This window comes from Mixophyes fleayi, chromosome 4 (genome assembly GCF_038048845.1).
Source record: "Mixophyes fleayi isolate aMixFle1 chromosome 4, aMixFle1.hap1, whole genome shotgun sequence".
Classification (NCBI taxonomy): domain Eukaryota; kingdom Metazoa; phylum Chordata; class Amphibia; order Anura; family Limnodynastidae; genus Mixophyes; species Mixophyes fleayi.
In genome coordinates, this window is record NC_134405.1 from 137,886,501 (window position 1) to 137,948,841 (window position 62,341).

Sequence of the window (62,341 nt, forward strand, 5' to 3'; positions counted from 1 at the left end):
CTATGGCCCTCAAGACATTAGGTAATCTTGAGAGCCTATAGAAAGCTATCTTCAATGCATGCCATTCAGAATCCTTGCGGGGAAAGCAGATATATGTATGTAACAGTTTGGTAAGTGCACTTAACACTACAGATAAGTGCCTGGAGAATGTTGCCTGTGTGAGCACACTGATTGGAAAGAGCCTGTGGAAACAAAAATAAAGAACGCACATTAATATTTGCATCCCATTTAATGCATTGGAACAAGATGTTTATGGATCCAAATAATCTCTCAGCTGCTCATACAGCTGCAGGAGGTTTGCTATGTTAAGCCTAAACATTTGAACAACCTCCTGCTCTGAGGGAGTCCATGGTCAAGTGTGCTCTACAATCACGTGATCAGCACAGGATAATCAGACCCTGGAGCTGGTGCAGTTGTTCTTCCTATCTCCTGTGTTTAATCTCAAACATTTCATTTTAAGCCAACAAAATCTCAAACAAATTGCCAAATAACTCCATTTTCATCTAGCCTCAGAATAATAAAGCTTTGAGGCCAGGCGCGGGCTGGCGAATGTCAGCCCGGGGGGCGCACAGGCGGCCGCATCACATGACAACATGATGAGCCCGCCCCTGTTTGGGGCCCTTTTTCTAGACATCATCAGCCTGCATACACCAATGGCTGATGTTTTTGTTCATCTCACCTAACAAAGGCAGAGTTTTTTTTCTGGCGTTTCTCACAGCAAGAGAGTGATGATTTGCAAAATCGCAGCCTCATACATATGAAGACTTCTATTCTTATCATGGCTAAACATCGGGATGGTGATTTGTAATGTGGTGATTTTGCTAGCATCAATTTATTGGCGAGTTCTTTTCAATTTGCACTAACATACATCTGCGGTTAGCAAATCACCATATAAAAAATCATGAAATAATGGCAAGTTTGGCAAATTGCAGCTTTTGTCCCTGGTTATTTCTTTCTATTGCGGGGAAGTTCTTAAATAAGGTTTTGCCAGAACATTATTGAATTACCTTCAGTCAGGTGAATTAACTTCTATTTTCCAATGTGCCTCTAATACTGACTTACCAGCGGCACTCATTTTTCTGGAGCTCAAAATGCATTGACGACTATTTAAATAGCTCGGCCACTATGACTTCTGCATTAGAGACCAATTTGATTGTGATATTTAATCACCATATGGTGAGTTAGACTGAAAAATGTCGGTCATATTACTGTTCTGAAGACAACTATAAAAGATAAACCTTCAAATCTCTTGTGACTTTACAATGCAGGCTCCCGAATCTGTTTTTTTTTTTTTTTTACAATGTAGACCCTTAAATTCTCTGATGGCTTCATAATGCACCCCAAATATCTGATAAATTTACTATATAGACCCATGGTGACTCTACTATGCAGACACCATATGTCTTCTTTTCCATCTTCTTTCTTCTCCGGGAATACAAAGGTTAAAAAACCTATTAAATGATGGAAGAAATGTTTCATTGAACCTCATTGATACAATAAAGTTCATTGCGATCCCACATGGGGTCTATACACTATGACAGTGTTCCCCAAACCCAGTCCTCAAGCCCCCTAACTGTGCGGGTTTTTCAGGTGACAAGGGAAATAATTAGTACCACCTGTGGATTTGTTACAATGTGTCAGTCAGTAATGAATACAGCTGTGCTCCAGCAGAGAGATATTAAAAACATGCACTGTTATGAGTCCCTGAGGACCAGGGGCGGGCTGCATTGCGTGTCATGAAACCTGCCAGCCCGCGCCTGCTGAGGACTGGATTTGGGAAACACTGCAGTATGACATAGCCTGGTATTGGTTATGGCTTTCGCGAGGAGAAAGACCCCATGCCATTCATCCCCCAGCATTTGTGGTAACCAGCCCAGTCTATGAGCACTGGTACACAGTTGACTTTTTGAGACTCAGTTGTGATCTTTGTTTTTATTTTTAAATATAGATTAAATGTCAGTCACGATCATGCTGACAATGATGACTAGTGTCTCTAGCATGCAGCTCCATCATAATACTATTAAAGCAGAGCCGTAACTAGGGTGGTGCTGGCAGTGCCGTCGCCCAGGGCGCAAGCCCAAGGGGGCGCAGCAGCCGCCCGCTACCTGGCTCTATCTACAGGCTTTTCTCTCGATTGCGACCTCTACGTGTCCTGGCGCTGCAAAGCAGCCCCAAAGTTGTGACTATAATGCCACCTTTTCCAGCCACTTTTCCAAATCTGGGTACAGGCAGGTCATAGTGGTGCTCACAAATTTACAGCTAAAAGGCTTGGATCCCCAGCAGATTCTAAAAATGTATAGCGCTGGTTTCCTGCATTCTCTTCAGATGCTTAATCAGAATTTTCTTTACCTAGTATTAAAGCTTAGATATGCATCATATTAGGTCAAATTAATGCAACAGTAGCTATAATTCAAAAGGGTTCACAACCTTTTTCCACCTCATATGCGTTATGCAGGGTAATTTTTTCCGGTGCACTTAGTCATTTTAGTTAGTGTACCTTATTTATTTACATATTTCATCTCCATTGGTACCAGCATTACCTGCAAATGAGTATAAAAAAACAAGCATTTTAGTGTCTTAAATAAATACTTTTTCAAATAGGCTGAGCTGTCCATGCCCCTCCCTCATGAACTTCTCATTTGCATAAATAGGTAATTCATAGGGGGAGCAGAAAAGACCCATATTGGTAAGGCTGACTTTCAAGTAGATGAAGAACGGTGGACAACCTGGTTTCAATTTATAGAAATGTCTAGTTTTATAGGTAATTACTAGTGAAGAGACTTAGGGGTACATTTACTAAACTGCTGATTTAAAAAAGTGGAGATGCAACCAATCAGATTCTAGCTATCATTTTGTAGACTGTACTAAATAAATGATAACTAGAATCTGATTGGTTGCTTCTGTATTCTTTGTTTGAGAGGAATGTTGGTATAAGTAGTTGATGGTGCTGTATTGCCATTTGGAAGCTTCTGGGGTACCTCTTGGTAAGTTAGCTCTCAGTTTAAATACACATATAAGTATGGCTCAAATATATGTGACTCTCACTGTTTAGAGTTAGGACCACCCTATTAGTAAAAGCACTGTGTAATAGCTTACCATACATTTGCAAATGTGTGCAACTGAGACTTTTGCATTTTTTATGTACAAGTAGAAATGGCAGCTCCTTTGCTGGCTATAGCAGTGTGCTGGGGGATGTTTCACTGTGTTTGTTCCTTTCAGGATAACCCCACCCTTTCTAGCACTGCTATGAGCCTATAAATTGATTGAGCAACTTGCGTTCCAAATGCCGAACTTCCTGTTGGTGGAACGCACGTGTTCCACTGCGGGTAAGTAAAAGAGTCTCTCTCTCTCTCTGGTAAATTAATGACACTTAATGGAACAAACACCTTCTTTAGGTAGAACCGATATAAATATTTATTAAATGGTAGTTATTTAAATTAGATTTTAGTGTTCTCTATTGGCCAAAGCATCTTTTTACATATTGCAGTGTTTGGAGGGGCAAAGGAAGCTGCATCGCAGTATTTTCAGGGGCAAAGGAAGGCTACATGGTACAGTGTGATGACGAGAGCCATTACTATGGCATAATATGAACTGGGGGCATTACTGTGCCATAATATGAATATAATATTAAATAACAGATTTTTGTCAGGTAAGGTATGCGTTAATATTATTTTTTTTAACAGTTTAAATGTTTAATGGATTTGCAAGTATGTGTAACAGAATTCTTTCAGGAAAGTGCTAGCCACACCCCAATATTAGGTTGGCCACACCCACTTGACAAATGTCACTCCCACTTAGATGGGGGGCGCCGATGCCGTCTCGCCCAGGGCACTAAAATGTCTAGTTACGGCACTGTATTAAAGCATATCTAGATGAGCTTCAAACGTCTTTCATACAGATGCATTCTAACACCAAGTTACTATTATTCTTACTTATAAGGGTGAAACGAATGGAGACGGCGCCTGTACAATGTAGTTAAGAAAAGTTCTATAATATACAGGCGCCGCCTACTCCTGTATCACCCTTAAGAGCAAGAATAATAGTGCCGGTATTGAAAGTCACGTGAGTGCATGCGCCCGGCTTCTTAAAGAGTCGCACTGATTGAAAGTAATTTCTTTAAAGAATCGATATACACAGCATGTCGGGGTCCCGAGATTCACAGTCAATATGTTGGGGTAAGTGTTGTCGTCGTAGTCATCCATGCACTTACGTACCCAAACTGTGCCAAGCTCGAGCACACGCAATTGCCGATTCAAGCTTTGGGCATTTAAAGGTACATGATTTTCTGTTGTATCACTTGCACCAGCTACAGTTCGGGTGTAAGTGTCCATTACTATCAATGACGGTCGCATATGTATCATCACCATTTATATAGCGCCAGCAAATTTAGTAGTGTTTTACAATTGAGATGCATGCTGGAATGTGTTTGCAATCAGGAGCAACTGTAAAAATAATTTTATGTACAGTAGACATTCATAACTTCCTAATAAATGTATTTTATGAGTGGAAAAAAGTTTTTTCCTATGCATTCCTTTGAGACTTTATATTCCACATATATATTAAATGTATCCTGCCAGTTTATTGTCTGTTAGTACAGAGCGGACCTAGACTCGTATTCAACAGACATATCTTTACATCCGCTAGTAATTTAATATGGACGTATGTCCGATACATGGAAAACAATGCAATTTATGTTCATTTTGTTTGCCCTAATGAATCAAGCTCCTATAGACTAAGAACACACATATCGGGCCTGATGAATTAATAAATGTAAATGCTGATATGTGTCATATTTTGCCTAAAATCACACTGCGCATGCCTTGAAATGTAGCATATGCCAGAGGAGGCAACAAAGTCCAATTCATTTTCGAGTGCAAAGGACCCTTACTACTGCCTACTATTTCAGGGGGGGGGGGCCTTACTACTGCCTACTATTTCAGGGGTGGGGACGGGACTCTTACTACTGTCGAATATTTCAGGGGGAACCCTTGCTACTACCTACTATTTCAGGGGGGTACCCTTACTACTACCTACTATTTCAGGGGGGGGACCCTTACTACTGCCTACTATTTCAGGGGGGGACCCTTACTACTACCTACTATTTCGGGGGGGATGGTCATGGGACACTATGACCATCTTGCGTTTGTTAATGAGTCAGGCCCAGCAGGTTTATCAATTGCCCCTGCTATGACAAGCAGCACTTGCAGCGTTTCATCTCTGCGTCGAAGCAAACCAACATATATGGCCTATCCCAGCAGTAATTAACTGTACCAATAATCATCAGCTTTAGCGAATCTTGCTCTGGCTTTTATGGTTAGAAAATGTGCACTTCTCCCAGTGATTGGGTCGAGGTAAAACACACCCCCGAACGTTAATTGGTCCAGTAATACGCCTTCTTACACGTGACTAGTTCTCTGTATTCTACTGTCCTGCTGTATTATTATATTACCAGCATTCTGCGGTCTCTGATAGGCCGCGCATATGACAATAGGGCGGGCATTTCATTCTGCAGCTCCTATTCGCTGATGGCTCTAACACACAAGATGTACCTTACTGCGCTGATTGGTGGAAACTTTGAAGTGAGACAGAGTCCTCTGTTAGCCCGGAAGTGCCGGGTTGCTGATGTGGCCAGAGGCGGAGCAGTAAACAAGAGGTACGAGAAGAAACCGAGCACGAGTAACTGTAAGGAGAAGGGACGGCGACACGTTTAAGGTGATCCGGCAAAAGGTAATGGCATAAGGGTGATGTTCACACAGAACAGTTTTTACATGTTATCTGGCATCATGAATGCCTGGCTAGACCCTGCGATAATGTTGTGTATTCTCACCAAGGAGATATTTATTCAGGACCCTGTAAACATACCCGACACGACATTGAAGTTATATCTCCTTCCTACCTGCTGCTTGGATTGGGGTCACTGTTTCACAAGTTTACTTATTATGCATGTGTCTGCACGTATATCACAACCCACATCTACATCACTACCCAATGAGAATCCTTTTGTTTCTCCACCCAAAACCATTATGGCATAGCAACTACCAGTACCTCTGACCCAAATATGTGGGCAGTGCCAGTACTGTAAGTTCTGCTACCCTGGACATGGCTCAGCCACACTGTTGCCTTAATTACCTACCGCTTCACAAAATGGCACTGCCATTCCTATTATCTCTACCACCCGATAACATCATGGCTCAGCTATTTCAATAGATTGCATTGGCACCACTGTTACCACTACTATCTTGAACATGGCACCGTCCCACCGTTATCCCCTTTACCCTCTACACCATAACATGGCACTGACAATCCTGCTACCTCTGCTATACCATAACATGGTACCAGAGCCGTAACTTAGAATTCTAGTGCCCTGGGCGAGAAAGACAAATGCCGCCCCGCTAGCCCTCAATTTTAACCAAATTAACCTAAAATATTCCTAAATTGCGCCCCCATTCAGCGTTGCGCCCTGGGCGGTCGCCCCTGTCGCACAGCCCTAGTTATGGCCCTGCGTGATACTACCAGTCTTGTTGCATTTATTAGCCCAGAACATAATGCTGCCCTAATTTTTCCTCTGCTGATTAAAAATAAAATGGTTATAAAATGGACCAATCCCTATTTGCTACATTGTTGATGTTTGTCCTTCCTTGGGATCCCATCTTTGTACTGTGGGGAACCCCTGATGAAAGGCATGCGCCAACTCATGTTCTTCACTGCCATCACCATGTTACAATGCTACCTTATCCTGTTGGCATAGTAAAATTACAAGCTTCTGTTGAGGAGTTAGTGAGAGTGGGGCCAACATGCCGTGCATTGGGTCTGTCTTGTTGAGGTACGGTATCATCAGAGGTTAGCACTTCTGGGCAGCACTGTGGCTTAGTGGTTAGCACTTCTGCCGTACACCACTTCCCGACCTGTGTGGAGTTTGTATGTTCTCCCCGTGTTTGTGTGGGTTTGCTCCGGGCGCTCCGGTTTCCTTACACAATCCAAAAACATGTGTGTTAGGGAATTTAGACTGAATGCTCCGATGGGGAAGGGACTGATGTGAGTGAGTTCTCTGTACAGCGCTGCAGAATTAGTGATGCTATATAAATAAATGATGATGATGATCCTGGCACCGTCCCACCGTTATCCCCTTTACCCTCTACACCATAACATGGCACTGGCAATCCTGCTACCTCTGCTATACCATAACATGGTACCAGAGCCAGAATTTCCTCCGCCCCAGGATATGATACTGCAATCCCTATTACCTCCTCTATCCAAGACGACCATTCATTTTACCTCTACTACCCCAGAACATGACCCTGCCAATCCTTTTGCTTCCATGAACCAGGACATGACACGGCCTCACTCCATGGCACTGCTACCTCTTTTAATGGATTAGCTGAGGGCAAGGCATTGTTAGTCCTATTGCCTCCTATATTTCAGATTATGAAAATTAGTAGCAATGTTACCTCCATTACTGCAGAACTTGAAGCTTTCTGTGTTTTCTCAGCCATTGATCATGGAACATGTATGAGATAATATCAGACAGGCCTGGGTTTATCTCTGGTGCCTGCTATTACAGCATCACATTGTAATTCCTATTGTTTTCGACCATCATGTCCCATCTGTGTTAGATACACATGTACTTTACTAGTAATTCAACATGACTATTGAGCTTTCTTTTCTTTTTTTTATTTATAAAGGCAGAAAAAAATATGGTAAAACATTGAGCCTTCGATTCTGCTTCCCTTGGCCCAAACCAATGTGGTCTTTCCACAAACTAAGCCTGTTCGAAGCTGATCATTATGTTTTCTGAAATGTTGAATGTGTCATTTATAAAATAATAATACTAAAAAAACTTTGTCGGTGTCCTGCTAGGAATATATTTGTTGTGTTTCAGGCCAGAATCTGGTCGGAATGTTCAGTCGTTTTTCTGATCTCGCGAATACAGTCCTTCATGAGCTTTCTGGTGATGGAGAAGGATCTGAAAGCACACGGGAATCCGTGAGTAAATTCTGAAAAGTCAAATCATGCTGTTCCAGGAAATGTTTGTAACCAGAAAACTCAAACTCTACTTTAGTAAACCAAGGAGAACATATGATACAATAGATGCAGGACTAAATCTAGGGACTGGTATTGTGGTTTTTCACAGTGTAAAAAAATCGGTTGATCACATCTCGGTTATTAGACGACGGTAATGGCTTATAATTTTACCTACAATTCATGTCTCCATTTCCCAGCCTTGCTGTATTTCTTGTTTATTTTACATCATTTCTGTTATTTAACCTGTGTTTTTATTTAATCTGCTGGTCTCATCCCACCTCAGCGTCAATTTATTTTAGTCTATTTCAGTTTCATTTTGTAAACCTTGCCTGAAGAAAGGACTGTGGTGTACTGACAGCTATCAGTGTATGTTATTATTTTTGCCTTTACACTTATCACCTACAGACTGTTTCGGGCTTCTGCCTTTATCTTAACGATTGTGATACTTTATACATACTTGTGTTTTGCTTATTCTGTTAATGTCCTAGCTATCAGGTAGCCTATGTGACATAAGAAGTCAGAAAATGTTTGGGAAACTGAATGCAAATTGCGCATAGAGAAACGTAGAGGAGGTCATTTACTAAGTGAACCTTATTTGCATGGCAAAACACCTTGGTTTTACACCAGTGTGCCTGGGTGTTCCTGCCCTCTGCTGCAACCTGCTAGTTGTGATAAAACGTTCTTGTGTTTCACCTAAAATACTGCTCGAATTATCCTCATTCATTTCTTATATTAGCCATGATAGAGAGGGGATATTACCACTGCTTTTATTACATATGGCAGTTGTATGTGGTCATTTTTTTTTATTACAATGGTCACAGTTCACCTGGAAATGCGCTTCTCCACTAAAGTGTAACATGTAGGCGTTAAAATGGACCCATAAAATGTATAGGACGAGACTCAAAAACTTCCAGCTCTGAGTTGGTGCAAATATGAAGTCCATTTGCATTGTGGAAAAGTGCGTCAATGAATGCCTCTAAAAATGCACTCTTTAACCCATCTTATCGCATTACAACAATCTCACTTTGCAACGTATGGTCTCGTTTCTGCACTGCTCTGCAAAATTTGTAACTTCTCCGTCCTTTAGTGGGAACGATGTCATCTGCCCAACTTGTCCCCTCTGCCCCTGCAAACTGTTGCTCCTTCCCCAACGTTGCCATCTTGCTCTGTGAACCTATGTACCTTAGCAGCATTGTTGGCACCCCCTGTGCAAAATGAAGCGCATGGCAAGTCCAAAGCAGCTTTTACACAGTAAAGGAGCTCCAGAGAAGATATATGCAGGAATGGTAACTGGGTGTGTGGGGTTAAAGTCTGATGGAAGCACAATGTTTTCCGTTGTTTGTTTGTATGATCAAAACAGGTTCTACCTCAGTGCTGTGACAGGCAGGTGAATGACAAAAACAATGGTTAGCCTACGAGTGATCTGAAACAAACAGTGCACGCAGTGCTTTTAATAAAGTGTTTTTGTTTTGTCTTTTTAAGAGCAGAATAATTTCATATGTCAAATAAAGTAATCTGAATCTCAGGCCATCCTGAAATGGTGAATTCAGCCCAGGCCATTGTGTGCCCCAGTGACAGTGTGTGTTTTTCTGTGTACAGGATCCTGTGCCAGAACCTAGAACAGTGGAGGCAATGTCAGATGACCAGATGGAAACATTGGCTCATTATGAGCAATTGGTGATACAGCTGAAGGGGCTGATCCAGCACAAGGATGCAGAGATCTGTCAGAAAGACACAGAGCTTCAACAGAGGGAAGCACAGCTTAAGGTAGGCGTGTGTGTGACCTTAAAACCATCTCATGGACCGTATAATACGTTTTGTCTTCAAAGTAGCATTTAATGTTTAAATGAAGGTGTTAATTTGCACAAAAACCTAATTAATTTCAGGGGGTTTTTTTTATGCAAACATCTCCATTCAGTTTTCATTGTCCCTTTTGTCTATATGCAGACATAGTATGCAGAATGCAAATGAAATATCCAGCACCAAAAGACAAATTTGTGGTACTTATAGTGCTACCTGAGATGTGATTCTTTTACTATTATTCTTGTAATACATATTCTTTCAAGCCCCTACTTTAAAACCATAGGAGTCCCAACACCCTGACTCTAAATCGCAATCCTCTGCCTATATACAACACACAGGGTTCAAGCATTGTTGAATAGTCCCTGAGTGGGGCAGGTTCCAGCTGTGTGGCTATCTGGAGTTCTCCTTGCATGCTGAATGTGAAAGATTTATAAACTCTTTGTTGCTGCAACAACAAATTAAAAGTATTTTATTAAAAAATGGACAGACTCTAATTTATTAGACTTTTATAATATGGACACATCCCTATTTGCTAGATTTTTGGTGTTTGTTCTTCCTTTGGAATCCCCTTTACTGTACTGTGGGGAACCCCTGATGAAAGAGAGATGGACCACAGCTTGTTGGTTCTTCCCTGCCACCACCACGTTGCCATGCTACCTTAGCCTGTTGGCGTAGTAACATTCCCAGATTCTGCTGAGGCGTTAGGGAGAGTGGGGTACAACATGCTGTGCATATGCAAGCATAAGGATCTTCCACATATTTGCACTTTTTGATACCTTAATATTTGTCTCAGAGTGGTTTTACATATTAAAACTTTACTTTGATACGTTTTATGTATGTTTATTGTTCCTTTTAAGTACCCAAGTTTATTATTATCGTAGATTTGTATGGTGTCCGCAGCGCCATACAGTAGGGAAAACAGGACATGCAAGGTAAACAAGATAAACGCAGACATGAAAACAAAGGGTAATTTTATCAATGTACTTCACATAGTTCTTGTGCAACCTCTCACAAATATATTCTTTTAGATGTGGGAGTTGAGGTGTTGAGTAGATTTTTGCTTCCATATGTGACTGTATAATTGCACAATAGTGGAGGTTTCTTGTACAGCTGCTATGTCAAATGATCACTGTACAATGCCATGTGTATAACTTACACTCTTGCACAGTCACCACAGACCTTTTTCATGATCTGTATTTAATTAGTATAGTCCACAATATGTGCTTCCAGATATGTGAGTGGGATTTAGTTTTACTTTAATCTGTTCCCGACTGGACACAGGACATTTTATGTCGGTCTGGAGGTTCTGGGCCTGATTCATTTTGTAATGTAAAGTGAACACAATTTGCTTTTTTTGTTATTATTTGGCTGGAAATTGTACGGAAGTACCCCCGTATTCCAGTACAAGTGGATTGGAAGAAACATTTCTAATTGAATACGGTTATAAGTCCCATTAGAACGCACACATTTAAAAAAATTAAAAAATTGATTAGATACATACATGCCTGTTACTATAATCATTCATAAAAATATATTAATATTTTTATTTTATTTTACATGCAATACATTTATCAGGATTTTATTAATGCATACTGTACATAAAACGCATTTTTGCAGTTGCTCTTAAATGCAAACACATGTTCTGGCAGTCATATGCAACCAACGTCACTATCAATAGGCACTTACACCTGTCCTGTAGCTGGTGCAAGTGACAAAGCTGGAAATCACTTACCTGAGAGATGTCCAGAGCTTGAATTGGACGAATGTGTGTGTGCACTCAAACTTGGCACGCCCTTACTGTACATTGCCTACGTGCATACGCCACTTCCCTCCGCCGGTGTGTCCCTGAAATCATAGGCAGTCAAAAGTGCCCTCTGCATTTGAAGATGAATTTTGTGTACTTCTTTGGGATATAGTTCTCTTCTGAGCATGCGCATAGCAACTTGCACAAAATATGGCACGCATCTGGATTTACGTTTCTTAATGAATCAGGCCCTCTATGTGTTTAGTCTAACTATATATATATATATATATATATATATACTGCAGCCATGTCCATGTGCTGCCATTGTTGAATCTGTCCAAATGGTTTCCTAGGGAGCAGGAAATAACCAATAGCGTAGAAAGTGAAGGCAGTGCGCTTAAAGTGAAAGTACTAAGCACTTTCGCATTCAGTGGTGTGGGAATGCAAGTATTTATTATTGCTTATAAATAATAATAATAATAATTATGCACGCATATTGTGAGATCATGATGGCAAGAAACAATTGGCTGTGAAACTGAAGCCCCTTATGGCAGTTCAGGGACGGTCCAGATCTTATAAATAAGCTGCTACTAGACCCAATACCACTGGATCTAAAGGTGTTAATGTGTAGGTAGAGATGCATTAGAGCATCCCCTCAGCATTGGGTCTATCAGAAGTCTAGAAAAATAAAAAATCTATTTAAAAAAACATAGTGTTTTAAAGTAATTATACATGTTAACTATGTAAAGTGTCTTCCTTACCTAAGGGGTGAAATACCTTTATGTAGTTAAACAGTGCTTGACTGTAGAATATCTTTACTTTACAAAGGGGCACTAAATAAATAAAGTACATTATCAGATCCTCATATAACCAAGTTAAAGCTGTCCAAATACATTATTTTGCATTGTTGACTCTAGCTCTTTTTAGCTGTATTTTCTTTGTTCATTGTTTTTCATTTGTTTTGTTTTTTTACCATATCCTTTTTGCAATGTTTGCATATCCTGGAGAACAGTGTTTACTTTGTGTGTTTTGAAACATTGTTTAACTAATAATTTAACATGACGTCCTAATTACAGGTATTCAATCTATTATCCAGAATGCTTGGGATTTTGAGGTTTTACAAATGGGTTGTTTTTTTTTTTGTTTTGTCATTTTGATTCCTACTACACAATGACTGAATGGAATTGTCATGAGCATGCTCCCAGCTGCTATGACTTTGGGGTGTTCTCTGTATGAGGTCACACACGATTCCAGCCCGCAGTCTTTCTCTACCTATCACACAGGTTATAGACCTACCTAATCTCCCCCAAACAGCGCTCACACCCCCACACACATTGAGTTTGCCACTACCGATTGAATATGGGCAATAGGACCCCAATATACTGTCCCACACTGGCACACAAGGCTTCTGGCTACCCACAGACTAGCAAGGTCCAGACCAGAAAACAAAGGGTTAACTCTTCACACCTCCAGACTGTTACACAAATGTAAATGCAAGCACACACTAGGCTTGTTAGTCAAATAGATCAACAAATCACACACCGGCATTCAAAGGGGTTAACTTGGTTGAGCTATATTCTTCTTAACAGGCTAATGGATTTGTTAGAGTATCAAGGACGCAACTTACTAAATTTATAGATTTAATATACATGGGTACAGGGCATTCAGATATTAAAAAGAAAAGCAATAAACAATTAACATAGCATACACAAGCAAAACAGTTTAAAATAAAAAGTGTTACATTCTGAGTTTAACTTACATGAGTTGTATATTCTGTGTCATGGGAAATTGGCTAGGAAGATGGACAGCTTATCAGTGTGTATTGATTTTCCCAAAATACTGACAATTTGCCCTTTCACATCACAGGGGCGGATCTAGACAATTGTTCTACCCAGGGCGATTTTAGGGGGTGTGATTTAGGCCACGCCCCCTTTCTGACTTTTAAGACTGCCGGCGGCTGCACACTATGTGCAGGTCCACTCGGCAGTGACAGTATGCTGCCCGGCTGCTCCGATTGTATTTAAAACACAATCAGAGCAGCCAGGCAGCACACTCTCACTGCTGAACGGACCTGCACAGTGTGCAGGTGTTGGCAGCAACCCTGGATCTGCCACTGTCACAACACAGGTTTTTTAAGCAAAATGAAATGGGACGGTCTTCACGGGGGCAGTGTTAATGCTAATAGGGGGGCAGGGATGTTTCCTGGGTGATACTATAGTTTGCTCACAAATATTGCCAAAATTTTGACCTTTGGGTAATTCTTCAGATATATCCCAGAGACATAGCTCCCCCTTCAATAAACCAGTCATAATCTCCCGCACATTTAAATACCAAACATGATGGAATTATGACAATGTGACATACCTTTCCCAAAGATATGTGATTATAGCTGTTCTCGGATACCGTCAGTACCTGTCATTCGCAACCCTGGTGTGATATCTGCTCCTCAGTATGGAGTGGCACCCAGATTTCCCAAAATATGAACTATGAAGACATTTTCCTTTTGAAGCTCATATTTCTATATACCTATATAGGCCTTCAAATGCTGCCTTTGGCTGCAAGGATGCCAAGCTGTGACCGGCCCCACATAGTCTATTCAGGTGTTCAAAAACTAACTTGTGTCAGGATATAGCTGACAGCAGGGGCCCTTAGAAGATAGCAGTGTCACCTGTAGCAGCTTCAAACACTGGGATGTGCAGAGCCATCAAATACACACACAAAAAACTTTCTGACTTCACATTTTACACTTTACTAGCTCAACTTATCAATGGATTCAATTGATATACCTGATTTACACTGCAATTATGATTTAGGCCTTATTCCAAACAATTATGTGATGGGTTAAACCTTATAAATAACTGTAAGTTCTCTATGTTCACGACAGGAATCCTCAATTATTTTGCACCATTTATCTTGCACATTCTCTTCATTTAATCCCAGAAATGACGATGAAGTCCCTACCCTCTTCTCTCGCTATGACTGGTTTACTGGACCCTATGCTTTCACTTATCGCCCAATCTCTGTCTCCTGTACTCCCAGCTTTAACTATCACTTGTAATTACTCCTATTCTGTAATATAGTCATTCTGATCCAATTATCTTTCAGATATTTTATCATCTGTTAACTCCCATGCCCGTCCAAGGTTCATTTCCACACAGAAAATATTAGACTTTCAGTCTAATGTGGTCAATTGTTTAATCACTGCTAAATTTAAAGGTCTGACATGTGTTTCTGTTTACAACACAACAATAAACACTACCTAGAAACATCTCGAGAATAGGCATGTATCTCATACAAGACACTGTAAAAGCTTTAATTCATTCACTGTTTATCTCCCACGTTAATTATTACAGCTAACCTGTTTTTGGTCTCCCCTTAACAAGACTTTTACTTTTACAACCTATGCATCGGCTAAACTAGAATTTTCTTCTGCTTCTCTGCTCTGCCATTCTCTGCATTGGTTGGCTGTACTTTACAGAATCCAGTGTAAAATGCTTCTACTAACATAAACGGGTGCTTACAAAACTGCACCAACAAACATCCATTCCCTTGTTTAAAAATACCTCCTAACTCAATCCCTATAGTCTTCCTAAGATCTATCCTCTTATTCTCATTTATTACTTTCTCTATCCTCTGTTACGTTTTTGTTTGTGTTACACCTCTCTCGTACAATAGGTCTTTCCCCTAGCCTCCAAACATTCAAGCGTTCCCTGAAAATACACTTCTTCTGGCATGCTTATGAAATTGCCAGACTTTCTTCTTAACATCCCTGAAATGTTTTATCTCATTACCACTTCCTAACACAGGTAACACAAAACTTACATTTCTCTTTCATCCAGTCTGGGGGACACTGCTTACCATGGGTTGTGGAGGGGAGCTCGGGAGTTGGCACATAGCTAGTTAACTTTAGCACTGTTAACAGACCCCTCCCCTCTACAATCCCCCTGCCTCTTCCTCTTCTGCCAGTTTTTTCTAGGTGCCCAAAGGAGTTGGGCTGCTATTTTAGTGCTAGTGCTAATTTATTAATTTACATTTAATTTTTAACTTTTAACTTTTAATTTTTTTTTTTTAGTACAGAGACTTTTATTTTGAAGGCAGACCTGGGAGTGTGTTTTACCATAGAGAGCACTCTCCCAGCCCGCAGCGCAGACACGGCTCTGTCAGATGAGAGCCGAGGGCTCTCACTGGTACAGCCTTGGGTGTCTGGAACAGAGTGACAAGCGGTCTCACGGACCGCTGTCGCTCTCAAAGCCTCCCCGATAACCGGCGCTGCCACTGCAGGCATAGAGCGCCGGTTATCGGATTAAAAGAAATGCCGGTGGCCATCTTGGATTGGACCTCCGGAGTTAAGACAGGCGGCAAGATGGGGACTATACCAAGATCCCCCCTCAGTAATAGGAGGGGGCATCGGGGTCAGAACCGCTGCAGGAGACCTCAATCTATTTGAGGTCTCCATTACTCTGCTATTTAATGTTTTATTTTTCAAAAAAAAAAAAATACTATACCAAGATCCCCCCTCAGTAATAGGAGGGGGCATCGGGGTCAGAACCGCTGCAGGAGACCTCAATCTTTTCGAGGTCTCCATTACTCTGCTATTTATTATTTATTGTTCTAAAAAAAAAAATGGAGACAGAATATGGAAGAGGGGGAGTTAAAATTATATAGAACTCCCCTGCTCTTCAATTTACGGGCAGTATTCCGGTCTTCTGGAGCATAAGAAGAAGCCCGGGAACAGAGACTGCCTTGTGGGAGCAAGCATCCGGACATGGCTGGTGCACTTCTCTCCTGTTGGCCTTTTGGCCAAGTATTCTTTTTTTATTATTTAAGCATTTATAAAAACTGTATTGCTTTACTGACAAAGTGGGGCTAGTATGGGTAATATTATAGTACTCTTACTTGCCAAAACGCAAATAACATTGTTTATTTAAGGGAACAAGTGCAATTTTTACTGTAGATTAGTTGATTACTTGTTTTTTCTCTCTGTCTCCTTCAAGTCAATGGTGTGCTTGGACGTTTTCCTTTGTAAAATGTTAGATAAATGAAAAGGTCCTATGGAAAAATATTTTACCTGTTATAAATGCAAGGTTTACCTACCACAGTCAGTTTACTCTTTAGCTCAGCTTCTCACTAAATCTAATTAGTTATTGACAAGCTCGGCAACACTTTCTTTTATATTGGATAAGGTGAGGATTCCTGCTGCGGGGAACGGCTGTAGCAGGCCCTTCTCTTTTTCATAACCGGTCAGACACATGTCTCGACAAGCTAGACCAGTTTCTGAATCCACATATTTGGCCCCTACTAAAAGAAATCTGTGTAGATCCGCAAATCCTTTTCTGAGGAAGGGGAAACAAAATTTAATCCTGATCAGGTTCATGTGTCTAATAAAAAAAAAAAAAAGCCAGATATCAGGTCATTGATGATTGCTATTAACGGTAAAGCAGGCCTTGGACCTCCCAGAGTCAGAGGATCCTAGTCCTATAAACAGAAGTCTCGTTAAGAAGCCCAGAAGAAAGGTTATTCGTTTTCCTCCGTTGGTGGAATTGCACAATGTTGCTGAGGGAATATAGAAACAACTTGATTTAAAGGTTTCTATTCTAGAAGATTCTCTTCCTTATATCCATTACAGGAAGAGGATCTGGCTCACGGGGAAGGAATCCCTAGGGTGGATACTCCTGTAGCCCGTATAGCCCCCCATGCTACCTTGCCGGTCCTGGACACTGCAACACTGCAGAACAGACTAACCGCAGAATTGAAGCTCAGAAAAAATCTATATTGTAACAGCGGGTTCTTCCTTTAGACCCACATTTGCTTCAGCTAGGGTCCCTAGAGCCATGGAAGCATGGGCAGAGCATAATTGCTTCCCCGGCCTTTACATTTTGAAAGAGGCAGCTCAGAGCACAGCGTCTGTGTCTTCCTCTATTCAGGCTTCGAAAATTTCAGCAAAACAAATCTTATGGCTGAGATCCTGGAAGCCTGATTCGGAATCTAAGAACTCCCTAGAAACCATTCCTTTTTCTGCATCAGGTTGGTTCGGGCCGGAATTACAGGGTTTGAGTTCTCAGTAAACGGGTGCCAGGAGAACACCTTTTTGCCAGTGAATGTGGGTAGAGCCCGCCTCCCGCGTTTCAGCTCCTTTAGGCAGTTCTTTCGGGGGACCTTTTTTCCTAGGGGCCAGTCATCCTGCGTCAGACCACTTAAATTCTAGAAGCTTCTCAGTCAGAGGTAGACCCTCTTTCTCAGCTTCATGTCAGGCCTCCAAGGTTCAGGAGAAGCCTGTACCCTGACTGCCATTCTGCCCACCAGAAGGTGGCGAGAGGGGGCACCTGTCTCTTTTCTAGAACAGTGGACAGCGTCTTCTCAGGATCCCTGGGTTCGGGGCAGTATAACTAGGAGATACAAGATAGATCTCTTGGGTCCTGTTCCGCATGGTCTCTTTGTAACCCTGCTAGCTCGAGTTCCACAAAGTAGGCGAGTAATACAAAATTGGATCGCCTCTCTTCTTTCAGCATGAGTTATTTGCAGGGTCCCAGTAATCCAAAAAGGGAAAGGCTTTATTCAAACCCTTTTTCTTGTCAAGAAGCCGTACAGTTCCTTTCGACCCATCTTAAATCTAAAGAACCTAAATATCCACTTAAAAGTGGGTAAAATTCGGATGGAGTCCCGGAGATCAGTAATAAACGGATTGGAAAGGAATCAGTTTATGGCCTCCATAGACATAAAGAACGCATACCTCCACGCTCCTGTCTGGAACGGTCATCAGTTTCTCCTGAGATTCAGAGTGGGGGCCTGTCACTATCAGTTTAGGGCTCTTCGCTTCGGCCTCTCCTTGGCTCCAGGGGTTTTTCACAAGGAGGAACGAGAATGTCGGTAATGGCAGCTTGTCTTCATTCAAGGGGAGTTCAGGGCGTACCTTACTTAGACGATCTTCTCATAAGGTCCGCCTCTGAGATTTGCTTGCAACAGCACATGTCCTTCACATAGCTTTCCTCAAGAGCCATGGGTGTTTAATACACTCAAGGAAATCCCAGGTGATTCCGCGCCAACGCAGGATCTTCCTAGGACTCTGCATGGACACCAAACGGCAGAAAGTGTTTCTGCCAGAAGAGAAGATCAGGTCGGTTCAGAGGATAACATCGTAGGTCTTGTCCTCTCCCAGTCCTTCAATACACTTGTGCATGCGTCTCCAAGGGAAGATGTTGGTCTCCTTCGAAACGGTCCCCTTCGGTCGTGCTTATTCCCGGTGCTTGTAGTGGGACCTCTTCACAGGAGGGTCGGGATCCCACCTACATTTGGAGCGCCGGAAGTTTCTCTGTCTCCGGATGCGAGAAATTCACAGACACCAGACTGAAGGGTTGGGGTGGTATCCCTTCTTCTCCGGCTCCAAGGTCAGTCCAGGAGTCCTCTCTATCCATCAACTTATTAGAGTTGAAGGCTATTCTTTTGGCCCTTCGGGGGGCCCGAACTTTTCTCAAGGGTCATCTTCTCAGAGTTCAGTCCGTCATGCCATGGCTGTGACATAGGTCAACGGACAAGGAGGAACGAGAAGAGCAACGGCAATGCGGGTATCGGCTCAGATATTCGCTTGGGCGGAACAGTTTGTTCCAGCAATCTCTGCTGTGTGCATTTCAGAAATAAAGAACTGGGAGGCCGATTATTTCAGTCGCAATGTGATGATGCCACGGGAGTAGTCCCTCCATCCGGAAGCTTTTCAGTCTCTGGTTCAGAGGTGTGGGGTCTACCGGATATAGATATCATGGCCATACACATCAGGAAGTTTCCCAGGTTTTGCGCAATTTCCATATTTTCTTGAGTACTCCGATGAGTGAGGCAAGGCGGTCTGTCGGTAATACTGATAGCACCGGCATGGCCGTGGCGAGTGTGGTACGCGTACATAATCTTTATGGCAGTAGGACAAGAACTTCGTCTTCCGTACTGACAAGATCTTCTCCTTCGGGGTCCTTTTCATCACCAGGATTTACCTCTGCTAAATTTAACCGCATGGCTGTTGTAGCCAGGCTCTGGAGGGCTAGGGGTTTTTCCCCCCAGTGTAGTGAACACTCTGCTATGAGCTTGTAAGCCTGTTCGGCTCGCATATATCGTCGCATTTGGCGAGCCTATGTCACAGGGTGTGACAAAGGTCTTGTCATACATCCTCTTTTCGTCTTATCCGAATTCTGGCCTTTTCTTCAGGATTGTCTTGAGGCAGGTCTCTGCTTGGGCTCTTTAAAGGTATAGGTTTCTGCCTTTCAGAAGTTAGTAGATATGCCAGACATCAGGACGTTTCTTCAGGAGGTCTTGCATATCTAGCCTCCTTTCACTTCTCCTACAGCACCATTGGATATTTTCCTGGTGCTTCATATGCTTACAGGGTTTTCATTAAATCCTTACTTTCGGCAGATTAGGTCTCTAACCTGCAAGGTTATGTTTCTCTTAGCCATTGCTTCCGCTCGTAAATGTTCAGAGTTGGGATCTCTGTCCTGTCCACAACTTAATTGATTCTACAAAAAAATGCGGACAGAGCGGTATTCAGAACTCTCCCTTCCTTTGTTCCGAAGGGTGTTTCAGCTTTTCTTTTGAGCCCGAAAACTTTGGTTCCGGTATTTCGGACAGCTTCCGTATACACCTGTCTGATCAGGTGTATACGGATATATATATTATATGTGGTTAGGGCTCTCCGCTTATATGTTAGAGAGCTTCCCAAATTCGTTGTAACGTGTTTCTGTTTGTCCTTAATGATTCTCATAGAGGTTGGCCAGCCTCTAAGCTGTTGCTGAGGGAATATAGAAACAACTTGATTTAAAGGTTTCTATTCTAGAAGATTCTCTTCCTTATATCCATTACAGGAAGAGGATCTGGCTCACGGGGAAGGAATCCCTAGGGTGGATACTCCTGTAGCCCGTATAGCCCCCCATGCTACCTTGCCGGTCCTGGACACTGCAACACTGCAGAACAGACTAACCGCAGAATTGAAGCTCAGAAAAAATCTATATTGTAACAGCGGGTTCTTCCTTTAGACCCACATTTGCTTCAGCTAGGGTCCCTAGAGCCATGGAAGCATGGGCAGAGCATAATTGCTTCCCCGGCCTTTACATTTTGAAAGAGGCAGCTCAGAGCACAGCGTCTGTGTCTTCCTCTATTCAGGCTTCGAAAATTTCAGCAAAACAAATCTTATGGCTGAGATCCTGGAAGCCTGATTCGGAATCTAAGAACTCCCTAGAAACCATTCCTTTTTCTGCATCAGGTTGGTTCGGGCCGGAATTACAGGGTTTGAGTTCTCAGTAAACGGGTGCCAGGAGAACACCTTTTTGCCAGTGAATGTGGGTAGAGCCCGCCTCCCGCGTTTCAGCTCCTTTAGGCAGTTCTTTCGGGGGACCTTTTTTCCTAGGGGCCAGTCATCCTGCGTCAGACCACTTAAATTCTAGAAGCTTCTCAGTCAGAGGTAGACCCTCTTTCTCAGCTTCATGTCAGGCCTCCAAGGTTCAGGAGAAGCCTGTACCCTGACTGCCATTCTGCCCACCAGAAGGTGGCGAGAGGGGGCACCTGTCTCTTTTCTAGAACAGTGGACAGCGTCTTCTCAGGATCCCTGGGTTCGGGGCAGTATAACTAGGAGATACAAGATAGATCTCTTGGGTCCTGTTCCGCATGGTCTCTTTGTAACCCTGCTAGCTCGAGTTCCACAAAGTAGGCGAGTAATACAAAATTGGATCGCCTCTCTTCTTTCAGCATGAGTTATTTGCAGGGTCCCAGTAATCCAAAAAGGGAAAGGCTTTATTCAAACCCTTTTTCTTGTCAAGAAGCCGTACAGTTCCTTTCGACCCATCTTAAATCTAAAGAACCTAAATATCCACTTAAAAGTGGGTAAAATTCGGATGGAGTCCCGGAGATCAGTAATAAACGGATTGGAAAGGAATCAGTTTATGGCCTCCATAGACATAAAGAACGCATACCTCCACGCTCCTGTCTGGAACGGTCATCAGTTTCTCCTGAGATTCAGAGTGGGGGCCTGTCACTATCAGTTTAGGGCTCTTCGCTTCGGCCTCTCCTTGGCTCCAGGGGTTTTTCACAAGGAGGAACGAGAATGTCGGTAATGGCAGCTTGTCTTCATTCAAGGGGAGTTCAGGGCGTACCTTACTTAGACGATCTTCTCATAAGGTCCGCCTCTGAGATTTGCTTGCAACAGCACATGTCCTTCACATAGCTTTCCTCAAGAGCCATGGGTGTTTAATACACTCAAGGAAATCCCAGGTGATTCCGCGCCAACGCAGGATCTTCCTAGGACTCTGCATGGACACCAAACGGCAGAAAGTGTTTCTGCCAGAAGAGAAGATCAGGTCGGTTCAGAGGATAACATCGTAGGTCTTGTCCTCTCCCAGTCCTTCAATACACTTGTGCATGCGTCTCCAAGGGAAGATGTTGGTCTCCTTCGAAACGGTCCCCTTCGGTCGTGCTTATTCCCGGTGCTTGTAGTGGGACCTCTTCACAGGAGGGTCGGGATCCCACCTACATTTGGAGCGCCGGAAGTTTCTCTGTCTCCGGATGCGAGAAATTCACAGACACCAGACTGAAGGGTTGGGGTGGTATCCCTTCTTCTCCGGCTCCAAGGTCAGTCCAGGAGTCCTCTCTATCCATCAACTTATTAGAGTTGAAGGCTATTCTTTTGGCCCTTCGGGGGGCCCGAACTTTTCTCAAGGGTCATCTTCTCAGAGTTCAGTCCGTCATGCCATGGCTGTGACATAGGTCAACGGACAAGGAGGAACGAGAAGAGCAACGGCAATGCGGGTATCGGCTCAGATATTCGCTTGGGCGGAACAGTTTGTTCCAGCAATCTCTGCTGTGTGCATTTCAGAAATAAAGAACTGGGAGGCCGATTATTTCAGTCGCAATGTGATGATGCCACGGGAGTAGTCCCTCCATCCGGAAGCTTTTCAGTCTCTGGTTCAGAGGTGTGGGGTCTACCGGATATAGATATCATGGCCATACACATCAGGAAGTTTCCCAGGTTTTGCGCAATTTCCATATTTTCTTGAGTACTCCGATGAGTGAGGCAAGGCGGTCTGTCGGTAATACTGATAGCACCGGCATGGCCGTGGCGAGTGTGGTACGCGTACATAATCTTTATGGCAGTAGGACAAGAACTTCGTCTTCCGTACTGACAAGATCTTCTCCTTCGGGGTCCTTTTCATCACCAGGATTTACCTCTGCTAAATTTAACCGCATGGCTGTTGTAGCCAGGCTCTGGAGGGCTAGGGGTTTTTCCCCCCAGTGTAGTGAACACTCTGCTATGAGCTTGTAAGCCTGTTCGGCTCGCATATATCGTCGCATTTGGCGAGCCTATGTCACAGGGTGTGACAAAGGTCTTGTCATACATCCTCTTTTCGTCTTATCCGAATTCTGGCCTTTTCTTCAGGATTGTCTTGAGGCAGGTCTCTGCTTGGGCTCTTTAAAGGTATAGGTTTCTGCCTTTCAGAAGTTAGTAGATATGCCAGACATCAGGACGTTTCTTCAGGAGGTCTTGCATATCTAGCCTCCTTTCACTTCTCCTACAGCACCATTGGATATTTTCCTGGTGCTTCATATGCTTACAGGGTTTTCATTAAATCCTTACTTTCGGCAGATTAGGTCTCTAACCTGCAAGGTTATGTTTCTCTTAGCCATTGCTTCCGCTCGTAAATGTTCAGAGTTGGGATCTCTGTCCTGTCCACAACTTAATTGATTCTACAAAAAAATGCGGACAGAGCGGTATTCAGAACTCTCCCTTCCTTTGTTCCGAAGGGTGTTTCAGCTTTTCTTTTGAGCCCGAAAACTTTGGTTCCGGTATTTCGGACAGCTTCCGTATACACCTGTCTGATCAGGTGTATACGGATATATATATTATATGTGGTTAGGGCTCTCCGCTTATATGTTAGAGAGCTTCCCAAATTCGTTGTAACGTGTTTCTGTTTGTCCTTAATGATTCTCATAGAGGTTGGCCAGCCTCTAAGCAGTGAATTGCGAGATGGATTAGGGCAACAATTACTCAGGTTACATCAAGGCTAACCATCCTGTGTCAGAGAGATTTAAGGTCCATTCCTCCCGGGCGGTGGGGGCGTCTTGGGCAGTGAGAAGGGGGGCTTCTGCAGACCAGCTTTGCAGGGCAGCCACCTGGTCCTCTGTCCACACCTTTACAAAATTTTATCAGTTTATTTGCATCTGCGGATGAAAATTTTTCTCATAGTGCTCTACGAGCGGGGCTTTCAGAGTGGTCCCACCCTTAGGGGGCTGCTTTAGAACGTCCCCATGGTAAGCAGTGTTCCCCAGCCTGGATGAAAGAGAAAAGAGGATTTATGTACTTACGTTAAATCCGTTTCTCTGATTCCATCTGGGGGACACTGCGATCCCTCCCTTCTGCTTTTCTTCTGTGTGCTTTTGGTTGATTGGCCTTTTCTCCTTGGGGCTTTTTAATTAACTGACAGGAAGAGGAAGAGGCAGGGGGCTTGTAGAGGGGAGGGGTCTGTCAACAGTGCTAAAGTTAACTAGCTAGGTGCCAACTCCCGAGCTCCCCTCCACAACCCATGGTAAGCAGTGTCCCCCAGACGGAATCAGAGAAACGGATTTAACGTAAGTACATAAATCCTCTTTTATTCTTTCTATTCTTTCTATACAACCTTCTGACCCCCAAACCAGCATTGTAATGTGACTAGATCATATAACCACACTAAGCACTTTTCATCCATTGCAATCTGGCTGCAATTAGCATTTCGTGTAACCTCGTGTACCAAACTCTATTTTCCTATAGATTGTAAACTTGCAAACAGAGCCTTCTTACATCTTTGTTTGTTCACAGCCTATATGTTTGTTTTTTTTTACTATTGCCCCCCCCCCCCCCCCCCCCCCCCCCAAAATATAGACCGCGGAGCGTGCTGGTACTGTAAAAATTTATGTTACCAATAATTATAAGAATTGGGCTTACATTGTTGCATTGTTTTTAAGTAATAGTGTTTTAAAAAATATTCTTAGTTATCTTACAATTTGTCTCTGGATCTCAGGTGGAGAGAGAAGCTTCAGATGCAAAATTTACCAAATTGAAACTTCAGGCAAAGGCTAAGGTGGCAACTTTGAACAAACAGATTGAGGAACTCAAGAGAGCAGTGACTAATCAGGTACATTTCTACTGTCATTTAAGTTCTGCCACCTGTTTTACAAACATGGACACAATATATGCTATGTGTCCTGTGTTCTCCCCAACATCCACTAGTTACTTTATTCTTGTGGGTTCCCTGATCTAGACTAGTCTCACACTTGCTTGGCCAAACAGGACAAAATCCTGCAGCTCTGAGCGGACTATGAGGCTGGATCACCTCTGGCTTCACTCGGGCCTGTTAATGCAGTTGGAAGATGACCTTGTATGCTGGTAGTTGTCATCGTCTGACCGCATTTTCCAGCACAGCTTATAATCAGAATGGTTTTAAATAAGATTATTATCATGCATCATACTATTTTTAAAGTTACACTTGCTACGATATAGTGTCAATTGTCTGTTCCAACTTTGTTCACATGTGCATCATGCCTCTTGCATGTTCTATATAACATTTGTTTGTTGCATACCTTACCTACTATGACTTATGTACAATATTATGCTTAATTTTATGCTTACATTGCTTGTATGTCTTATAATTTTGCCTTAGCTCGTTTTGTAGTTTTCCACAGCTCGGTTTTAGTTGTTTTTGTTTGTTTGTTTGTTTGTTTGTTATGTTTTGTTGTTTTTTTTGCCACAACTTGCTTTTGTATTTTTCTTGTTGGTCCTCTACGTCTTTGCACTATGCTGCGCTTCCCCACCGTGAGGTGCTGCAGGATTTAGTTTGCCATATAAATTACTGATGATAATAGTTGCCTGATATTGCAAGGTGTTGTCTCCTTCAGGCTGACATTATTGCTCAACAGTCTCCAATTTCCCATTCAGGTGAGCCAAAATGTAAGTGAAGATACACACACTGAGGGGCAGAAGGAAACATCCCAGGGTATACAGAGCAATGAAGAGACCACTTCTAAACTGCAGGATAACATTAATGACCTCACAAGGCAGCTCCAAGAGAGCCACAAGAACATCAATGAGCTGACAAAACAACTCTCCGAGAGTCAAGAGTCTATTGCCACCCTGACAAATCAGCTTCATGATGGCCAAGAAAGTGTTACTGAACTCACTAAAGCGCTCCAAGAAAGTAGAGACACTGCTAGGACACTACAGGATAAACAGGAACTTGATGTAAGAATGGCCACACAAATACTGTATGTACATCACACCATGTTTTGAATGGAGCACAGGTGATAGAGAAGTGTTTAGACAATACTTAATGCATGAAGATTGATTGCTGCCAGTTTGTCAGCATAAGAAATCATCAGCCATCATACTCATTTGTCTCATGTTACTGACCGTGCTATGTTAGCACGGGGAATGAGTGATCCTTAAATCTGCAGCAATATCTGAGTACTTTTCTTGTGTCTGTGGTCCACATATACCGTGACATAAAGAAAAGGGAAAATTGCTAGTAACACATCCATAATGTTCATCTGTATACGGTTTACATCTCCGAACAATATGCCTTAGACTTCCTGCCAGCAATATCACAGATACTATGGTATAGTCACATTTTCTCTTTCTTACAATAATCACCAGGGGCCTGATTCATTAAGGATCTTAACTTCAGAAACTTATTTCAGTCTCCTGGACAAAACCATGTTACTATGCAAGGGGTAACATAGCATTCTGTTTTGCACATAAGTTAAATACTGACTGTTTTTTCACATAGCACACAAATATCAACTTTACATTTCAGTGTACAAATAAGCTATCAAGTATTTGTGTGCTACATGAAAAAACAGTTAGTATTTAACTTATGTGCAAAACAGAATTCTAATTTGCACCCCTTGCATTGTGACATGGTTTTGTTCAGGAGACTGAAATAAGAAGTTTCTGAAGTTAAGATCCTTAATGAATCAGGCCCCAGCTTTTTAAAGCTGGAGAGTAGTGTCTGGAAACAAGTCGCTTATTTAGATACCAGAAGCTAAGTTTTATATTGGCCATGCAATCTCTACATAAAAGATACAGTACATTGTGTTTGGATGTGCTGTGCTTTTACACATGCTTTATGACTGTACAATCCTGGTTATTAAGGCTGAGTGATCCCTTATTGTCTGAATTAGATTCATCATCTGCAGAGAAAACTGGAGGAACAGAGTGAAGCGCTAAGCTCCCGCAATCAGGTGGTGGAGATGTTAGAGCAGGAATTACAGAGCGCTGAACTCCAGAAGCAGGTAAGTGTTGTCTATGAAATTATTTTGCTACTGTTGCCACCCTAAATTTGTTGAAGGCTTTGAATTTGATTTCCCTGGCCCTATATCCTCTTTAAATTAATTCTGACTGTCAGTGGTGATGACATGGTCTATTATCAATAGAAAAACATGCACTCTTGTGAGTGTGTTGTATAATGCGTTATTTGTTAAGAGGGCTATATTGCCTGAACTGATACTCACAAAATGATTGCAGAATGTTTGGCTTTATAAGAAAGTAAGAAAATAATTTATTAAAAATCACAAGAGACTCCCCTTAATATATTAAAGTTAACCATATTAAATTAACCAGAGTGTTTACAACTCTGGGAATTACCTTAGTTAATTGAGGATGAAGAAAAGCAATCTGGCTGTTTTTAATTAATTTAACAGGGGAAACACTATGTAAATAGTCAGGTCCAGTGGTCTGAGTTCTGACTTTACTGCCTACTTCAGTGATTTTACACAACACCTAAATCTTTTAATGGGATCATGAATGGTATACATAATTATAGTACTATAAACTGGTTCATAAAATGCAGTTTTATAAACCATTAATAGATCCTTTAATATTACACTTACAATATAATTTTACATACAGTAATTGATATCTATACGTTTTTTTATATATGTAATTTTAACTGTGTACATGAAAACACTCTGCAGGACTTAAAATAATATTCCACATGTAAACCATGGAAGATATTTACATTATTATGATGTATTTTACTACTAAAAAGTATTTCTTAAAATGTGTAGTTCTTTCTATTTTTCTTATTATATTCTTGCTTGCATAGACTCTAGTTTTTGTTTTTTGTTTTTTTAAATTGTGACTGTGTTTTGCAATAAATTGGATAAACATTATTATATATTGTACTATCTACTCCCACCACCTCCCCATACATACACTTAAGAACTGCCATCTCTAATAGGCAATGTACCGTTTTTAGGTCCTATCTGAGCAGTTTCGGCAGATGGAGCAGGAATTAATGTCGTTGCGGGAATCTGTGGTTACTGAGCAGAGAGAAAGTGCTCAACAGACTGTATTGTACAAAGAATCCCTGAAAGAGAAGGATATTGTATGCCAACGGTTACTAGAAGAGCTAGATAAAGAGAGAGAGGCAAATAGCGAGTTGGAGAACCTAAAAGCAGAACTGGAGCGTGGAAAACAAGCTCAGAATGATATGGAGCTGCTTAGAAATGAATTGGAGAGGGAGAAAGAAGCTAAGAAACAGATAGAAGAAGCAAGACAGCAGTTGGACATACAAGCACAGCATGATTTGGAGCAAATCAGAGCAAAGCTGGAAAAACAAGCCCAAGAGGAGATAGAAAGATTGAGATCAGATTTGGAAAGAGAGAAGGGAGCTCAGGAGGAATTGGAGCTAGTGAGAGCAGAGCTAGAGAGAGATAAAGTGACTCAAGAACATTTGAAAGTGGAGCTGGAGAGATTGAACGGAGCTAAAGAGGGCAATGAGAGTGAAGGTCAACAAGATGTCCAACAAGCCAAACATGAATTGGATGAAGGGAATGTGGAATTGGAAAGCATAAGAAGTGAACTGGAAAAGGCAAAAGAAAGTCAAAAAGAGTTGTCCAGATTGAGAGAAGAGTTGAATAGAGCGAAGGAATCTCTAACTGAGTTTGATCATGTGAAAGATGAGCTGGAAAGGGGGCAGACATCTCTGGATGAGTTAGAGAGAATGAAACAGGAGTTACAGAAGATGAGACAAGCTCAGACTGAGTTTGATAAATTGCAACAAGAGCTACAGGTAGCACAGCTTGAGCAGAAGAGAGAAACTCATGAAGATCTGAGCAGAGAGAAATTTGCTCAAGAGGAACCAGTGATGGGTGGAGTGGATGTGAAAGCTGAAAGAGATGATGAAGAAGGAGAAGTAATCAATACCGTTAATGAATTGCATCAGGTGTCATTTGCAAACTCCAACACACAATACATGGAGACAGCAGGTAAGATGCTAATTGACTTGTTCAGTGTACAACACTAAGCCAGTTAGTTTATGCTTATATGACCTGTATATGTGTGTGCTGCATATGCAACATTAACAAAATAGATTATGCACAGAATAGTTAGTCAATTACCTAAGCTGTCAGTGCAGGGTTGACATTGAGACCCTATCTACCTGAAGAGGAGGGAATGGGGGATTAAGCCTATTATGTTATGGAATAAATATTTGGGGTAGCACCATTTCTGTAAAGTAACCTGGGGAAGTTGAAAGGGTAATTTTTTGTATTTAATTTTCTTATACGTTTTTTCCAATGCCCGTAAAATATTTTTCTACTTTGCTGCTAAAAGAAAGCCCAGTCTGCTATGACAAAACAGTGTAGCATTACATTTTATGGACTGAGAAAGAAAAGCTATTTTCTGTTGAACCGGGAATAATGTGAAAAATGTCTGGTCAGAAACCATGAAAAACAATCCATTTCTGCAACGGTTTAAAAAACTGTGTGTGACTTAATTTAACAGTGGGAGAACTTTATGTATCTGGCTGATATCCCTGACACTATTCTGCCCAACTTATTAACACTATCACTATGTTAAAAGAAAAAAAAAAAAAAAGTTAAAAACTTGTATTTCTCTTCAGCTCTAACTGTAGGAATATAAATGGTTAAAGAGCAATTCATTTTATACACAGTTTGTCTATGGGAGGTTGTATGTTATTAGCATGGTTGAATGGGTAGTTATTTTGCAAATTGCAGCTCTGCAGTGAGGATTGCACATATATATTCAGTTTCCTCTGTCTCAAACCACCTCCACACTTACTTATATGCAGAAAATGATTCCGAGGACCAAGGATGAATTTGTGAGCAGGTAAGTAACACAGTGTTTAATGTAAATGTAAGGTAGCAAAAACTCAGTATTACTTTCAGGCTCTAAGTAATACGTATATTGGTAATACTTTGTTTTTGCTAAAGATTATTTTTGGCCTCAACCATTATAATAAAGTAGTTACAATTCTGACACACATTTTATATTCCGTTCACACTGCCTCAAAAACCTGGGTAATTGGCGGGGCAAGGCCAGACGACCTGGGTCCAGGTCTAATTCTCGGGTCTCACCAAAAGCTATTGTAGTGTTTAAAAGAACAAAAAAAACAAAAAAAAAAAAAAACTCACAAGAGGATCCAATCAAAGATGCCATGGAGACCCGAGCAGACCCGTGATCAGTGTAAACGGTCTACCCGGCTATTTGCCAGGGTGTCCTGCACTGTCACCCGGCAATATCCCAGTTCATAGAGCCAGGATATTGCCAGGGCGGCAGTGTGAAAGTGGTAATAGTGAGATTTTGCTCCCTCTAATTCACACTGAACTAAAAATGCGGGATTTTGTCAGGGCGAGCCCAAATGACCCAGGTCGTGGTTCAATGTGAACGAGGGTCCCTGCAGCTACCCGGGTCTCATGACCCGGGACTTTTTGCAAGGTTATTTCCGGGTCCATCCCTGCTAGCTACCAGTGTGAACAGTGCGACCCAGGTTTTTCAACCCAGGTCTTGCAGAAAGGAGCTGATTGAAATGACCTTTAAATGACCTCATCTTTGTCAGCTAATCAAAGCTCCTCTTGTGATGACTCGCACTTATTGCCAGGGCAGTCTTGGGTTCAGTATGAATGGGGTCAACCCGGGAATTTCCTGCATCCAAAATGCAGTGTGTACAGGGTCTGATGAGCTGGGATGCTCTGTGAATGTGCGGATCCTTCTGGGAGGCAATGACCTCTCCACTTGTGTTATTTTGTTACTTAGGGTAAAGCTGCATGTGATGGGTGTAGTAAAATGGTTAGATAGTCACAAACTGTGAATTAGATAGTGGATTGGATGACAGCATTTTTTTGGGTGTAAAATTGTGACAGGGAGAGGTATACACTGAAATTTTGTTCTCCAAAGTAAAAAGAAAACAGAAGAAAAATGTTGTAATTTTTTAATCCCATGGTAAAGGCTGAAGACATTGAATATCTTTGGGAGGAAGCTTGAGGATAACTTAGTTGGAGAGATAAGGATAGGTACAGGCGCAGAAGTGACAACCCCCCCCCCCCCTCCTTCTTTACCCTCAGTAGCGCTCGTAATGCCTCCATTCTGCTATACAGTTTTGATTTTAATGGAAACAAATGAGGGACACAGGTTTTTGTAACCCTTTTAAAAAGCCAAGTAGATCTGAGTTTCAAAAAACACGGGAACATAAACATTGGTGGACGTTGTGAAGGAGGTCGGATTTTAAATTAAAGACAGATTCGTTTTTATGTACCACATTTTGGCCTGCAGTGGAAGTCAAGGGGGTGCTATGACTGTATTGGTCTAGAGCGCCTTAATTAGGTCATAGTAACATAGTTGATGAGGTTGAAAAAAGACACCAGTCCATCAAGTTCAACCTATTTTGGATCTCCTGCGATCCGGCACTTATATTTGAAATTGATCCAGAGTAAGCAACTGCCAAATCTGTTTCAATTGTGAAAATATTGCAGTCCTATTTTTACCCTATTTCCACTACTATCCTACATTTTAATTAACGGTCGTATTCCTGGATACACCTTTCCGCTAAAAATTTGTCTAACCCTTTCTTAAACATATCTACTGAATCTGCCATCACAACCTTCCCTGGCAATGAATTCCATATCTTGACTGCCCTTACTGTAAAGAACCCCTCCATTTGCTGGTTGTGAAATTTCCTCTCCTCTAAACTTAGAGGGTGACCACGTGTCCTTTGTATAGTCCTTGGGTTAAAAAGTTCCCATGAAAGTTCTCTGTATTGACCCCTAATGTATTTGTACATAGTAATCATACCGTGTTTCCTCGATAATAAGACCTAGTCACTTTATAAGCCCTACCCTAAATTCCCTTCCTACGGCTAAAATAAGCCCTACCCCGAAATTAAGCCCTATCACGAGCGCCATTTTCCCTGCGCTCCACTATGGTACACACTGGTACCCTATCCACCCACCTTTCCCGACATGGATGCTGCGATTTTGCGCCGGCATCCAATCACAGGCTGCAGCAGTGAGCGCGCTCCTCTTCCTTCCCCCTGACGTGCCAGCGCCATTGTTGAGAGCCGCGAAGGAGAGCTGAGACGCGAGGCAGGAGGCAGAAAAAAACAGGTATGCAGCACTGAGGATGGGCATGATGGAGGATCAAAGCAGCACTGAGGGGCATGATGGAGGATCAAAGCAGCACTGAGGGGCATGATGGAGGATCAAAGCAGCACTGAGGGGCATGATGGAGGATCAAAGCAGCACTGAGGGGCATGATGGAGGATCAAAGCAGCACTGAGGGGCATGATGGAGGATCAAAGCAGCACTGAGGGGCATGATGGAGGATCAAAGCAGCACTGAGGGGCATGATGGAGGATCAAAGCAGCACTGGTGGTCAGCATTTACCTTTACCTTTGTTTAATTGAAATTGCTGTCAACGTTAATTAAAATAAGCCCTACCCTGAAAATAAGCCCTATGGTGTTTTTTTGACAAAAAATAAGACGGTGTCTTATTATCGGGGAAACCTGGTATCTCCCCTTAGACGCCTCTTTTCTAAAGTAAACATGCCTAAACTGGCTAACCTTTCCTCATAACTTAATGACTCCATACCCTTTATCAATTTTGTCGCCCTTCTCTGAACCCTTTCTAGTTCCAAATTATTTTTTTTATAGAGTGGTGCCCAGAACTGTACTGCATATTCAAGATAAGGTCTTGGCAACGATTTATACAGTGGCAAAATTACACTGTCTTCCCTTGCATCTATGCACCTTTTTATGCATGCCAATAATTTGTTTGCCCTTGCAGCTGCTGCTTGACATTGAGCACTATTGCTAAGTCTACTGTCTACGAACACTCCCAAATCCTTTTCCATTATAGATTCTCCTAAATTAATTCCATTTAATTTATAGATTGCGTTCTTGTTTTTGATCCCTGAATGCATAACCTTACATTTATCTGTGTTGAACCTCATATTCCATTTGGCCGCCCAATCCTCCAGTTTATTTAAGTCCTTCTGTAGAGAAGCTACATCTTGCTCTGATTTTATTACATTACAGAGTTTAGTGTCATCTGCAAAAATAGAAACTTTACTCTCTAAACCATCACCAAGGTCATTAATGAATATATTAAAAAGGAGTGGCCCCAGCACGGAACCTTGAGGTACTCCACTTAAGACTTTTGACCAATTAGAAAATGTTCCATTTATCACAACTCTCTGTTCCCTATTCTCTAACCAGTTTTCGATCCAAGTACAAATGTTGATTCCTAGACCCAGTTCCCTAATTTTGTAAACCAACCTCGTGTGGCACTGTATCAAAGGCCTTTGCAAAATCTAAGTAGACCATATCTACTGTGTTACCCTGGTCTAAGTTTCCACTAAGTTCCTCGTAGAAACGAATTAGATTAGTTTGACATGACCTATCCCTCACAAATTAATGTGGATTCCCACTAATAATTTTATGGCGTACCAAGTAATCCTGAATACTATCCCTTAAAATACCTTCCAGTAGTTTCCCCAATATTGATGTCAGGCTTACAGGTCTATAATTCCCTGGTTGTGATCTCGTCCCCTTTTTAAACAACGGCACCACATCTGCTATTCGCCAATCCCTTGGTACTGAGCCTGATGAGATTGAATCTCTGAAAATTAAGAATAGCGGTCTAGCTATTTCCGAATTTAACTCCATAAGGACCCTTGGGTGTATGCCATCTGGACCTGGAGCTTTATTTATCTTAATATTCTTCAGTCACCTTTGGACTTCTTCCTCTGACAACCAAGTATTAATTAATGGCATGGTTTCATTTACATTTTTATGTATTACTTCTACCATTTGTTCCTCTCTAGTAAATACTGAAGAAAAGAAAGTGTTTAATACCTCTGCTTTTTCCTTAGTATCATTTATCAATTCACCCATCTCACTTCTTAGGGGTCCTAAATTATCTTTTTTAATCCTTTTGCCATTTATATACTTAAAAAACTTTTTGGGGTTTGTCTTACTTTCTTTTGCAACGTGCCTTTCATTTTCTAATTTAGCCAATCTAATTTCCTTTTTGCATGTTTTATTACATTCCTTGTACCTATGGAAGGACTCCTCTGACCCTTCAGACTTAAACAATTTAAATGCACGCTTCTTCCTTTGCATTTCTTCCCTTACCTTTTTATTTAGCCACATTGGTTTAGACTTAATTCTTTTACATTTATTTCCCATAGGAATGAACTTTATACGTGTATGTTTCCAACAACATTTTAAAGACAGCCCACTTTTCTTCCGTATTTTTTCCTTCAAAGGCTTTGTCCCAGTCTGTGCTCTTTATAGACTCCTTTAACATATTAAAATTTGCCTTTCTAAAGTTTAAAGTCCTAGTTGATCCCTTATACTGTTGCTTCTGGAAACTAATTTCAAAAGAGACCATATTATGATCACTGTTTCCCAAGTGCTCCCTTACTTGAATATTTGATATTACGTCTACATTGTTTGTTATTACTAGGTCCAGTATAGTCCGGTTCCTAGTTGGTTCCTCTACTAATTGGGACAAGTAATGGTCTTTTAGCGTGCTCAGAAACCTATTTCCCCTAGCTGTACCGCAGGTTTCAGTACTCCAGTCAATGTCCGGATAATTAAAATCCCCCATAATTAAAATTTGACCTAGTTGTGTAGCCTTTTCAATTTGCTGTAGAAGTTGGGCTTCCTCAATCGTACTAATATCTGGCGGTTTATAGCATATCCCTATCAGCAACTTCTCTGAACTTCTTCCTCCGCTGGATATTTCCACCCACAATGCCTCTATATTATCACCAATATTCTCATATATAACTTCCTGAATACTTGGTTTTAATTCTGGCTTAATATAAAGACATACTCCTCCTCCCCTTTTATTTACCCTATCCCTCCTGAAGGGAGAATAGCCTTCCAAGTTGACTGCCCAGTCATGTGTATCAGCCCACCAGGTCTCCGTAATACCTATATCATTCTGCTCATTCATTGCTACTAGCTCTAACTCCCCCATTTTACCTGTCGGGCTTCTTGCATTTGCAAGCATACACTTAAGTCTATTGCCTCCCTTAGGTATTTCTTTTTGCTTTAAAAAGGGCCTCTCCTTATCGGCTATGCTTCCCTTTCACCCCTCTCCACCCCCTTGACTCTTGTTAAATTCCTCCTTACTACTCTCAATGTCTATCCCATAAATACTTGCTTGCCCCTCCCCCCGGAGTCTAGTTTAAAATCTCCTCCAACCTTCTTACCATCCTCTCCCCTAGCACTGCAGCCCCCTCCTCATTCAGGTGCAATCCATCACGACAATAAAGATGGCAACTGACCGAGAAATCAGCTCAGTGCTCTAAGAATCCAAAACCCTCCTTCCTACACCAATCTTTTAGCCACGCATTAACCTCCCTAATCTCCCGCTGCCTCCCTGGACTAGCGTGTGGCACAGGTAGTATTTCTGAAAATACTACCTTGGATGTCCTTGCCTTAAGTTTGCGACCTATGTCCCTGAAATCATTCTTTAGGACACCCCTTCTTCCTCTAACTCGGTCATTGGTGCCAACATGCACCAAAACCGCTGGGTCATTCCCAGCCTCTCCGAACAATCTGTCCACCCAATCCGCAATATGCCGAGTCCGAGCACCCGGGAGACAACACACTGTTCGGCATGCACGGTCCCAGTAACAGATTGCCCTATCTACCTTCCTAATAATTGAATCCCCTACCACCACAATCTGCCTGGGTCCCTGAGTAACTTTGGTTCCCTCTATGCTGGAGAGACCATTCCCCTGGTTGCTAGAGGAAGCAGTCTCATCCAACTCTACCAATTCTGAACTGCCTTCCACAGTATCTTCATCCAGTCTGGCAAATCTGCTGGGATTGCTTAGCTCAGAGCTGGCCTGCCTCTTCCTCCCTCTGCTACCCCTAGTAACTGTTACCCAGCTACCTACCTGTGCATCCTCCTCTGTCATGTAGCTGTTATAACAGCAGTATTTACTTGCAGAGTGTTCTGAAGTGAATAGCCAGAGCCCTCCTAAATTACTGATTGACTCCTGTTCATCGGAGAACCTCAGAGTCCGATCTGGTTCTTGGGTCTGATCACTGTGAACTTTGAGGGGAGGATGAAGGAACTTGCATAGCAAGTTTGAAAAAAAATTAGTTACATCACATTTCATTTTTATAAAGTCTAATTGTATTTGATGCAGTTTAAGGCAAAACAAAATAACCCAATGCAATAGTTGTCAATTTAACCTCACTGGGAATAAAATAAAATAAAATCTTTCATGACACCAAATATGGCAATCCAATAAATTATTTGGATCCATGACTACCCATAATTTCATCTAATTATAGCTACGGATATCTAGACATTATATATAGCTACAGATACCCAAGCATTGACCTCCTAATGGTAAAAGTGACAACAAGGGTGACTCTTAATAGCATACATTACAATACGCATCAATTAGACCTTGGCATTTGAGCACATATTTAAGCTGTTAGCCTTTTGTGATGTAGCATAGATTAATAGAGGAATTGTATTGTCAATAGCGCTGGTTCAACAATGTTAGCACTACTTAAGTTAAATAATTATTAAACAAAAATAACGCATTCCATATTTTATAGATCATTGTCCTACTAATTTTCATTTGCATTCAGATGCAGGAGATGGAGTATTTTTTTTTTTTTTTTTAATTTGTCCTAACGTAAATAGTGAATCATCTTCTAATCTTTTGTTCGCAAATAAATGACAACTGGGGTGAAATTGGATTTTGTCAAATCTGTAATCTCTTGTTATGTCATTTCATTAAAATATTGTGTTCTCTTTTAGATTCCCATATCACATTTTCTACAGAAAAGTGTCTGGAATCAGTGGATGGTCAACAGGTAAGATAATATTACACATGTAGAATTACTTGCTTAGAGAACCTAAAGCTGCTTAGCTATGTTTGAACTACAACTTCTTGCCTATGTAGGCTTATAGTGAGCAATACAGTAATAAGGGGGGTATTCAATTGTCGGCGGGATTGCCGAAAATCCCGCGGTCCGCTCAGGATTACCGTTATTACTGTAATTTACTCGCTGGATTTCAGCTCGCAGCTCAGGGAGCTGCGCGCTGAAATCCAGCGAAAGATTACCGTATTAACGGTATTAGTTTTTCCGCACCGGATCCCGCGGACAATTGAATACCCCCCTAAAAGAATGATTTCTGCAGACATTTAGCCAAACTGAAAATGAAACTATGTATGTGACTTTCAAAATAAATGCCTCTCATTTCAGTTATTAGTAGGTAAAAGTTGTAGAACACCCCCATTTTTCCAGTTTTTATTGAACTTTAAGCAAGTCCAGGCCAGTGAATAACTTGAAATGTTATGAAAGGAAGCGGGTGGAGTACGGCATATTGATGCCAAGCACCCGGACATGAGGCTCCATCCTGACCATCAGCAATGACGACTCCTCTTCAAAGCGACTTCACCCAATCACGACCAAGTAAGAAGCCGCCTCCACTTGATGACATCACTCACCATGGCGACGGTATTATCGCTGTTGTTAAGGGGGTAATGTAAGTATGCACCCATGTACAATGTAGTTTACAAAGGCTCCTACATTGTACATCGCCACATACTTACATTACCCCCTTAACAGCAGCAATAATACAGTCGCGTTTCTCAGTGACATCATTAAGTGCCGCCGGCTTCTTCCTACATCGTGATTGGCTGAAGTCGCATTTGACAACAGTCGTCATTGTAAGTACGTATGAAAGGAGATGTTCATTGTGAAGATGCCAGGGACAAATGCATGCAATGTTTTGTTTTTTGTTTTGCATGCATGCTTAAATAGCCTGTGTGTGATTTATGAAAAAATGCATTAATAGTGTTTTAGTGACACCATAAAGACGTTTGCTTAATAATCAGCATGTTTTCATAAATTGCTGCATACTGAGGAACTATCACTATAAATCTCTCAAAACTGTGCACTTTTAATTTTTTACAAGTCATTAGAAAAAATAATCACTGTACAAGACTAGCTAAGCATATCAGTATACAGTCATACGAAAAGTAATCATTTTCAAATAATTTCTTCTAAAATTCTTCTCAGATGTATTTAAAGGATATTCACAAATCAATACAGATTTTTGCATTTATATTTGAAAATACACAGTGGAACAGCAAATGGAACCCACATATTTATAGTATGTTAAGAGTATTACCCACTGAGAAAACGTAAATGCAGGAATATTGTTTGCGCAGCTTTAGAATTCAAGATATTATTCCTAGTATGATTCTTAATTAAAACAGAATTGTTCCGTTCGTACAAGAATTAATGTTTTAATCTGCTTCTGAAAACCTTTGTTGTAGATGTTTTTGATTAAGTGTAGGAACATATAATGCAATTGCCAAACATTTGTCTTTCAGTCACAATAGTTACCAACCTACTCTCTTTTAGACGCTGCACTCTACTCTGAATGTAGAAACACATTCAGTATCTCAGGAAATTCTTGTTGATATTTCTGTGGAAGAGGTGAAGGAGAAGCAACTGTCTCTTCTCATGATGGACTTAATGGATACTCAAGAAGAAGTAAAGAAGCTAAAAGGAGAACTAACACTGGAAGGAGCTCTAAACAAATATATGCCATTTGAGCAAACTATAGAAGAGACTATTCACAACATCCAAGATCATGACACTTCTGATATGAAATGTCAGGCTGCATTATTGACATTGGACAAGGAGAGTGTGAATGGAGATGGAGATTCTGAAGTTCTATTAATGAAAAAATTAGTGACCGACCTTCAATATCGGCTAGAGGGTGTGACCTCTGAGAAGGAGGCTATAGCTTTTAAACTTCAGAGTCTGCTAAAAGAACATCCACCTGCAGAAAAGCTGCCTCTGACTGAGAATGCAGAGATAGAAAAGCAACAGTTGACCAACTATGAAAGTCAGAATATATTAGTAGAACAAGTAAATAGTTTAGAGAATGAGTCAAAGTGTAAAGACTCAAAAATCACTGCTCTGCAGAAAGACTTAGATCATCAGAATTTGCTATTGTCTGACCAAAATGCAATTTCAAAACAACAGGAAGATCAGTTAAAAGATAAAGAAAGGCACATTGAGAGCTTAAAAGAAATGCTCAACCTAAGTCAAAACAAAGAGGAGAGACTCTCTGAGGTACTTGCCAGTAATGAGCTTGAAACAGCCTCCCTTCAAGCATTGCTCTCTCAGAAGGCTGCAGAGATACAGAGCCTACAACAATCTTTAACAGAGAAGGATCAGCAGGTTGCAGAGATTAGCCACAGCCTATCTGATAAGGTGGTCCTCCTAAATGAAGAAAAATACTCAATGGGAAAAGAGATAAAGGCACTAAAAGAACAGTTGAGCTCAGCCATCCAAGATCAAAGTGGGAAGTTGAAAGAATCATTGGATGTATTGCAGATAGAAAATGTAGAGATACGGCTACAATTAGAAAATATTACTAAAGAGAAATCTCAAGTTCAAGAGATGTTGGAGTCTGTTCAAAGGGAACTTGTTGAGCTGAATAGTCAGTTGGAATTGGTAACATCCAATTACATGCAAAGCCAAGAAATTATTAAGTCTGTTCGGGAAGAGCGAGAAGTTTTGCAAATCCAACTACAAGATCAGACACTTGAGCTCCTGGGGAAACAGAAGGAACACAATGAGTTGCAGATCCAGGTAGAAGCCCAGAAGCATGACTTTGAACAGCAGTTGCAACTTTTAGCAGAGAAAGAACAGAATAGCTTGAATGCCATTGAATGTCTGCAAGCAGAGAAGAATGCATTAGAGCATCAGCTGCATTCTTGCAAAAGTAGACCACAACAAGATGAGAGCAAGTCAGAATTAAATGAGAAAGATGACCTACAGACTCAGCTACAGTATTACATGAAAGAGACCAAACAGCTAAAGAAAAAATTACAGGCTGCATTAGTCAGCAGAAAGGAACTGGCCAAGAAAGTGTCAGTACTGGAGCAACATGTTGTAAAACATACAGATAAACAAGATAGGGATTACTGGGTTGGGAGTGATGATCTTGAAGATAAATCTGTTGTCCAGGAGGTATCTGAGCAAAACAAAGAAGAGATTCTACAAGAACAAGTGGATGAAAAGGCATCTGCATTGGAAAATGTCAGGAGTGAACTAGCTGAAAAAAGTGCAGCTAATGAACGGCTTCAAACTTTGATTGAAGAATTAACAGTAGAGCTAAGTGAAAAGTCAAGACATATTGAGTCTTTAAACAAAGAGCAGATGGAAAGATTGACAGCAGAATCTCAAGGGTCAGATGCTATGGTCATGACTAGTCACTTAAATGCTGAGGATGAAACTGATGCAAAACTTCAACTTGAGAACAGAATAAATAGTCTTGAGCATGATAAAGAAAATCTTCAAAAGAAAGTTCAAGAAGCATTGAACTCTCGCAAAGACACTATTAAAAAAGCCCAAGAGAAAGATCGTCACCATCGGGAACAGCTAAAGCAGCAGAAAGAAGAGTTTAATCTCTTGCAGGAAAGGTATAAACATTTACAGGAGAATCAGATTTCAAATCAGGGTCATGAGAGATTTCTTGAAGAAAGAGGGACACAAACTGGGAGGCTCTATCCATTGGGAAAACCACAAGATACTATGTCTAATATATCCGACGGACTGAATTTGATGGTTACTTCAGATGATAATACTGATGAATCAAATTGGGGAAAAGACTGGGTAGAATTTTCACCTGCAGATGTGGAAGACTCTCTTGTTGACAAGTCTTCTCCTGTAGATATGACTCCGAAGAGCTACCAAACACAGTTGGATCTGCTTCAAACCCAGAGAAATGAACTGGAGTTGAAAGTCTTGCACTGGGAAAAGGCATTTAATGAACGTTTGGAAGAGATTTCACATCTACATGATACTCTTGACGATTTGACTAGACAACTAAAACATGAGAGAGAGAAATGTCAGGATTTAGAAGCACAAGCTTCTACTCTGAAGGCAGAGCTGGAAGGCAGCAAAACAGAAATATCTACTCTCCATGAATTTACCATAGGAAATATAAAAGAAGAATTAACTATTAAGAGAGAGGAAGTTGTACATCTTCACCAGGAGTTGGAAGAACAAAATTTAGCTCTTAAGAACGCTAATCTATTGTTGTCAGAGAAAGACGATGTGATCTTGTCTCTTAAAACTCAAGTGGAGTCTCAAGCTAAAGAATATGAGGAACACCATAGAAAGCTTGAAATACAGGTTCTTGAAGTACAGCAGAAGCATGATCAAGATGTGGAGGAAGCAAAGGGCAAGCAGTCTCTTCAGAGAAAGCTTCAAGCTGCACTGATCTCCCGAAAAGAAGCACTCAAAGAAAGCAAAGCATTGAAATTGGAGTTGGGCACACTGAAGAATCATAAGGAAGACTTGTCCAACAGATTACAAATAGCAGAAGGTTCAGTTACCCAACTGAGTATTGAAAAAGACAACTTGCAAAAGTCATTTACTGCCCAGAAAGAAGAACGAGACAAATTAATTATGGAAATTGACAAATGCTTACTGGAAAATCAGAATTTTGAAGCTTCATGTGAAAGCTTGAAGCTAGCTTTGGCAGGCATTACACAAGAAAAAGATGACTTAAGAAAAGAGTTGGAATATTTGGGAAAATCACAAAATTCACAAACATCTGAGTGGAAGGAAAGGCTCTCTGAGCTACAGAAAGAGTATGAGACACTACTGCAGTCCTATGAGAATGTTAGTAATGAAACAGACAGGATGAAGCGTGCAGTAGAAACAGTGAGACAGGAGAAGCAGGAGGTCTTTAGTAAGATGAAAAGTGTGGAGGCTGAAAAGAAAGAAGTAGAGAAGCAACTGGAAGAGTCCGAACAGGAGATTGAAAGTATCAAGGAAAAGATGAGGAAATTTGCCAAATCAAAGCAACAAAAAATACTTGAGCTAGAAGAAGAAAATGACAGATTGAGGGGAGAATCACAGCCAACAATCAGGGAACAAATGTATGACACAGCTCAGGGAGAAAATACCAGGCTGAAAGAGGAGTTAGAGAAGGTCCACTCAGAAAATAATAACCTGCTATTGCAACTGGAAGGGGTCAAGTCTGAAAAGGATGCTATAGCTCATGAAATTGAAACCTTAAAGCTCAAATTACACAATGTTGAGTTGGATTTACAAAATACTCTGGAAGAGCATATGTCAGAAGTAAAAAAGAAAGTGGTCAGTAAACATGAAGCTGTTGATGTAGCTTGTCCACCACCCAAAGAAAGTGAAGTGGTAACTGGAGAAAGTCAGACTTCTTTAGAGCTGGTTGCAGAGCATGAAGGAAACCAACAAAGGGAAAACCTAGAGAAAATTTCACAGCTTGAAGAACTTATCATGAAACTAGAAAACAATACCAAGACAATGGAACATGAAATTGAGACCATGAGTGAAGAGATCAATGTCTTGAAGGAGAATAAGCAACGGTTGGAGACTCAACTAATAAGTACTCAAGATGAGGGTAACAAATTGGAGAAAGAAATTGCAAATTGGGAAAAAAAATATCAAATAGTTGTAAATGACCTGGCTAAACAAAACCGGCTGAAGCAAGCCATAGAGCTTGATAAGGATGAGTTGGAGGAGCGGCTGATGAATCAGATGGCAGAGCTTAATGGAAGCATTGGAAACTTTCAGCAAGATGCCATTGACTTGCAGATCAAAAATGATAATTTGCAGAGAGAGTTAGAGGTCCTTCATCTCCAGTTGGAGGAGGAAAGGCGACAGCTGGAAAGACAGAAAGCTGAAGTACTGTCGGAGGTACAGAAAGAATATCTAGAAAAGTTAAAATCTGTGCATCAGGGTGAAAAGGGTAGGAAAACCCAATCAAAGGAGCTTCAAGAGTTGCTCAAAGAAAAGCAGCAAGAGGTCCGCCACCTACAGAAAGATTGTATACAGTATCAAGAGACCATCAGTGGGTTGGAAAGAGCTATTAAAGCTCTAGAATTTGTGCACAATGAGTGTGCGAAAGAAAAAGTGGCCTCTGACGATCGGGTAGCTAAAGCTATGGTAAACACACAGAAGGCTCAGGCTGATCTAACAGCTCTTCATGTGCTGCTTGATGACACCCAGAGTGAGGCTGCCAGGGTCTTGGCTGAAAACATGAAACTGAAGGATGAAATGCGGGCAATAACTGAAAATGCTAAACTAATGGTGAAAAAGAAAGATGAGGAAATGGATAACAGACTTGAACAGGAGAGAGACAAACATCTGAAGCAAATGGTTAATTTACAGGAGAAGATACATTTGCTTCAGCAAGAAAAAGAACAACTTGAGGGTTCTATTGTCAACCTACACAATTCTTTGGATGAAAAGAACCTGGAACTGAAGGATTTACAAGGTAACTTAAACCAAAATATAGCTAAGCTGGCAGCTTTTACGCATAGCATGTGCTCTTTGCAAAATGACAGAGACCGTGTTATAGAAGAGTCCAAGAAATGGAGTGAGAAATTCACTGAGACGATGCACAAGAAGGATATTGAGATCAGTGACAAGGAGAAGGCATGTGTGGATATTAGAAATGAGCTGCTACATATCACATTACAAATGGAAGAACTAAAGGTTCAAGTAACCAGGTAAGATTATTATTTTTTTTCTTTTGCACAGTGATCCCAGTAAACATATACTTCTCAGTCCCCATTTTATTTGTTTCTAATTTCCTTTATTCACAGACTTCAGTTGGAGAATAATGAACTTATTGCAACTGGGCAGGCTGAATCAGAAGTCCATCTTAAAATGCGAGATTCCCTGTTGGAAGAGAAGGCAATCCTTTCTTCCTGTCTGGAGGAAGAACAGAAGAAGCATAGTACCTGTCAGGAAGAGCTGAAACTGCGCAGTGAGGAAGCAAGAGATAGGCTGAGCCTACTGGAAACCACTGATGGAGAACTGAAACGGTTCCAGTCTGAAAAGGAGAATCTGCTGGGAGCAATAAAAAACTTAGAGGCAGAGGTCCAAGATTGGAAGTTGCTAAATGAGCAGATCCAAAGGGACTTGCAGGCTTCCAAATCTCTAATAGACCAGTTGCACATAGAGTTAGAGCAAAAAGAGCAAGATGTGGTGAGGTTGTTAAGCGCTCGTGATGAAGCAGTGAGTACAGCTGTTGGGGAACTGCATGATCTACATGCTATTGAATTCAAGGCACTAAAAGAGAGACTTGAAGAGGCTGAGCAAGACGGAAGGACAATGCAAGAGAAGATAGACAAATTAACAACTCGATTAAAGGTCACGCAAGAGGAGGCTAATCAAAGTAAAGCTCAGCTAGTGGCATTCACCAAGTCCATGTGCTCACTGCAGGAGGAGAGAGAATGTGTGTTGAGTGACTACCAACAGTTGGAGCAGCGACATCTCGATGCAATTCTTGCCAAGGATGGGCTAATACAAGAAGCAGCAGCTGAGAGTAACAAGCTACGCGAGGAATTAAGATTCCTTCATAGCCGCACTGATGACTTAAATGCACAGAATGCAAAATTGAATGCTCAGCTTATTCGGTACCGGGAAGACTTGAAAGAGCTAATCTCATTGAAGGATTCACAACTGAAACAGCTCCTAGGGGAAAAGTTACAGGAGATTGAAAAGCTAAGACAAGAGCAAATTAACCAAGATGAGCTGTTGAATCGTGAAATAGGCCAAAGAGAGATATTGCAGCAGGAGCTAGATGAAACAAAGAAGGCAAAACAGGGATTACAGGTGGAGGTTGACAGCCTGAATCTCTGTGTATCTCAACTACAAACTGAGAATGAGGCTCGAGCAAGCCAGCTTGCACAGGAGGAACAAGCAATGAAAATGCAGAAAGATGAACTACAACAGATACAGAAGGAATTGTCACATGTTAAAGAAGAAACCTCTCGCATTCAAGCAGAGGCTAAACAGCAAGTACAGTGTGCAGAAGATGAAATGAACAAGAAGATGAAGAGCATACAACATGATACTGGCATATTGCGCAATGAGGCTGAGACTGCAGAAGAAAGGGTAGCGGAACTGGCAAGGGATCTAATGGAAGCAGAACAGCGGCTGCTAAATGCAAGCGAAGAAATCTCCTCTCTTAAGGCACAGCTTCATGCATTTGAAGGGTCCATGAGATCTTTGCAGGACAGTCATGATTTAGCTGAGGAAGAAATACAGAGATTACAAGAGCAGCTCAAGGAAGGATCTGCCCTGAATATAGAGCTTAACACAGTAAAAACAGAAAGGGATAGCCTCAAAGTCATGCTGTCCGAGAGCAAGGAGCAGCAGTACAAGATAGAAATGCAGCTAAAAGAGCTTACTTTGAGTTTACAAGTGCGGGAAGAGGAGGTTAACAGAATGACCTCCGATCTTCAAGTATCACAGGAACAACTTCAGAATATGTCCATAGCCATGGGTGGTCTGCAGGAGGAACATCGTAGACTGCAAGACGAGTTTAAGGCACCACGCAGGGAAGTGGAAAGAACTTTGCAGAGCTCTTACCAAAGAGATAAGGTATAACAGATAGTAGTCACAACTTTAAAATACTGAAATTGACAAATAAGAAAAAGTGTCCATTATATTACATACCAGTACTTCAGCAACAAAAAGTAACTGACAGATTTGTCATGTAGCTCTTCACTTTAGTGCCCATTTGTTTTTAAGCTTAATATTAATTCTTCTTCAGCCACCTTACTCCACAAACTCCTTATGCCAGACTGGCTAAGCTTTACACCTGTCATCAGAGGCAGGAAGGGGTTTTTGTTTCCCTGATATTTCTGCCTATGTCAGATCAGTGGACAGCCAAGTGGTTCTCCAACAGCCACTCTATACAGTGCACACATCCAAGACCACCTAGTGCCAACACTCTGTGTCTGTTGTCTCTGGTGCCGTGGATAGTCAGTCCTCAATTATATCTGTGCTAAACTATTGCTCCACAGAGGGCACGATTGGCACTAGCCCAGGGTGTGTGTATCCTGTGTTATTTACCTGAGACGTTCTTAGCCTTTCTCTGTATTTCTTGATGCACAAAAGTGTAATAGTGGCCATTTTAAAAACTGCCAAATTACAGTAATTGCTTCAGGCTCTGGCTGTTGCTCCATTAGTGGTTGCACATTATTTAATAGAAAATTCAGCGGTGAAGGGGTTAAGTTATCAAGTGCTGTCTAAACTTTCACCAGTTGCCACTTGTCAGTCCCCCGTCACATGTGGCTGCCACCAACTGCCACTTGTCAGTCCGTGGCTGCCACTTGGCAGTCCGTGGCTGCCACTTGGCAGTCCCCGTCACATGGGGCTGCCACTTGGCAGTCCCCGTCACATGGGGCTGCCACTTGGCAGTCCCCGTCACATGGGGCTGCCACTTGGCAGTCCCCGTCACATGGGGCTGCCACTTGGCAGTCCCCGTCACATGGGGCTGCCACAATCTGCCACTTTGCAGTGTCTTATACATGTGAGACCTGCCATGTGCTTTCCTCATATTTTCAGAAAAATATAGCTCTGTGTTGTAGTAGAGATTTATAACCTCTCCTCTGCATCACATGAGGCATTTTACTTCACAAACACTTTGCCTGTTTTAATAGTGGAGAAACAAATGTAAAATAAATGTCACCCATGTGTTTAAATGAAGACTGTGTTTACACACATACAGTCTCTCTGTCCTGTCGTGAGGTACAGACGAAACTGATTTCCTCTGTATTTACATAAGAAATGAGTCTCATCGCAACTTATCCTACTATGGGAAATATATAACCACCTTACTTATAATGTTGCCTGTACACAGTTGGTCCAATATCTATGATGCAGCATCTGGATTGACACTGCCCAGATTAGAAGAGACTGCATGCAGTAGAGGTAGAAGAAACTATTTTCTCAGAAAGGGCTCATCCAATTGACCTGAAATTTTGTATACTGACATTATTTGACAAAAAAATTAGAATAGTGAAGTCAGTTAAATTCCATCATCCCCCTTCTCCCCGTGGGAAGGGTAGTAAAGGCTAAATTTACGAGTTGAGGGCTCAAACTCATTTTCGTGAGGTAATTTTACCTCATGAACACACATTAAAAAGGGCGCTTGCGTTGGGAAGTAACTCTCTTCCCCTGAGGAGGCTTGGGCTAGACCCAAATGCATGACACGAACCTTTTTAAGACCTTAAGTAGCTTGATTTGACTAGAATGCATGAGCATCATGCACGGGTTAACTTGTATTTATATAGATATATATATATAGATATATATATATATATATATATATATATATATATATATATATATATATATATATATATATATATATTATGCATGGTGAGTGGATTACAACACTTCAACACGTGAGTTCTCTCTTTCAGATCCCTGATGACGGTTCCAGCAGTTTGTATGAAGAGCTTCAGAGCGCGCAGACAGAAGTGCACAACCTACGAACTCAGCTGAGTGATGCTCTTACACAAGTGCACCATAAAGAACACAGGATCCAACAACTCAATGTCAAGGTCAGTGGCGAACTTTCTGCAATTTCGGCAACGGTCTGTACCAAATAACTAGGGTATATATGAAAGCAAATGCTTTTCTTTGCATAAATTGGAACACAGCAGAGTAGTTTGCAGAAGTTAAAGTGATGATAGAGCAACTGATAAATAATATAGTTAATATGATGTAATGTTCCTTTAGTTAGAGTAATCCCTTTTATTTGGAATGGTAGACAATCATGTATGGTATTGGACTTTGGAGAAATTGAGGCTCAAAGTATATTAATATTGCTAAGAAAGATTTGAACTGTATGTACACTTATAAAGAGAGTGCCACAGAGATAATAGATGTACCTCTAAGGACATGAAAGACCACGATATTCTGATGTGTGAAGTGGATATTAAGAAATTCAAATTTATATATCACACTTACTATTGTATATTAGTATGTCATTGTTCCCCCAACCTTTATTTTAATAGTTCTCATTGTATTTCTGCAGCTTTCCCAGCTATTTGAGGAGAAGAATGCTCTATCTCTGCAGCTGCGTGGTAACAATCAGAACCTGAGAGACGCTATCAGCCGCTGTTCCTCTTTTGAGCAGCAGCTACTGGAAATACAACAAAAGAATTTGGTAAGAAAAGTCAGATGTGTAGAGAGGCTAACCATACTGTAATGGAAGCACCACATGCAGTGGGAATGACCGGGAAGAATACACTGGGAGCAGGAAGGAAGGAGAAATAGTGAAAGTAAATATTGGAGAAAAGGGGCAGTGATGTCTGTCTTTTAAAATATATAGCTATGTCTGACTGTATTTTGTCCATCTGTATTCCTCTGTGGGAACTGCTGGGCCTTGTTAATTTATTTGGCACTACGCAGTGTAACTTCCAATCTCATTCTTTGCATACTGAACAAAGGGAAAGAAAGCTGAATTATGGATGGAGGCACACATGTGTGTGTGTGTAGTGAGGTGATATAGAGAAGCAACATAGATTGAAATGAATGATGTATCGCCTGTATTGATCTATATTAGAGAGAGATACTATTTTTTTCTAAACATTTCTGTAGGAGGTGTTGCCAATTAATTCTGCACCTGGAGCGCCACAGGAAAAGAAGGAACCCCAAACAAACGCAGATCAGCAAATGATGGAACTGCAACAAAGGTGGGTTATTTATATAATTTTATTATCGGTGCATAGAAAACATGTATAATATATATTCACTACATAACTTTCTTTGCAATCGTTGACAAACCTGTAGGCAAGTAAGTCTTGTTTCTAAAAGCTACATTTTCACATACATTTTCCAAAGGTAACACATTCCCTAGACGTTAGCGCCAGAGATGCTACATTCCACCATTTTTCTCAGTCAGCAAATTAATTCTCACAACCAACATAAAATGGAGGCAGACAGGGAGGTGGGAGTGGGATGGCCAATCACAGGCCTCAATCTCTTGATTATGGCGTGTCATTAGTCCTTCTGTACACCCCCCACTCTGCCCACCCAGTTTTTGGCCAGGGCTATGGGTAAAAATGGCGGCATGGAGGGCCACTTTAAATTTGAATAGTTTAAAACTGGAAAACACAATTGGGGTTTGACAGAAAAATACACTTCCTGACCACTTGTTTTAAGTGTTCACTTTGTAATAATGAAATATGGGTACAAGGAATGAATGACAGCTGACACCTAGGGGGCTGATGCAGAGTGGGACATACCTCAGTTCGTTTAGCGTATCTTCCATGAATCCACACTGCTGAAAGACATTAGTGCCTCTGCAGATTTGTGTAAACATGTTATTGCAAGTCAGTAAAAATACGTATGTATACGTCTGAGAGAGACGTATTATTTGTTGGTGGTGAGGGGCAGGTATAAATAGTGGATGATGGTCCCTGGCACTAGTTAGCTGCTTGTAATTGGGTGGGTGTGGTTGCATTGAGCAAGCTGATTGCTGCTTTCTTTATCGCTTGGTCATATACTATGCTTTTGTGTGCATGTGTAAGCAAAAAGCATTTTTTATGTTCGTTTTTTATTTACACGAGGGATGTTTCTGCTCTATCAGAGAGGTTTTTTTAACTTTTATTGATGCCTAATAGCGACTGCGTCAGTTGCACATAAAACAAATGTGTGAAAACATGGGTTCCAGTATGATGTAAGTGTCTGTGATGTGTGCCTGGAGTGAACAGGGAGCACTTGCTACTGGTGCTGTGCTGCCTCAATCTTTGGATGTGTACAGCTCAGCATATGGGCTTAAATACACAGTTTTTATGTCCAGCTTTTTTAAAAGTACATTATGCCCATTTAACGGCTAACTCTGCATTAGACCCAAAGTGAACTATGAAAAGACATAAGCTTACTTAACTTCAGTTATGGTGGTTAGCATACATTTAAATACTGGATCTGTGCAGGTAATGGCAAAATCCAACCCAAGAAGATACAATGTGCCTCTAAACATTGTACCTCCGCACATCTCTGGGTAATAAGGTAGCCTGATATTGTGGATGTTCCTGTTTACCTCTGTGGAGTGCAAGGAGAAATCTACAATGTTACATTGTCGCAGATTGCCCCCGTAACTTTTCCGGAGGCTCTCCGTGGATAACTGCTTCCTAATTGTCCAAGACATTTTTCATGTCAAAGAGGACCAGGGCATTTTTTTTTGTATTTATTTTTTTTTAAAAAACCATTGGAGAAATTCCAAATAAATCCAAGCCAAGCACCTACTTACATAGTAAGATCCTGATGACATAATAAAAAATAGACAGTAGATGGCAGCATTACTGTACTTAAGCACAGATTTTATGCTTATTATATATAATGGCAGATGGCAGCAGCACTACGTATAAGTTTTTTTACACTGTCAGAGACGACTATCGTCATCTCAAGGTCAGTACCCATCAAGATACATACTTTAGGGCAGCACAGTTGCTTAGCGTTGATTAGCGTTGCTACCTCTCAGTGCTGGAGTAATTGGTTTGATTCCCATCATGGCAATATCTGTGTGGAGTTTGTGTGGATTTCCTGTTTCCTTTCACACAGTCCAAAAACATACTAATGAGTTAATAGGCTTCTGACAAAAATGGTTCCAAGTGTGTTTGTTATGGAATTTAGACTGTAAGGTCCAATGGGACAGGGACTGATGTGAACGCTTCCATAGAATAGCAGCCGAGTGCGCCGAAGATGACTGCCTCACCCTCTGCAACAATGTAAAGTGTTTTGAGTGCTATTGTGAGAAAGGCGCTATATAAATACATTTTTATTATTATTCTTTTCCCACCATACTAAGCACAAATATAAACCTATTATAATAGCATATAGTTTCTCTCTCTTGCGTTTTGTTTGCATGTTGTCAGTTTTAAAATTAGGATAAAGAATTGTATATTTTGTTGACCAAAGTAACATAAAACACAATTTACTTGTATTGGAGTACATTTAGTGGCTGCTAAGATGCAGGAGCCAGACAAATATATAGCACCAATATATACAGAATTGATGCAAACAACATGGTTTACTAGCCAGATAGACACTCTTTGGAGAGAGTTTAAGTAAGTAATTTTTCCATCCAGGTAAGCCCAAAAAGAAGAACAGTTTGTAAAGAAAAGGGGTAAGAGGTGTATCTGGCTCAAAATAAAGAATACAGCTATTATACACTGATGTATGTTTTAACACATTTTCCATTTGGTTTCTGAAGGACATTATAATTAGAAGAGTGATTTATACAAAGTAGTTAGAATGATCCTTGTTTCTTGCTCTTTTGGAAACTGCTTGAAAAATGAATCTGTCTTAACCATAGGTGTCTGGAGTTAAAGCAACAGAATACCGAGCAAGAACAAGTAAGGGCAGTTCTAGAACAACAACTGAGAGAGGAGCGGCAGAAAGCAGACTACAGGATACAGGAAATGGAGGAAAACATGAAGAGGTGAGAGCACAAAAACATTAAAGTCCCCTGGAAAGTGAGAGGAGTTCAAAACAGAATGCAACTTGAAGCCCCTGGACTTAAGTGAGAGGAAGCCATATGCTTTCTAAGCTCGCATGTATGCAGTAACTTATATAGGGCTACCTGAAATGATCACACTGAGGAAACTTGAGCACACTCGTTAGTTTCAAAAAGGACATTCTAATAATTATGCACAGCATGCTGGAATTTTGTTGGCTCTGGCTCGAGATTTTAAAGGACTTAGTTGAGCTCTTTTTTATTTATAGTAACCTGCTTCTAAAGTAATCCTGTAGTAATATGGATCTTCAGTGCACTGCTTGGTAAAATTTAGGGGGAAGTTTGACGGAGAAGGGCTGGCAAATGAGAGAGCACAATAGGATCAAACAGGCATAAATTGCACAATCTGTTCTCCAGGTAAAGAACTGAAATTTTAAGTCCTCCATATAATTGATGCAACTGTCCACCCTATGCCTGCAGAAAGTATTTACATTAAAGCTAAATATTAGATGGTAAAATCCCAGAAAACACTGAATGATAAAACATCAGTTTATCCATTAGTTTCATTTTCTCAGTAACATATAAAGAAAGTTGTGCAGTATTGCATTGGAATACTATTTTCAATACTCCTTTTAGCAGTCCATGATTTTTTGCATCTGGCAATGGGCATTAGAAAGCCTGCTCTGCATGAACATTGCATGTATAAAAGTAAGCTTGTTGAAGTTCAGGCCTCTTGCACATATAAATATAGCAATTACAGAGTGTCGATTTGAGAAATTTTAAAAAAGAAAGTAGTTATACTGTAAAAAAAAAACCTGACAGTATACACTGGGACATTCTTAAAAAAGAAAGAAAAAAACAGTTGACTAACGATGGATGCAGAATACACTACTCTGTTGCTTGGAGTGAATGCAGTGCACCTCAGATATGGGTTCCTGTGTACTGACACAGAGCTGATGTTAAGCAGATCATTACGTATATCTTTTCCTTTAGGTCGACATCACATGACTGGTCAGACTCTCAGGACCATGTTGTGCCACATGAGCTGTCATTGCTGATGGAACCACATGACACTACAAGTATAAAGGTGAATAAGAGAAATTCTCATATGTACCTGCCTACCACGGTCCTCTTTCTTTCGCCTTTTTCCTCTGTCATCTGTACTAATTGTCACCTAACAAAATCTGCTCCCGCTTCTAATTATTTATTTTTTTACCTAGTTTTAATACATTTGCTTTTTTATGTTGCACTGTTTTGGGTAAAAAATGTTTTTCATGTTTGTCAGCTTTCTGTTTTTAGTCCCTTCCTTGGTTTATCTATGAAAACTTCAGATTCATATGACAGATGTTAGAATCATTGAGGACATGTATGAAAACTGGTGCAAAGCAAAACCAAAGTGGTTCTACCAATATATATGAATTTCATTCTTGCTTTCCTTCATTTTCTGAACTGCACTAAGAAAACCTTGTTGCTATGGGAAACACCACCTTTTTCCTTTGCACTATGTTTCATTAATACAAATCTTGTTACCACTGTCTACAGTGGACATACCAGCTACTGGGTCAAAGCAACTACCACTTTGGCTATGCTTGATACCTAGTTAGGTAAAGGTGGAGACCCTGGAAGCAAAGTTGTCAGGGAGATGAATCACATAGGGTGGATAGGAGCAGTACAGAGACAGCCCACAAAAGAAATAGATCTAAATGTATTTATTTACACCTAAGCAATGCCCAATGACGTTAATGTCTATATTATATTGAGTGGTTCACTTTAACTCTCTCGGCCTGGATTATTTTTATCTAATTCTTTAGCGCTCCCCAACAGTGTCTTCATGTTTTCTTATCACAGTCCTAGTCACCTGGCTTGCTTATTTGCATCCTTTACCTAATTCAACCTCCTGCTTTCTATATGTTTTCTGCAATGTTTCATATTTCTTGGTCATATTTATTTACAGACTCGGAGCTCATCGCTGCGAAGATTACTACGACTTATCTTTTGCTCTCGTACCAGGACACCGATCCTTACTTCTATTTATGTGTTAATCATCCATGTGCTGCTATTCCTGTGCTTTACGGGACATCTCTGAGAAGCACACACTTTGGGAGCTGAGGAGTGACATTACCACCTGCATGCTGCATTTAACCGGGAAATAGTGTTGAACCCACACCTAGTTCTCATATTATTGCATCCTGGGTTGTGACATCGCTGAAAACATTGTATGATATTGTAACTCTGGCTCAGGGCTCATCAAATGCTGAAGTATGATGTCCGTATGACCACAAGAAGGGACACACAAGTGTGCAGGACGTTTACAGCTCACAAAGATCTCATTATCTCTCAGCAAGACCATAAACCCTGGGATGAATTTAATTTTCTTTTTGTTTTTTTTTAAAACAACAACTTTGGAATCCAGGTGAAGTGTAATCTCCTCCCCCCAGATCACCTTTGTTGCCTTTCACTTAATTCCAAAGTCAGACTTTATATCCCTGTGGAGCTCGGAAATGGTCTTTAATCCCAGGGCATTTTGTGGCCCTTGGTACGCAACTTTTGTGCAGTATGATTTTACTAAATGAGGAGACACAAGTTGTATGTGTGTTTTGTAAATAAAACGTGTAGTTAGACTGTCCCATATATATATATATATATATATATATATATATATATATATATATATATATATATATATATATATATATATATATATATATAATTTCCATCCCAATTAAATTATCTGAAAGGATTTCATATTACTTATTGATGTACACAATCCAACATTTTTCATTCCTTTAAATGTAAATCTTATGAGAAAATATATAGTGATTACTTTATGCAAATTGTTGCACAAGGCTGTTGCATTTTGTCTTGTCAGCAACCGTTTCTGCCTCGGGCACTTACACATGCAGTCTTTGGCATGCGATTTCCATATACACCATAAATATCTGTATGGATGTGTTAGTGGGCACAGAGCGAGGGGTACATTTTGTGCAGTATCTCTAGTAGAAAATGATATTTAGTAAATATACCCCTTAGCCTCTTATTTTCAATAAACTATGGGTTTGAAAAAGTGTGTTTAGTACATTCTACAAAATGACAGCTAGAATCTGATTGGTTGCTATGGGCATGTTTAGTAAGTATACTAAGCCTCAAACTAACAGCAAATAGTAACTTATTGGCTTGTAGCATCTTGCCTGGAAGCTGATTAGTGTTCATAAATCGGACTAATATGGCCTCTAATGAAGCATTTTGAATCCATGAATTGCATAGGCCAGGACAGTTTGTTCCTTTCGGTATCTGATTTCAGTTTCACAGACTGCTAAGCTGGAAGGGTTCTGATGGTATTTCAGGGGATTGGTGGACTCTTACAGACAAGAAACTATTATCCAAATTTCTAAGCTGCTGGAATGTAGGTTTGGAAACTTTCATTGTGAATCTTCTTACTTAATAAAGTGATGTGCACCTTCATCTTCCTGTGCATTTTTTGCAGCAGATCTCTGTTTGCTTTAACCAAAACTGTTAATATCTCAGATTTATCTAATATTTTTATGTATTTATGATCTGGAGCAGTAATCATGCTACCTACAGTATTGCCAATTGTAATTTGTAACATAACATACATGGTGTAAATGTGTAATCTTATCTCTGGGTACAATGCGTGTGTCTTCTATACAGTATTCATGTTTGTTTTTTTTCTTGATGTACTAAATTAACAAGTGTTTTGATTTTTACATACTGTATACATTGTGCATCTAGTTTTTCAATTATCGTTTCTATTGATTTGATATTGAATGAACGCATATTATGGTATGTACATAAACTTTGTGTCAGCTTTCCTCAGTTGTACTAGTAGATCTTCTGTTCCACAGGATTTCTGTATTTCCTATTATTCTTTATATAATATATATATTTATATTATATATATATATATATATATATATATATATATATATATATATATATATATATATATACATATATATATTATATTCACACATACACAGTTTAGAGATAATATAAGGTGTAGAGAGCCTCTAGAAGGGTAAATGTTGTATAGTCCCTTTGTAAAAATGATTATGTATATCTTTCCTATCATTCCTATATTTATAGTCCACGTTTGTATAACTGTAAAGAATGTGTGTGCTCTCATTCCGTTCTCTCCTTCAATTATTTTTGGGACATTGTGGGCCTCATGTAGAGTTGGACGTAAGCTTAACTGATTAGCACAACAGCACTTTTAGCTAAGGATACATCACAGTTTGCACTCCGGCTGAGCCGGATCTTCACTTTACACTTCTCGGCGCTTAGAGATCTGAAACAGGAAAGGTAGTGGGCGGGCCTAGCAATGTAAAGGCGTGTTCATGCTCATTACATGCTATGCTGAGTTGAAAGCAGCTGCAGATAGGTCTCTCGGAGACATATCTTTTACAGGTGTTTTCTCCCGATGCAACAGATGCTGTATTAAAGAAAAAAAAAATATTAAATTTAAATGAATAAAAATAAAAGAAATGTGCACCCCCTCCCAAACAGCTTAACCAACCCTAGTGCTGTGACTGATATACACTTAAGTGCATTATGCACACCGGACCATAAGGCAGTTGCAATTTGCATAATATTCTAAGTCGTCCAGATCTAAAGATCAGTGCCACTTGGAATCCTGTGTACATTACGGGATGCAATTTACACTTCTGATTTCAGTGTAAATTGCGTCTGACTCTACATCAGGCCCTGTGTCTTTTCCCTTATTTTTGGACGCTCTGGTAAAATGATCTTATAATTACATTTGAGTGGTCATAGTGCAATCTTTAATTATTAATTAAATTTAATTATAAATAAAATATTTTTTTTAATGAAACAGAGTTGGATGACTGCCTTATTTAGATCAGATTCATACACTAATGTTTAATAATGGGACAATACCAATATTGCAAATATCATGTAAACTTTTTGTTACTACTGTAGATGGAGATGTAATTAATACTGGGTTTACAACAGATTCACAAACCTAGCCAGTGATGGATTAAATTGTAAGACCATGCACATATTTCATCATTTAAATGTGTTAGTTGTGGTGTTTATCTGCTATCACTCCCATGTTTTAAAGTTGTAAATTAAATAAAGAGGATACATTTTAATTTTTTCATCATGTCCTGTATCTTATGAATGATGAATCTTGCAGCAATGTGTTTGGTTTCTTTTAGTGAGAGTGCTTTGTATACATTTTACTCCTCAGAACTAGGTTGGCAAAGACAGCCCTTGCATTCAAACATGCACAGAAACCACTTAATGTGTCCCATGGCTCCATAATGTCAGATTGTGGGGATGTATATCTGGCTCTGGTGTAATTATGGCATTATCTCCAGCAGAAGGCAGAGCCCTGGGTTGTTATCTCATGCTCTAATCATAGAAGCTTGTTGATAATCCCCCTTTATACACTTTTGTAGGGACTACACTGATGATAACACAGAAAAAATGCATTAATTCACTTTGGGTATATAGGGGCTGATTCATTACAGAGCGTAAGTGGTGATGTAATGCACTCAATTACTCTGCGCATCCACAGAACCAGACCATACACCATAGAACACAGCCACGTTCAATTAATCTAGCACAAAGGTTCCTTAATGCAGCCTACATTTTCCGGGGCTGAATGGTGAGGGGAGGGGTGTATGCATGTAGTCAATGTACAATAAGAATGTGCCAAACTCAAGCCCACACAGCAGAATCCGATTCAAGCTTCTCTCAGGTACGTGTTTTTCAGTCGAATCACTTGCACCAACTACATGTCTAGTCTAAGTGCCAATTACTAGTGATGATGGCTGTGTATTCATATTTGTAATCGGGAGCAACTGTAAAAATTGATTTTATGTAGAGTAGAAGTTAATTCTATCTCCATGTATTTCATGGAAAAACACACTTTATTTTTTAATGTTTTGTCATTAATTACTTTATTTAACAGGTTGCTTAATTGAGTAGGTTTTTGTCGTGTGTGTGTGTGTGTGTGTGTGTGTGTGTGTGTGTGTGTGTGTGTGTGTGTTCTTTTGTGACTTTATATTCCATATTTGTGTCCTGCAGAGCGGGCCTAGACCCCTGTTCATCACCACACGTATCTTCACATCAGCTCCTTGTTGAATATGAACATGTGTATATCCGATGTACATTTTTTTTATGTTTTATTTTTTTCTATTTTAAAAGCATATTATGTTCGTATTGTGTTTGGTAATGAATCAGGCCATCATAGCACATCCATGACATTATTAAAATCATCAATGCAAACTACAAACGAGTCTGGAAACTGACCCATAAAGGCAACTGATTGGTAGTTTACCAATCAGATATATTTGAACAAATATTTAGGGTAACCAATAAGTCTTCATGAACACTTTAAGGCGCACATGAAATAAGTCACAAATGTGTGAAAAGTGCTAAGTCTCCAATCAAGTCACTCTGATGCTTCTCTTAGTGTTTGTTTTACCATCTGCCGCAATCTTGCAGGTTATAGCATATCTTAGTTGTAGATGTCTTAGTCTACACTTAACCTTATAGGACTGTACTCTATTTTTTTTTCTAGATCTAATAAAAAAAATCCAGAAAAACCCCCATGTGAGGGTGGTCAAAAAGATCACTGTTTCTGTCTTTATAATGTAAAAGTTTGGCAATAACGGTGCGTGGGTGGGCTCCTGATGCAGGACATTGAGTTGATAAGTGGTGTGTTCTTTCCACCTTGAATTGAAACAAAAAGGACTCCTTACCAAATGCTTGAATCAACCACTTTTACAAAAAAACCTTTACTTGCTGCTTTCAGTTATTCCTGGCAGACCTACAAATCTCAAGTTATTACACTTTAGTTTGCCACCCAATCGGAAAGCTGTTTCCAGATGACTATTTGAGAGGCCAAATTAGTAATATCACCATTTCAGGGGGAGGGGTCACACAGTCGTCCAAATTGGTGTTCTGTCTCACTCAGATATTCCCTTATTTTCTGTAGGTCTAGTCTCATTAGTCAAACCCATTTGGACCTCAACAATTTTATCACTTTTCTCCGATGAGATGATCACTATAGAATGTTTTGTATAGATGAATCAATATCATATGGATGATACACTGACACAGGATCAGTCAAGCATTCAGCAGGAGGTTGCAGTAGACTATCCCCATTATTAATATTAGATAACTTGGTAATTCTCTGAGCAAGTAGTAGTTGTATTACGGCCAGATTTGCCCATATTTAGTCACAATAGCAATGGATTTCAAGCAAGGTTGGTGAAAAAGGGATGAGGAAAGGAACTGGAATCCTCTAACCACAGCCCCTTACTAAGTTTCAGGCTCCTGAAAGTTTTATATGAACAGCCGGACTAATAAACACAGTGCCACATTCCATAGTGCCTTCTGTCATGTTTTTCGGTCACTATGCAGTTGTACAGAGTCTGTATTGTGGCAGTGATAGATCAGAAAGACCAGATAATCAGTTGTAATTGGGTTAAATACTCTCACTTTAGATGCAGTAACTCAGATAATATATGTAGGCAGGAAATCACTTAAGATACTGTTGTAGATATATAAACTGCTGCAGATATAAAAGAGTAGATTCTATCATTCAACAGAATTTATAAATATATCTATAATATAAATGTCTAGTGGCGTGTGTTAGTCTGTCTGTGTGTGTAAAAAAATAAAACCAAGCTGCAGCGCCACCTGCTGGGCGGAGTTATACACTGACCTACTAAATTCTTAGTGAGTGTGGAAGAAAAAATTCAGAAAGGGCTGAAATTTGGTATACTAAGATGTTTTTAATTTGTTAATTTAATTTGTTAATTGTTAAAAGTGTTTATAAAGATTTAAAAAAAATATATATATATTTCTTGAAGGAGAAGTGACAGTTGGGAGTAGTTGGTGGTTGCCGGGGGTGACAGTGGGGAGTGGTTGGTGGTTGCCGGGGGTGACAGAGTGAGAGGAGTGTGATACTCAGGACCGCTGAGAGAGATCCCTGTGTCTGGATAGACATCTGGATAGATGTGGCGATGAAAATGAAGGATGAGGTGATGGAGAAGAATGATGAGGTGGTGACATGTGGACAAAACCACGTTAAAAAAGGGCGCTTACGTCGGGAAGTAACGCTCTTCCCCTGAGGAGGCCTGGGCTATGGCCCAAATGCATGACAAGAACCTTTTTAACACCTTAAGTAGCTTGATTTGACTAGAATGCATGAGTATCATGCACTGGTTAACTTGTATTGAATATGCTTCCAGCAACCCATTAAATCTGAAAAGTAAATGCAACAGACTGTTATTTATGATAAGACGTCTCCATAAAGAAAAGACAACAACATTTACAAGTTTCTAACCAGAGGAATGGAGAATCACTAATCATGTTAGCTGGCCATTATAAAAATAGGAATAATGCCCTGTAGTTAGTATAGGGAGGTTTATTTTTTTATTTTTTTTATTACTCTAGTTGTTTTTCCAATAGCCACAGATTGATGATGATGATAATGATGAGTACACTTCTGCCATTTCTGCTTCTCTAGGAGCCACTCTTCAGACCAATTATCACCAACCATAAGTAAGGCAGGGTATTGCTGAGAAGCTCTGCATTAAGGACATTTTGACACCTTGGTGGTTGCCCCAGTATAGTTTGTCATTGGTATTTACAAATATGGTGCATTGTTATTGTATGTTTTCACAAAATTTCAATAGTAAAACTGCTATTTTACCTTGATTGTCTTGTTCATGTCTATATATATATATATATATATATATATATATATATACACACACACACATATACATACACACACACATACTATTGTACCAGTGACAGGACATATGGGTAAAGGTATATAAAATCATATTAATGACTAATTTTCATCTAGTGAAGTCCCTGGACTTTTATTTTGCCACAGCGATAATGACAACTCTGACACTTATATGCAGTCTGCGTTTACAATGTGGTTTGGTTTCCAGTACCATCTCTATACTCAACTCTACACCCTTCTTATGAAATCTCTCCTGATCCTTTGACTAACACCATCAACTGTTTCCCAAAATGTCTTCCTTCTACCTGAAATCTAATCTGTCATTGATAGAGCATCACTGTGTTCCTTCATTTCACTGATACCACCACATATGACATCTAATTTTTAGCATCACTTCTAAAGTTCAAGCCCACTGACTTTAGATGATATTTGTTTCTGACCTCTACTTAAAAAATCATGTCGCCTTCACCTCATAACTATCTTCCACCATGGCCGGATTAAGGCTCCATGGGGCCCTAGGCAAGATACTAGTTTGGGACCCCCCCTCCTCCGATTGGGTCACATCACTCTCTTATTTACCTTATATACACTGATAACTATTCAGAGGTCATTCTGATATCACACACGTGATACTCTCTGAGCACTATACACAAGACATACTGACATCACACTCCTAGTAGTATACACTAATCATTATGCACAGGTCACGCCAATATCACTCACCTGGTCCACACTGACAGCTACCTACTAGATTTTCTCTCGTGCCCCTTGCCCATAAGCTTTTCCTACACATACTCCCTGCAAACCAGCTTTTCTCTCAGACGACACCAACGGCCCGCCATATTTTTTCTCACGCACTTCCCTGGCCACAAGCTTTTCTCTCACATGTCCCCAACCTACCTTTCAGTTTTGCACAACCATGTGCTCCACATTACACATTTGTAACTGACTCGCCTCCAGTGCTATCAGCTAGACAGGAATGGGTCAGCTATGCAGAGACACTCCACCTCAATTCTATAAGGCTGAACAGCAGAGGTCAAATACACATGTGTTTAGCTCCTCCAATCAGGGCTCAGGATTGATTAACAGTAAAGAGACAGAGCAGCAGGAAGGACCACCCCTGCTTCTCTGTCAGTGTAGCCACTGGGCCAACGTAGTGTTATGCTTTCACTCCCACCCCCACAGAGTGGAATCTGGGCACATGAATGGTATTATTAAACAGATGAAAAAAATGCATTCAACTGCTGCGGATGGCAGGTTGCCATCTGTACTGCTTTATGGATAATCCGGCCCTGTCTCCTACATCCATCCTTTCCTCACTAAAGATAGCACTAAAACATTAATTAATCCTCTCATTTGATTTCCCTTCCTAACATTTGTACTAATAATGCCACCATGGGTAGATTGGCCTACTGGGACTTTTCCTGGAAGACTGATGGCTTCAGGAGGCAGACTAATGTATTTTTTGGGGAGGAGGAGATTTCAAGAAACTAAAAAGAATTTATTTAGATATGGAGGCTCTGGGACTGTCATTGGCCTCCTGGATTATTGGAGGCCGGATAAAGGTTGGGGGGTACGTACCCAGGTGGCCCTCTGGACCAGGTGACAGTGTGCTGGGAGATAGTTGTTTGCTGGCCCCTCCTTTGGGACAAGTAGCTGAGGATCCCTGTATGTGGCTGCCTCCTTCTATAGGTGCTATAGACGAGAGTCACATGGGACAGCACATGTCAAGTGGTGCGTGTCCCTCTCCTGTCTATAACACTAATAGGAGGAGGCAGCCACACAGGCAGAGCAGCAAGAGAGGGTTCTTAATATAATGCGTGAGGGAGGGGGGTTCTTAATATAGTGGGTGAGAGGGAATTCTTAATGTAATGTGTTAGGTGTGAAAGGGGGGGTAGGCTATTAAATTAATGGTGGTATTTAGGTGAGGGCTAATTATTTAATGGGTGCTATTTTATTTGTGGAGTGGTGGTGAGGCAATTTAATTTATTGGTGGGGCCTATTAATTTAAGATGGGGTGGTGAGACCATAAATGTAATGCTGCAGTGGTTTGGGGGGCTATTGAATGTGGTGCTGAGTTTGGGGAGAGGAGGGCTATTTATTAAATGTATATGCTATTAATTTAATGTCAGGGCTGGTTGGAGGGCAATAGATCTATTTATCAAATGTGAATGTTATTATTTTAATATTGGGGCTGGAGGGAGGCCTTATTATTAACTGTGTGTGCTATTGATTTAACACGGGACTGGTTGTAGTTTTCGAAATTTCATGTACTCATTTTTTTTCCACATAGGACTCCCAACATTCTAGGATCCAGACAAGCAGCAACTGAGCTAAAGACACCAGCAGCCACAGGTAGGGAAGCGACAAGAAAAGAACACACATATACAGGTACAGACACTGGCCA

At 40.7% G+C, this 62,341-nt stretch overlaps 1 protein-coding gene across 1 annotated transcript; it reads left to right on the forward strand.

The window, feature by feature from the left end:
* Window positions 1-5,602: 5,602 nt before the first annotated feature.
* On the forward strand, window positions 5,603-54,647 carry GOLGB1 (golgin B1). Its single transcript, XM_075208449.1, has 16 exons — window positions 5,603-5,727; window positions 7,880-7,983; window positions 9,622-9,789; window positions 24,595-24,708; window positions 25,509-25,811; window positions 26,750-26,860; window positions 27,826-28,837; window positions 36,663-36,718; window positions 38,279-43,431; window positions 43,528-45,313; window positions 47,143-47,283; window positions 47,760-47,891; window positions 48,326-48,420; window positions 51,045-51,170; window positions 52,179-52,272; window positions 53,140-54,647. The coding sequence occupies exons 2-16, from the start codon at window positions 7,897-7,899 to the stop codon at window positions 53,269-53,271; spliced, it is 9,510 nt and encodes a 3,169-aa protein (XP_075064550.1). The 5' UTR covers window positions 5,603-5,727; window positions 7,880-7,896; the 3' UTR covers window positions 53,272-54,647.
* Window positions 54,648-62,341: the final 7,694 nt, after the last annotated feature.

Bases quoted from the DNA above. Each gene is read 5' to 3' on its own strand.
- GOLGB1 (XM_075208449.1), top strand. From the start codon at position 7,897: ATGTTCAGTCGTTTTTCTGATCTCGCGAATACAGTCCTTCATGAGCTT. The intron at 9,790-24,594 runs GTAGGCGTGTGT...TCTGGATCTCAG, and splicing joins AGAGGGAAGCACAGCTTAAG to GTGGAGAGAGAAGCTTCAGA. The intron at 25,812-26,749 runs GTAAGAATGGCC...TGTCTGAATTAG, and splicing joins AGGATAAACAGGAACTTGAT to ATTCATCATCTGCAGAGAAA.